Below are 72,089 nucleotides of genomic sequence, written 5' to 3'. Positions count from 1 at the left end.
TTCAACGATATGGCAGTTCAAATATGATATTAAGAAATGTTAATTCATTATTCCGTAATAGGTTGTTGTATTGTAAAGCGATTTTACGAGATACTATTTGCCATTGCGTAGTTATGTTATTACCTAAGGGGACGTTAGGTTTAAATACGCGCAAGAATACAAATCAGCTGTTTGAGGTCACATGTCCAGTCTGTGGGTGATTACGCGATATGTGCCCTTGTTAGAATAATGTACTGTGAACCATTATTTCAACACGCGCATATTTCCCGTAGTCAGTCGTACCTTGTTGGTTTTTCTCTAAATATGTTCAATGATAGATCGTTCGTTTTTTTATGATACTTTTTCAAATGTTACATTCAATTTTCTCAAAGCATTACACTGCGTGAAACACGTTTCGGGCACAGTACGTCAAGATTGTTTTGGGGTATGTTTGTTTGTTTGTAAGGTATGTTTAAGAGGGTTGAATCAAGCACATCACATTAAAATGGGACACTTTTGACTGAAGTAGTCACCAATTAGACTGTCATCACGTGTTCGATTGTTTGTACAAGACGCTAGAATATGATGATAGTTTCACATCACTTTAATCAATATTCCAGTCAGATTATACAACACCCGGAGTTGCTTTTATGGACTATACTGTACCTTTCCTTCCCTACATGTTGACGTTTCACATTACATTGTTAAGATTGTTTAATAGCATAAACATAAAATTTATCATTTTACCTCCAGTACATGTTCGTCTGGGTGCATGTTTGTGTTCGGCAGAGCAAAGATTAATGGCGCGTCTGGTGAGGGTGGACACAAGCCTTCAATCAACAGAGACCAAGGATACCTCATTCCCTCCGCCAACTATGAACTGATAAAAACAACAGAACAGAGTACTCCAGCCATCATTGCCAGTTAATCCCATCTCCTATGTGCAGTTTGGCTTCACTCCACATGCTATGTATACCCTGGCTTCCTCCTATTATCATTGTCTTACTGACCACACCATCTGCTATGTATACCCAGTTCTACTCTGGCTTCCTCCCATTTGTTATTGCATTACTACCTATTCTATCTGCCATGTATGCCTTGTTCCGCCTCCTGAACATTGGCCTCATCCCTTTGTTACAGTAACTGTGTTATTACCTATCCCATTGTTGTTATTGTTAATCCCTTTGATGCATTCCGTTATGTTGTCTTACTTAATCCCTGTTACATGTATAAAAGCCGCTTTTGTGTTGTATTGCTTTACTCTTGCTTGAAAACGGTATAAGAATCTATACTGAAATGTCGCATCATGGAAATAAAGATGCTGTCTATATGTCTTAGATGTTAATGTGCATTGTAAACCAAAAGTTACAAAGTGTTCTGTAATCTGATTGGTTGAAAAACATGATCAAATGGTATTAGATTCTCTGGAAACTGCAAGACTATTCACTGCGTATTGACCTCGCAAACAATTGTTTTGTTGAGTCATCAACAGTGGTGACGTCATTCAAATCGTATTGTGACGTAAAGTCAGAATGACGTCACAAATGATCAACTCCAGACGCAACTATGGGAACCAGCTGAAACGGCCAGCTGATGACACTTCACTGCTGTACCCGTACTCGATGTAAACGAGTGCAGACAGTAAAACCCTTTGGTTTACTTTTGTGTTTACAATGTCAATAAACACCATGTGTTGGCCAATTTCCGGGTGTTATTGTCAGCCGTCGGTTCCAAATGGAACATCCCCGTGCTTCAAATACTCAATAACACCCAGAAATTGGCCAACACATGATGTTTATCTCCTAAGTATTACACTTTTCTGGCATACAAGTGGTAGTGATACTGCCGATCACATGCATATCCATTCACAGACTTCGTGAAGAAAAAGACCCTAAAAATTAATGCCATCCAGTCAGAACAGGCAAAAGTGTGCGTGCATTTTTTTCTCTGATTATGAGTGTGATCAAATCCCAACGTCACTTTCATTAGTCGATCTGCTAGAATCGGAAAGAAAACATCACTCACTAGTTCGAGAAGTCGTAATTTATTTCTCTAATTAATGAATTGTTCACTGTAGTTTTTAATCGTCTCAGACATTTTATAGTCTACAATACTTCGGGCGTTCCTCCAGCGGCAAGACAGCAACTGTAATATAACGGTACTACGGTTCAATGAGGCGAATATAAAAGGCCATTAAGAAAGCGAGGAAATGTAACCCGTCTGGTCTCCAACACATATGACAGAATGAATTTATTAGTTTGTAAAGCTATCAGGATGAGACGTCAAAAGCAATTTGTTTGTATCATTGCGTGTATTCATGGTGTCCAATGCATGGGAACATTTTTCAACCAGTTACTCAATACATTCTCTACATAATGAAAGTCACGTAAATCCCGTTAATCGTAATTTGACTCGCCAAAGAGTCACCAAATGTCGGTTTATTAAGACAACTCTGATATGTTCCACATGAATGATGGATCTTCCATGTAGAATGATATACAGATACTGACAATGTGTTTATGCGCTCGTAAACAAAATATACGGCATCTGGCACTGCCATTCTTGGTTCATTAAAACCTAATCTACATTTAACTATGTATAATAAGAACTGTGACTGGGTGTAAAAACCTTGAAGTCAACTTTGTGTGCAGACTCTTTCCACGTTGTCACAACCCCTAGCATATAGCACACAACCCTGTGCACTTAAAAGAACCCACGAATCCGCTGGTAGATGACGAGATGGTGGCCACATGAATACGTGCATACACCTAGTTGCGGGTACAACAACGTGAAGTAAACTTGGACAACATACTGTGACTGTGTGTCCCAGTCCACCCAGCTGTGAATTGAGTGAGTGGGTGAGTTTAGTTTTACGCCGCACTCAGCAATATTCCAGCTATATGGTGGCGGTATGTAAATAATCGAGTCTGGACCAGACACTCCAGTGAGCAACAACATGAGCATCGATCTGCGCAATTGGGAACCGATGACATGTGTCAACCAAGTCAGCGAGCCTGACCACCCGATCCCGTTAGTCGCCTCTTACGACAAGCTGAGTCGCCTTTTATGGCAAGCATGGGTTGCTGAAGGCCTATTCTACCCCGGGACCTTCACGGGTCTGTGAACTGAGTATCTCGTTAGTGTGAGAGAGCGATAATAAACTCGGTGCGCCTAGTGGAAGCAAGAGTTATATACTCCTCAGGGAGTAGAGATTGATAATACGATGTGACGCCGAGATGGACATCCAATGATCGAGGGAAACAAATACCAGCGCCTTGAGCAAAGTAGTAGTTGCATGGATATGTGCGCTATATAAATATCCAGTACTAATAAACATAAAAGAATCCTGCGTCCACCTACATCTAAATCAATGGTGTTTAACCGCCCAGTTGAACAACATGACGATAATGATTGTAAGCTCTAAACACGTTGATCAAAGCTCATGGTAAGGACTGTCAGCTATAATCACGTTGATTCGACTCGTCCTCCATGAAGTCGAGCTTCAGTGGGATACTGGTGCACAAACTCATTATGTTTGATTTGTTGTTGCTCTCCAGTCACATCACATTATCACTGTGATCATCTAACACACGTGCTTTAAATGTACCCCTAGTATCGTTGCAGTTCCCAGAACACAGTGGCCTAATTATTCATACTTGATTCTGGAAGTAATGAAAGTTTCTATCGATGTTGTGAGGCAGATTTCATATGTTCAAGAATAACAAATTCATCAAATTTCAGAAAATACATTCACAATTAATTTAGTTCCCTTAAGGAATTAGTAGTTCTTCATGTCTTATACTCATCATCATCATAGCGCACATAAAAAATCCATGCACATAGTGCTTGCCCAAGGCGCTGATATTTGTTTCGCTGGATCGTTGGATGTCAGTCTCAACTCCCCAGGGAGTATACAACTCTTGCTGCCACTAGGCACATCGAGTTTTTCGTTGCCCTCTCACACTAACGAGGTACCCAATTCACAGCTTGGTGGATATGGACGCATAGTTCACTGCACGTTTCTGTACCTGCAACTAGGTGCTTGCACGTATTCATGTGGCCACCATCTGCTCATATACCAACGTATTCGTCGCTTCTTGTGACAACACGGAAAGAGTCTGCACGCAAAATTGACTCCAAGGTTTTTACACCCGGCACAGGTGGGCTCGCTTGATCACTAGTCTGGCGCAGGTTCGCCCACCGCGCCCCCCACCCCCATGTCTTCATAATGGGACACTCTCACACAGTAGTCATTAAATCCGCAGGGTTGCCCTCAGTGAGTGATTGAGTGAGTTTAGTTTTACCCCGCACTCATCAATATTCGGGCTATATGATGGCGGTCTGTAAATAATTGAATCTGGACCAGAAACCCAGTGATTAATAGAATGAGCATCGATCTACGGAATTGGGAACCAACGCCATTTGTCGACCACGTCAGCAAGCCCGACTACCCAGTCCCTGTAGGGACAAGCCGAGTCGCCTTTGAAGGCCTATTCTACCCAGGACCTCCATGGATCGGGTTGCCTTGAAATGAGGTGTAGCCAGTGTCCCTTTATTCACTCCCCAAAGAGAAACGCCAAGAGATGCACGACTTCAAGATATCGATATCATACAGCAAACCTATCTCCAGTAAATACTTGCCCGTCTAGACTATCAGCATGAATCTCTAATAATGCTTACTGTTCATTTTCTGAAATGAGAACTGATGGATTGCAGCATAAATCAAAATCGGATATGGTCTATCAAATGTCAATACTCTACAGGATAATGAATGCCTCGTTATTTCTATGACGTTTCGTCTTGTCGGGTACAAGCATCATGTCACTTTCAGACGACGTTTTTATCACGGTTCCTAGTTGCATTTTATTCTTAACGTCACTTGATCTCAGGAGCACGGATCCCTGACATCATTTTTGTCTCATTATTTGTTTTCGGGGGTGCCTTTGAAGTTGTCTATGGTGCCACCATCAGCTGTGAAGAGTTGCTGTCCGTTGAGCTCTTCAGAAACATATGATGGTGGCTTTTCGCGTGATTAAATTGCCAGTCAGTTAGACTGATTTCTAACAGACACATGTCTGTTGAGTGATGAAGGCGCCTTTTTAAATATATATATATATCAGGTGAGAGTGTTATAAGCGGGTCGTCCGAGCTACATCTATGCATCAGTCTCGTCTTGTCTTCTGTCTTGTCAAGTCATCGTGAATAAATGTTTTCAATGCCGGCCGGCGCCTTGATTGTTATCCCTTACATTTGGTGGTTAAGAAAATTGAAGCTACAACAAATGAAAACCCGATGTGTGATTGAAAGACTTTGTTTATCATTATCGTCGCAGATTTTGTTGACTGTTCAACCCGGAGTGAGGCTAACATGTCCGTCCCCGAGGGAGAGAATACTGCTGGTTTACAGAATGCTGACTAGTCGTGTATTTTCGGAGGAGGTTTTAAAATGCCAGTTTATGATCCTAATCAAATGACATTTTCAGCATATATTGATAATATTTACGAAATGGGAATTGGATTGGAGTTCAAGATGAAAACTTCATGGACTTGCACTTGTTTTACCACCGGGTCATTGTGCTTGGAGTGTTTGGACAGTGCCCCCACCCAGATTAAAATCTGACTTAATATGTGACAAAAATAACTAAGAACTGATGAAAGGAAACTAAATGCAGCAGGTGATTTCCATACTTTGTTACAGAGGACTTCTGAAACCATTCATGAATTTGCGCATCATTTGGCGTTAAAAGTAGGCGAGCCTTATCCTTCATTTGCTAAATCAAATAAGGAAGACCAATGTGTTCAGTGTTTTTATGATGGTCTCTATTCCAAATCTCTTAAGTATCATTTACAGGTCATTGTTTGTCAGCAAGCTAAACTGCCCAAATTTGACAGTCTTGTAGACGTGACTGGTCTCTGGCAAGATACTGAGTCCCAAATAAACTCTGATAATGCTGCAAACAAAACTTGGTCATAAGGAAAAAGATTGGGTCCAATGCTGTATCGAGTTCCGGAAGACGTATGCATGATGAGAAGAAGTGTTTCCAGTGTGGTATGAGAGGTCGAAATGCACGATTTTGCCGCAAGAGAGTGAACATGGTGCAGTCTTTTGTTTCACCATCCAAAACTGTGTAGGCTAAGTAAGCAAGCAGTCATTGATTCAGTTGCGTGTGTGTCATGCATTAGTGTTAGCTCGTTGAAGAAGGCGTTTCCCAGTGGTGTGTCCATTCAGGAAAGTAGTCGAAGCTTAAGATCTTATCTGGCGAGTCATTTGATGCTATCGGTACAGTTGATACGTGTGTCCGTATTGACGGTAGTATCTACGACTGTACTTTCCATGTGTTGGAAAAAAGTACTGAGAACGTTCTGTTTGGCTGGGAGATTTCTAAAATTTGACAGTGTTGATCTGGTACCTAAACGTAATGAAGTCAAACTGGGTAATGTAATCAAGTCTGGTGACAGGGTTGCCACTGTAAATTTGACTGAATCTGTCGTTATACCACCAAGGTGTCAGAAAGTGTTGCAGGTGTCTGTTAGTCGGAACATGGGTCATGGAGAACAGATGCTGACTGAACGTAATGAGAATTTTGAAACCAAGACAGTGTTGTTAGCTCGGGGAATTTGTGTGCGTTAGTAATGAATCCAGAGCCATAGAGAAAGAAGTTGCGAGTGAGTTTAGTTTTACGAAGCTTTTAGCAAAATGTCAGGAATATCACTGTTGGGGATGCGCAAAATATCAGTTAACATGACAAAGCAAGCCTGACATGTTCTTGTTCATGTTCATGTACACATTCATATCATCCAAGACTGATAATATTTAAACAAAAGACAAAACAGATGGTCACGCTGGCCTCGACTTCGATCCATACCATGGTAACAGTATGTGAAGCACCTGTTGAATGTCCCGTCTTTGATAGAAAATAATCTTGAGAAAAAAATCTCACTTCCTCTAGAATGCGTTTATCCCATGCTTCAGATAGCTTCTGGAATGTCATCTGATAGCTTCTGGAATGTCATCTGAGAAAGACTTTCATGTCCAGAGGAAGCTCAAGATGGACGCAAGCCGACAATCGTTGATTAGGTTAATGCCTGGCTGGACCTACATTTGTGTTGACGAAAGATGACAGGGTATTTTTGTTCTTTCTGTCGCCTGAGGACTGGTGAACACCAAGCTGAAAGGTGACTCGCTGACAAGAGCAATGAGGTGTGTGCTTCTGTATACACCTCAGAAGCAGTGTGACGTCTGAGTGGGATCTTGGAGACTTGAGAGATGCTAGACCACTAAAAGTAGCTCTGGAGTTTATGAATAAATATTGATCTTTACAGTCTTCATTGGACATTGGAGACCATCCTCACTGTAGATAGACCAGTCAGGCTTCTTATGGTATATCAGTTGTGGGTTTTCAGACACATCGATGTTAATAATGATCCGCAACATAATGGTTGAAGCATTAAAGTATCATCACACAAACCCAATCACTCACGAGGTTGTCCACTCTGAACACGGAGAACCGACCCAACGGCTCATGCTTCCATTGCAGCCAAATATATCACTTAACAACTTGCAATATCATTCTGGAAGTTTTTTTATTGGAAACATCATCACCAAACAGAGTGTCATCAGTCATTAAAGATAAAGTTTCGGGGTTTAAGTAACAAATACGCTTCCACGGTCGGAGTGCGTTCGTTTGTTAAATGAAAACTCATTATTCCAAAATGTAGCTTGCTCATGTAGCATTAACAGATCCTCTCTGATGCCTGGTCTCAATGTGCCAGATCTATGTCTCACACTCCTAATTCAATAAACAGGAAGAAAAAAGGAAGGGGTCATGCAGAACCATTGGTCACAAGTTTGAAATCTGGAAAGATTATGACAATGACCTATGGTCATCGGCACAATAGACTTTTCCATACAATACAAGAAAGCGTAGAAGATGCAGAGTCACTGATAGATGCAACGGGTAGACCAGTGTGCTCACCTCACTGAAGACCCGATTCGAATCCCAACATGTGTGAAGCCCGTGTTTGGTGAAAGCAGCGTAAAGTCAAACATCTTCAACATTCGACCACATAACCCTCATCATCTTGGTCGCCCATGCTGTGTAGGTGCTCCAGACGACGACGTTCCATCAAAAACCTGGTTTTCTGGCAATTGAACTCTTCTCATAATATGATGTCTGTGAGTTATTCTGTCACAAGGTGGTTCTTCAACGCTTCGTAAGAAACACAAGGTAACATTATTACACCGATGATCAGCACAGCCTAGTAGTCATCTTTCACATATACATGCTTAATGTCTATATTCTGTAATATACCTCTTTGTTCCGTTAGTTTTATATGAAAGAAGAGTAGAAAAGAGTTATCGCCTGCGAAGAATGTATCTGTTTATCTAACTGCAAGGTGTGCTGTAACTGCTACTCTACGGTTGTCGATATCTGTACGTCCCTGTCACTACCACCACCACTGAAACTTGAACCCTGCGGAGATGGGATGAAACTCAGAATAAATACTCTTCGTCTAATAAGAAATTGCATCAAGCATCGTGGTTAATGACAAACATTGCGTTGCTGGAATTTTAGCTGAAATGGATATTGTTACATTTCTAAAGAAAATGAGCTCTTATTATAGAGTCAGTTCCTTCAGTGCGATTGAAGGCTGTTAGTTAAATCAACCGCACCAAAATTACGGTGAGATGAACTTGATGGATGATAATATCCACAAAATATAGATGTTATTCTGCTTAGCTGTGTAAGGTAAGTTGTGAGTCATTTGTCATAGCGTGGTATGTACAGGTAACAAATCTGCTTTCACAGGGCCACATCAAATACCTTCTTGTATCATTTTATGTTCCTGTGTTGGTTTACCGCACCGCAGACCAATGTTCATGAAACATTACGGCTACCATTACCCCATAGGACTTAAACTAGTGACTGACATCTTGAGCATTTATCCAACAATCCGTGCATCTTGATTTATGCATCGTATATGCCTGTACAATCGGATGATTCTTCTGACAAATATGTAGTAGTGCCCCATGTGAATGTGATATGACATGTCTTCTTTGTAAACTACGTGCACCTATGATGTCTTTTAGTGGCATGTAGAAGTTTTTATACATGACCAAGATCTTTCATGGATAAATCTTCTTTTAATTCTTTGACACACAATGTTTCGGGGTCATTTCAGACCCCTTCATCAGTTGATACTATCACCTCACAGCTGCTGCTATAGCCTGATGAAGGGGTCTGAAATGATCCCAATACATTGTGTGTCAAAGAATTAAAAGAAGACTTATCCATAAATAAGTGATGCTGTAGCGTCACCTGGTGAAGGGGTATGAAATGACCAGGCAAAATTGTGTTTCAAACAATTAAAAGAAGATTTATCCATAAAAGATCTTGGTCATACTTGAACCTAGTACAAGATCTCTACATCGTATCTTCCTTGTTTACGTATCAGAGACCAGTGAAGGTCTCGGGGTAGAATGGTCCTTCAGCAACCCATGCTTGCCCTAAAAGGCGACTATGTTTGTCGTAAGAGGCCACTAACGGGATCGGATGGTCAGGCTCGCTGACTTGATTGACACATGTCATCGGTTCCCTGGATTGTCTGGTTCAGACTCGATTATTTACAGACCGCCGCCATATGGCTGGAACATTGCTGAATGCGGCGTAATACTAAACTCACTCACTCAGTTTATGTTCCAGACCATTCTTGTCTCATTTCCAGATAGTTTTACGTGGGTGTTAAGCACAATGAAAACTGGGTTCATCAAAACGTGACAGACCTTGCTGAGACTGCAGACGTTTTCTATATCGTACAGTGTACATATACGTTCGTTTGTCCTTGGACTGACCCACTGTATCACGTTGACTATTTGTTCCGTCCCGTCTCTTGAGACTCGAGGATCCTCGATACCAAGTAACTATAAGGGGCCAGTGACGTGAACACTGAACGAAATGTCAAACACACAATACTTTCGTGAACAACGTCTTTGGACACGAATAATGTCTAACAAGTTCGCTGCTTGCACTCACAGACATCTGATCCAGGCTATGTAGGCCAACGCTTGGACGTGAAGCATTAGTCTACATGAACTACCCCAAATAGGGTCCGTATTTAATTGTCGTTTATGTCTGGCTCTATTACGGGTTAGTTAGACAGTTTAATTGGAAATTAGGAACACAAGAGACACGATGGTCATTTGATTGTTACTGAACTCATCACTAGGTCAGTCCGTGGTTGAGACATACGTTCAGCACAGCGGCCTGGTTGTTTTAACGTTCTGATGTTTTATACTACATTCCTCGCACGTGTAAGAATAAGTTTTAAATGATTCAATAGATGGGCCATTGTTTGTGGATGATTTTAACGTTTCATGTCGTGGTAAAAATATGCATACGATTAAGAGACGATTACATATGTGTTTAAATAAAATTCATAAATGGTCACTTGAGAATGGCATTAAATTTTCACAGATAAAGACCAAATGTATACATTTCTGTCGGAAATATAAGCCTCATAAAGATCCCGAACTGTTCTTGGATGACGTTCCAATTAACGTTGTAAAGGAAGCAAAGATTTTGGGACTGATTTCTGACAAACCCTTTTACCACATATTAAGTATCTTAAGGCATTAAATTTATTAAAAAGTCGTGTCCAGTTCAAAGTGGGGAGGGGATCAAACTACCCTCCATCATTTATACAGATCACTCATTCGGTCGAAACTTGATTATGGCTCCATCGTATATGGTGGAGCCTGCAAAAGCAACCTAAAGCCGTTAGATTCTGTCCACCACCAAGGCCCGAGACTTTGTCTTGGGTCTTTCTGAACATCTCCCATCGACAGTCTCTATGTTGAGGCCGATGAGCCATCTTTAAAACTTCGCCGTATATTGTCTCCTTCCCGGCTTTTTTCTTCTCCTCCTTGGCAATTGGTGAGACCACAAGTTGACATAACACTAACAAAGTTTAAAAAATCTAATATAAGCAAGAATATAGTCAATTAAAACATAAATATAGCAATTATAAATCCTTATTTACAGATGGGTCCAAGGACGGTGGCGCTTCTAGATTACCGGAAGTGACCCTAAATATAAACAGTATATTCAGATTCTTTCTAGCCTTCAGACTATTAAAAATATTTCTTGCAAACATCCACTTGAGACATCGTTTGTTGTTGGTTACCCAGCCATGTATGCATTTCTGGGAACACAATAGCCGATTGTGCCGCCAAGGCAGCGCTCAACAAGTCTGTGACATCACTTCTTATTCCATACAGTGAGCTACCAGTAGATCTTATATCCGTGATCTGATGCAAACGAAGTGGGGCACCCAAGTGGGCATTAATAAATTACATGCAATAAAACCTTATATTGGTTATACTTACTTGGGTTGTCAGTCCGGATTTGAAGAGGTGATCATGCGGCGATATGGGATAAATATTTCAAATCACGCACTATGAAGGATCTTTTTAGTAACATAAATTTTCGTTTAATTCTTGTATTTTCAAAAGAATTAGATTTGATATCAGACTTGTAAATAGATAAATATTTTATGATTGGAAGTTGAACTTGATAACTAAGACTGTTAGTGGCTGTATCCTTGAGGAGGGTTAAAGTACTGTAAAATTATTGTCCTCCTGAGAGAGTATGTAAGTCCACAAACATTCAAAGTAAATACAAACTCTCTGTTGTTTTAATTGTAGTATATGTGTCCTTTTAAAAGTATGGCTAGATGTGCCTAAATTGCTAACGACTTAGGGGATGGTGTAAATCCAGCTGGGGTCCATGCAGGTAGGAAAAGTAATGTAAGTCTCCATGGTCCCCAGTATGGTGATACCTTCAGTTGTGGCAATCTATGGCCCATTTTTATGTTGTATTGTCTTCTATAGTTAACAGTTTTAGATGTAAGTACTAGTCTTAAATGGATATATGTGATATATACAGTATGGTTCAAAATTATTGAGAATAGCTAAAGCATTTCATATTATTAAACGAGAACAAATCAGATAAAATTGAATGTATTGTGAAAGTGAACTGACCTTTTCATGTTGTGTAGGTAACAATTTAATATTTTATCAAGTCTCCTTGAGCTTCACGGCACAGTCTAAGACGGGTAGGCATACTTCCTATCAGAGAGGTTAGTGTCTCGTGAGTTATGCTGTCCCAGTATCGGACCACTTCTCTCTTCATGTCTTCAATTTTTGTCAACCCCTTTTGATTCACACATTCTTTCATCATCCCCCAAATGTTCTCAATGGGATTTAAGTCAGGACTATACGCAGGAAATGGTAATGCAGTCACATGTTTCTCCTGAAACCATTGCTTGGCATGTTTTGCGGTGTGTTTAGGATCATTATCTTGCTGCAAAATCCAGTCATTTCCATAAAACACATGTGCACTTGGAAGGAGAAAATTATCTAATATGTTAGTGTAGCGTTGACTTGTCGGATTTCCCTCAAACACACACAGCGGGGTCGGGGTCTAATAAGGATATCCCTCCCCATACATGAAACTTTGGGCTGTATTTAGGTCGTCGATACAACGGTTCTGACGCAGACTTTGTCCATATTTTCACATTATTGGGATATACCCATATTGAGCTTTCATCAGTAAAAATCACATTTTCCCAGTCAAAGTTTTCATGTGCCAAACACCACTCAACACGCCTGTCTTTATGTTCTTGTTTCATGAGAGGAGAAGGAATTCCAGTCTTTTTCTCCCATCCAAGATCAATCAAATTTCTTCTAACTGTAGATTTTGATACAACTGTTGATCCCCTTTCTATCATTTCATACCTGATGTTGGAGATGCTTGCCCTTTGCTTTTTAGACGCTAAAATTCCCAGCCGGACGCGATCTGAGAAGTCTCCCTGCTCCTTTCTGGTGCCCCAAATCCTTTCCCTCTTTAAAATTTCTCCTAATCCTATACACAGTAGAAAGAGGAGTTCCTGTTCTCTCTGCCAATGTATTTACATCATCTATTCCTTGATTACACAACTCAAAAATCAACCTTCTTTTATCTTCAGCAGACATTGTTGACAGTGCTGAGGAAAATGACGTCTGCTACAAATTCAGGGGAGGTAACTCTAATTGTACTATACTCAGTAGGCCAAGATGAGTTACCTCCCTTATACCATTACTTAGTTTTAAGTATCAGTGAATCAGTTGAGGTGTTAGGATAGCTCAAAGTAAGAAGAAAAATTCTCAATAATTATGAACCAGACTATAGGTGGTTTTAATGTTCTTCGTGAACAGGGTTTTAGTTTCTCGTATTCATTCATTCTACAATGTCATTATTACTTGTTCTCGTCACGATATGGCTGCAATATTGCCGATGTGACGATAAATATTAACTCACTCACTAAGAATAAGAATCAGTTACTTCCAGTGTGAGTGAGTAAATATTTAAAGTCACAATATTTCAGCCATATATTGACGAGAACATTTAACACCGAAATGGAATATATGTATGTCATAAAAACCTGTCACCAAAGGACAGTAAAGCAACTGGAATACACAGTTACAATTTAAAACTAGTGAGGAAAGGTAAAACTAATATCACTATTTGGACAAGACGGTATAAAATGGCTGTTTATCACCAACAACTGAAGGTAGATCACCATACTAGGGGACCATCGATACTTATATTACTTTTGCTACCTGCTTGGAGCCTTGCTGGATTTACACCATCCCTTCAGCCGCTGGCGATTGTAAGACAGCTTAGCCAGAATTTAAAATATACTACGCTTATAAATAACAGATATACTTATAAAACTTGGTACGTGAAAATTTTACTTTGAAAGTTCTGGGACTTACGTACCCTCCCAGGGGGACGATAATTTTAAGATACTTTAACGCCCTTTGAAGGCACAGCCACTAACAATCACAGTTGCTAATTTATACTGCCATCGCTCACTCAACGACTCTGTGTGGTCTGGCTATCCTGTAGGTGAACACCAATTATTCTCCTGTAAAGCCTCGTCTGCACTATGGCTTCATGGGGTACTTTCTGGGGGCAACAGTATGGAGAAGCAACCCTTGTAGTTATAGTACAGGCTACCACTTGAAGGTGGTTTTCAAATGGCGACGTGCTTTCCATTCAGGGCTCCCATGGCATGCGGTAAGCTTTTATCCTGGAACTCCCAGCTCCATTCCTGCTTAGTACGTATGTGGACACTGTGTGACTTCGTGTTTGTATTGATCAATGATAGCCTAACAGATCTTGGGTAGGAAGCTTGCGATGGCGTGGCAAGATGCCCTGTAGGTGTAGGCCGCATTTCTGAAGTTGGTGTCCTTCTTCGTCAGTCGGGGAGCCAAGATCATTACCAACTCTTCAGAGAGGCTAGGTGGAATCAGGAGATAAGTGAAGAAGGATTGCTTTAATTCGAAACGAAGTTCTTCCATGAAATTGTCATAGTTCCCTAGACGAATTCGTCATTTGACCCCCAGCCATGGATGTACCCAGAAGCGTTTGGGCGTGTAGGCCTTTCGCGTTTGTCGTCTTTTGTGGTGTATGACTATGTTGCGTTGTTCTCCTTTGTATTCGTGAAACAACAGCAGCCGGTAGAATAACTCCATATCAGCCTTATATTTAGTTTGGTCCTTTTGGAACAGCTTCTTGAAATGTTTCCAGTATGTTTTTACTTGGTCTTAAATTGAGGTTCCTTGGTCGAATCCGCGTATTCGTATGCGGAATCAGATGGAAATCCTTTGATCTTTTCCGACTTCATCCACAGGAATGACGCGTTCGTTCCGACGTGGTTGACGAGCGTCTTCTGCTGTCATTCTGGCTAAACGCAAGTATTCCGATGTTATTCCGCATGTTACCGCAATTATTCCGATGTTCTTCCTTCTCAAACCGATTAGTACAATAGCCACGCGTTTTTCCGCAATTGTTCCTTTCAGAATGTATTCCGAAAATGTATCAAATCAAATTTTCCGTAGGAGTTTAATAAATTTTCCATGCAGAAATGCCGAAGACTATCCGTAGACTCCATTCCGCGCACATCCGCGACGTTCCTTCCATGCCGCCATCCTGTGAAATGGGGGATACGATATCGGATGTGTGGTAAGAATGGTAACACTTAGATATGGTGTAGTTCTAAAATGGTTCTTGAAGTGGATAAATATCCACTTTTACAAATGAAGGATTGCTGAGATTGTATGGTTCGGTAAGAATTTAAAATGTTGGTTAAATGTGATGCTCTTCGACTCTTCCACTGGAGGCCCATCTGAATTACATCTGAGCAGAGGCGAGTATCACATGACATGGTTTCATATGTAACTACTGCCAATGGCTTCCTCTTGATTCTTCCTGACCACTTGACAGTGATCACGGATTCCGAAGCATCAAAAGGTGTTACTGATGTCATTTTTTATATGAATGTTAGACCGTATCTCTAGCCGATTAGCCGATATTACCTCGCAAAATGTGATACAGTTAATAAGTTAATAAGTTGACAATAAATTATCACTGACAATAAGTCGGACATGTAATGATGTAGTATAAATGGAATAGTATGCAATGAATATAATTAACTAATTTTGTACCAAAACGGTTCTGTCGATCGAAAACAGCAGCCAAAAGTATTTACCTCGTCCGTCGTATCCATTGTTCAAAGACATTATTGCCATCTACCATATGCATATTCTTACCAAGACACGAAATGTAGACTCATTATGACAATCCATCAGAGTCGAGCCCTAGGCAAGGGATAGGCTGCTGTCTCGTGGGTTGTCCCGATCTCGACAGGAAGAATCAGAAATGGTCAGGCCACAAGTGGTCTGTTCTTTAGAGATCTGAACTGAAATAGTCAATTTAAATTCATGCAAACAAAGTTATTAAATTACCATATTTCCACGTTTGCCGCTATGAGTGGCATTGGAATGTTGGAACGTACAGTCTTTAATAACTTAATTCTGTGTGGTGAGCGGAACGTTTCGATACAGATTCTTGTACAGTTGTTTCGCATGGTATGGTATGCTGTTGATATTTCTATTGTTGGATGACTAATTCTGAACGCATCAAACGGTACTTTGTTTCTATGAAATCATATTAGACATTACAGTGGAGGTTATTTGCCTTAAAGTACCAGACTAATCGATTTTTCGAACATGCATCTCATGGCTTCATATTGTTCACCACAACTAAGTAATAACTGTTGGTAATTCGATGGATCAATATGATCCCATCCAGGCTTTGGAAAGGGTAATAAACTATAAGTAAATGGGAACATTTCTTTCCGATGGTCTCCATTTCAGCGAATAATGTTTCCAAACATGGGTCTGACAAGCATTTAGAGAACTAATAACAAATACTTAGTTCCTGTGGGATCTAGTTTAATTTTGTTTTGTTGTGCACAGAAGGATGCTCGTGGTAATGGGTAAAAGAGCTGTCCTCCTATATTTCCCAGCTTTTTTCACATCAATCTCAAACCTAACAACAGAGTTTTCATTTTCAATAATTACAAGTTGTAAACTCGTGTTTCATGGTTAAGGACATAGCTGTTATTATGTGTTGATTTTGATTAATGTTTAAAAATTGTTGCTGTTTCCAGGCATAAGATGTGCCTGTAATGATGAACATGTGCACATTTCTCAAATCATAGAGATAAGAAGTACCACTGGCGCGGAAACGTCTCATCACACAACGTCACATCGCATTGTTTCATCCATCTTGTCACCACTCCAGATTTAGTTTTCTTGAAGACAATCGTCATGTAAGCAAAAACAAAGAATGGTCTGTCACATGTGGTCGACACAAACGTGTGTATAAACATGCTGTTACCCCGGCCAATTAAGCCATGGAGAGAAGGATGAATGCTTATTCAGTTGATGTCCTGGAGATAACATTATTTGTGAGGACGTGCAAGTGAATGGACATAAGAGAGCATGTTTGGTGCTCTTCACACATTTGTGAATAGAACCCAGTTCTTAAGCGTAATGATCAAAACATTGTATGATCTCCGCGATGGAAGGATCAAAATGCAACAGTTGCTGACAGAGTAAAGTGCAACTGGAATATATGATATCTACGACCGTGCAAATAAAGCCAGCGAATGATAACAATGCAAGGAATGAAAAAAAGGAAAACTATAATATAATGAGGTCACCAGCAATGAAAACTGGTAACAACGTTGCAACAACTTAGAGACAAGTAGATATGTCTCCTGCAACTGTATACAAACGTAAAATCAAAATAGATTTAAATTGTATGTTTAAAGCTGTCTCTCTCTTCCCGAGTGCCCTACCTTTAGCTGAAGGATAGATCGTTAAAAGGCAATGTGACTGTCCCAAGTGATGTGTAACACAGTCAGTGCATCGGGCTAGACCTTGAAGCCAGGTGCTTGAAGTCTTGTTTTGCCACTGGGGCTGTCCTTTGCATGATCGCCCTGTCGTAAACACTGTGGTACCGGTAGACAATGAAAGAGTACGCTCCTTCGCAGTAGCTATTCCAGGCATGTTAGTTATGTTTATTTATAAACGTTCAATCATATTTAAGATATATAGGGATGTCTATTAAACGACGACCTGAAAAGGTTTCAGTGATTAATTAGTTTCCTCAGAATCTAACAATTATAATTACGTGACAATTTCTCAGAATGTAAAAAACAATAAATGTGTGGACTATTTTCAATCTATTAATGTATACTATATAATATAATCAACTATAATATAAATAATTTTCGGTTAAATCTAATTCCCTTCGACTTGAAACAGAACTAATTACATTAATACACTTTTCGGGGCACTTGTTATTTATTTGAGGCGATACCAGCTCACACTGATAAAGAGATCTTTCAGATTTACAGCTTGATAATTGGAAAGCGAACTGTGCTTGGCGGTAATGGACATCTGTTTTAACAAGATATTCCTGAGTGAACCGACTGAGGCAATACGAAATCGTATGACATCATCATGCCTTGACTTGTAACCCAAGTAGGTATGACCGACTGTCGGTTTAAGTCATTAAACTACACATTTATATAGCGCCGATATTCAGTTCACCACTTTAACTACTCAAGGGCGCTTTGATTTTCCCCTGATCATTGGATGTTCATCACAACGTCACAGCGGATTTTCAATCTCGACTCCCTGGGGATCATACAACTCTAGTTGCCCACCAGGTGCACCGAGTTAATGTGGTTTTCCCATCCTTACGAGAATTCGTGAAGTCTTTTTTCGCACAGAACGGGAGTAGAACCTGTAATATTTGGGTTGAAATAACTGTACACTTATATAGCAGCCTTAGCTGCACCATCGGATCACTTGTCAACATAACATTTGGCCTTGGCCAGCAAACGAAGATGCCACATTTGCGAGTAGAAAGATCTTTGTAAACTTGTATTAGGTTTCATGGATCATGTTGACAGTAACACGTCATATTAAAACGTTTATACATATGTCACTAAATAACTTGTAAACGCTTAAAAAGTCTATAAAATATTGGACATAGAACTGACTTCACAAAGTAAATTTAAGACCATTCCTGAATTACTGACATATGGAAAGACGTTTGGGAATACAATGAAGGACAGCGTTGCTCTAAGAGCCTGAAGTGACTTGAAAAGCGCCATTCAAAAAGACAAAATGACTGAAAACACGTCAATAATTATTGCAGCAGCTGTTCCTCCATCTTAATACAGACGACGCCTCTATTTCATGATGCAGCTGTGGCTGACTGTTTATTGACAATTTACAACTTTGAGTAGGCCGTAGTGATGACATCTATTCCCATCCTCGATATCTCCAGTGTATACGCTCTGATAAATCTCCACTATACCCTGGATGCATCCAAGAGTCGACACGATAATTTTATTACCCCCTTTGTTGGCTCCGCATTCTCACAGTAGCCAGTCAGCTAAGCCGTCGGTACAACTGAGCTTGCCAGTGTCAGCAAAGACGGCTGTCGCAGCTGCGAAGGCTTGTTCGTAGTGCGACTTAGAGTATGAGAACATCATATAGACACCATGACAGGTCAAAACTTTAACACAAATATATGCAATAACGCGTTTTACCTCTGAATCGTGTGTGGTTCCAAGTTTAATCGGTTATATAACTTAAAATGTGAAAGTGAGTTATGATTGGTGCGCCCGATTTCCCAGCGTAGACACCTGCTTGGATAAAATGACAGCCAAACAAGGTATTAAATTCAGCCGTAGATGCATCCAGGGTGTTTAGAAGACTTTTCAGAACGTATACCCTGGAGATATCGAGGATGGTCTATTCACTGTTGGCCCACATTCTCTTTTATTGCGTTTCATTATGAGTTTGGAAGCGAGCTTGTTTACCCCTGTGCTATACATTTATGAACACTATAAAATCCATGATACACAAACAGTATTTACAGCTTAAAGCTCAGTAATCATAATAATATTCTGATTTCTTATGTTTCAGAACAACTGTTTCACAGTATCTACAAAACAATATATGTTCCATGAAGTAATCTTTATAGGAAATAAAAAGATATATCTCTCAGCTACAAATTACTGATTTCATAACATATCACCATACTCCTTTACAGTAATCCTCTAAATAATAATAAACATAAATTATGGGTGAATGCATTTCTAATATACAGGTAAACATGAACGTCGATAATCCTCTGGTGCACAGATTCCATTAATTTCAGCGAGCGAGCGAACTGAGTTTTACGCCGCACTTAGCGATGTTCCAGCAATATAGGACCAGAAAAGCCAGTGATCAACAGTATGAACATCGATCTGCGCAATGACCTGTGTTGACCAAATCAGCGAGTGACCATCCGATTCCGTTAGTCGCCCCTTACGACAAGCATAGTCGCCTTTTATGGCAAGCATGTGTTGCTGAAGACCTATTCTACCCTGGAATCTTCACGGGTCCCATAAACTTCAGAACAGATAATAAACTTTTGGATTATTCTTTATACAAGTCAACAACAACAGAACCATGTATGTACTCTCGTTAGAACTGACGTCATTGTTCTATGGTTAAAGAGTTCGTCACAGCGAAGTCATCTGTTCAATTCCCTACATGGGTACAATGTAGGGAGCCCATTTCTTGTGTCCCCGTCTTGATATTACTGGAACGTTGTTAAAAGCGGGGTAAAACCAATCTCACTGACTCAATCTTTGTTCTGATGACCAACCACTATTAATTACTGTGTGAAAAGGACTATAGTCTAACGAGATGGAACTCTACAAAGTGTGTGATATAATACACCATCATAAACAAACATACAAAGAAAACTATATTGACATTTACAAGCAGTACATACAAAAAGTAAAAAAGCATCTGACGTAAAACACAATTGAAGTGAAACGTATCCCTGTGCACATACATTTAGCATGTGTTTTGGGTATATGGGTGATCTGGCATCGTTCAATAACCATTAAATAGCTTCAGCTATCTTCCTCTAATTTACCAAACTGAACTAGAAATAAAAGAGTCCAGTGAGACCACGGACAAGGTTTCAGATTTAGAACTAGCTTTTATGTTTTGATTGTGAGTGAGAGACACGAACATGAATATCCCTAAGGACTCAGCATTGTAAATATCGTTGCGGACGAGTCTCAACCACACTATTTTAAAAGACAACCTCGACGTATTCCTTGAGTGAAGCCTGTTTTAAGCAGGAGTGTAAGGCTTTGAGAAAATTGCCTGTCGTGTCTTGTAACATTTGTAGGAAAATCAAACACGACTGAAACCATTGATCACGGGGGGACATTCTCTCAGTATTTCAAATATGACAAGCAAGAGCCAATTGATGGAAAATAAGAAGGATGTGTGGATGTTTCCATTAGATACTTATAGGGTTTGGCTCCAAAGTAAAAGTTAGATTAGGGAAGGGACTTTTGCATCAGAGACGATTATGCAGCTGAAGGATTTCGCGTAGGATACACGGTTTGGTAAAACGAATTGAAAATTACGTTCACACAACTGCTAGTTATGTGAATTGGTAATGGCGGCGACTCATATTGGACGACTGTGACTGAGTAATGCTGGTCACCTGAAGTACAGTAATACTCGCACAGATGACTCAGTTGTTTCTGATCTGTGAAAGAAAGATGAGAGATAATCACACCCCAATAGCAGTACTTGGAACTGTATAACACGAACTTGCAGGGAATGTTCAGTCACATTTATGTCACTCTAACGTGATGTGATCAACTTGACTTACAATCCCTTCAATGTTACCTTACAAGGAAGTTGTTCTTCCTAAACGCAATAACCGCGTGCTGAAGGATAAATTTCATTTAAATTCCATGGACACAACATCTGTCCTTACACAAAATACGCACTTTAGGCTCAATACAATTTCTTACATCGGTTGAACAAAATATTAAGCATTCTCATTATCTCCTTATTTCCTCAGACAGAGCTCCCATTCCCGCTGGAACACTCACAAATATCGACAGCCAAAGAGAAGTAAGTGCTTCAGGAATAATTCGCCTTGGAATTGCCACGTGAAAAGTTACATTCCTCCCATGGGCACGAAATATTCTTCACTGGTCTCCCATGTGAAAGTGATGGAACCAAAGGGATAGATTAACTGATGTAGTGATTAAGCCAGACAACCATAACAAGGCAAATTAGAGATGCTTCTGGTGTTGGGATTAGTGTTTTTCATGTACCTATCAGCTTTTCAAAGGTTTCACTTAGTTTTTATAAGGTTGATAGAGCTGTGTTTGGAGCATAGGGCGAGGACAATAATTAGTTTTGAATATTTTCACAACCCCGGAAGACAAACACCTAAGTAGCAGCTTATTTTCACAGGATAAGATAGTTCGGTTTTGCAGAGGGGTGTTCCAGTACTGATAAAGATCGAAATGACATTATGAAGGTTGTATTTACAGGCAGCTGATGTCATTGTATCACATATACTAGTGCTAGCATTTGTGTTATTAACATTGACTGTCGCTAAGTACGAACACACTATACGCTTCATGGTGGAAAAACATGAGTTTGTGCAAAGCCTTCCGAGGAGCAGTAGTCTGCACGTGTCGATGATTCCTGTTAGTGACCACATTCCTAGGTTAGCTATTGTAGTGTCTGTTGATGATTTGCGGTCTAAACCTTGAATGACTCTAGCAAAATGCCTCTAACCGAATGGTATCTCTGGCGCGTATGCCGCTAAGCAACTCACATGCATGGAAGCTAGTGGAGAGAATCATTCGGTGTCATATTTTGACTCATACTATGGGATGGAGATCATAGCTATTTAATCCTACAGATTTTAGCGAACTGACTGTGCGTCTTGTGCTTTGGCAGCATCGCGTTGTCATGTTTGTACATGTTAGTTTTGAGTTCATAATTACTCTCCCATGCGTAACACTATCAGATATTTCCCAGCTGGAACATAGTAGCTGTGTCAGAACAAGGAAGGATTTAACAAATGTTTGAATTTCCTGTACTGAGGTTCAGCAAAGCCAACAATTCCACTCAATGTTCACAAAGAATATATATCGGTAAAATACTCAGCAAGGACACAAAAGGTTCAACATACACCATCAGTTACAGGTTCTTTAGTGGATTTCATGCACGATCATGTAGATCATGAGGTCTACGAATGAATCTAAAGAGTGTGAATCAAGAATAGAGGTACGATGGAGACATCGTTTACATGGGCATAAACACGGACCTAATAAAACTGACAATGTTTATTCAAGACAACGTGTTGAGTTACTACTATATGACAAGACGTTGAGAAATACAAAGTTGTCCCTGCAGTGACTTTGGAGTTCTGCCTCTTCCTATCTTGGTCTGTTTGTCAACAACATCTGACCTACAGTCTACGTTCACGATTGACGCTTCATGCCGGGCCACTGACTTTGTAAACTGCCTTCATTTAGTATATCTGATCTCACTGTAAAATGGTGAGTTGATATCATATGATTGTGACCCATTACCTTAGACGGGAGACTCAACTGCATCGAAATAGAAATCTGTATCGTGATTCATTGTTACTTGCACATTGTTTACTCAATATATTTTTGAATATTTTAGACTTGTCTGTGTTATACTTTGCTGGTTCAAATGAGATTCTTATACCTTTTGTCACGGAAACTATGTAACCGTAATGGCATGTACACCAGTTCATCATAACTCCATACGGGAAAAGCAAGCCTAACTAACGCTGAACCAAATCAAGGGTGATCAAGGGTGCTAGATTTCCCCTACTTCTTGAACGATACCCCAGCAGGATTCACACCATCTCTTCGGTTACTGCTATGTGTTGTCTTAAATGGCTGGTTGCTGAACGTGCCATCGATAATGACGGGTTTACGGGTCTATATTTTGGATTTCACTTTCTTAGTATAGTACACATTCTAGTACTTTTTTGTTTTTGTTGAGTCCCATCCGGGATTCGAACCCACACCCTCTGAGTCAGGCACCTAATCGCCAGCACACAAAGGGAGCCGCCTAGCTCGCTCAGCCACCCCGACACATGTTATGTTTGGGATAGCACTTTGGCACTTTATCGGTAAAGTACAGATTCTAGTGCTGTTGTTCGGCTGAGCACAGGCAAACTGTAGCGCAAATGGGGTTGCGTAGCATAGAAAATTTGACAAGTCTTCATATGTGCGAGCGATGCAAGCAAAGGTTGGCAACGTACTTTCCTCGCTTCGGATCGAAAAATATTTTTGATGTCAAAATAAAATATCGCCACCATCAAAGGAACACTCTTATTTCCTCACTTCGTTGTGATCTCTGATTTCCTACCCCATGTTTAATAGTTACTCACGTGAAAATCTTTTATTCAATATTTTGAGCGACACTCATGGTATTCAGATCGTTCTTCGCCTGAATTACCCCTGACAGCTTCCGGCTGAACGGAGTGATGGAACAAGAAAAAGCAGAAATTAAAAAGAAATACCATATTGCCTAATGTGATCATGAACCTGTTGGGGTTTATTTGTCTTATCCGTCGTCGGTATTGTTAGAATTTTCGTAATAATTATACTACATGAAAACACTTCTGGCGTAACGGGCAACTCCGTTGAACCTGAAGCTGCAAGGGAGAACAGAGACAAAGAACGGTCTGATCTACCACGAGTTGTTCTTGAGAGCACAACCAAGTGAAGAAAAAGGTGTATATTTTTGATGGTAGCGATATTTCATTTTGAGATGAAAAATTTTTTTCGAACCGAAGCTCGGAAGGTACATTCGCAATGCCAACCTTTGCTCGTTTCGCTCGCATGTAAGAAGACTGGTCATTTTCTCTATGCTGCGCAACACATTTGCGCTACAGTTTGCCTGGGGGCTGAGTGACATCTGAGATTCGAACCCTCATTCTCAGTCACCTATTGGCCTACACACAAAGTCAACCGTCAAGGGAACTCTGCCCCGCGGCTTCAGCAACAACAAAAAGTACTAGAAAGCTCGTCTTCATCTTGTACAATATATGCATTATCAGTTATTGTGTCACCTTTTATGTATACATTACTTGTGAACCAGCAAAAAACCATGACGATGAATAACTCTTCTAGTTATTGAGCGACGCCCATGTACAGAAGTCTACAGAAGTGGTCCTAAAACCTTCCATTTTGGTATTTGATAGAGTCTATTTTCTGTGTAACCTGCATTTAAAGGCTCCACAATAGACAATAAAGTCATAATGGAGCGGATACATTTACACTTATACAAATAAAGGAGAGTTGTCTAGTCTCAACTTCACTCGGACTTTGAAACGGCCATCAATACGTCAAGAGTCATTAGAGATTTTTCGGTCTGGTACTGACGTGTGGTGAAAATGTCACATTAACAGACATGGCGCACGTGCTATGTATAGGTGCTTGTGCAAAATAGTAAGACATAGGTCGATGTGTCTTTCTATCATTTGCATATTCTTTCCAAGACGTGATTTGAAGTCATCTTCACATTTCAACGCTCTTGTCTAGTTGAAACCTAAACGAGAGATAGGGTGCTTACTTGGCAGTCGTCCTGATCATCACTGGAATCTTCAGTCACAGTAGACTGTCAAACCATGGTTTCCGTCTATGGCAGTCTGCACGGAACATATCGTCTCCAGTATCTTTAACAGATCTTAAAACAGCTGGATTAGAACCTCAACTGAAATTGTCCGGGTTCTGAAAAGTGAAATTGGTCGTGTGATAAAGGCTAACTTGCCTTTAGTAAATTGATTGGAATTTTTGTCAGTAAATGTTCACTTCCACAAACCAATGTACTGACCAAACTCCTTCATATTAGATTCTGTAAGAAAACGGCGGGAGAAGAGTATGTTCCAGATTGTAGCATACTGTTTGTGGAGGTGAACGGAAGAAGTGGGTTTGAGTGTCTACACTGACAAAAGAATCAATAAAGTAAGCAATGTATAATGTATTCTATGATAAAGTGGTCTCATGATACCCACAATATATGTACATACCGCTCTGTTCTCATCCTGGTGTCTCTCTCATCCCAAGGGCCTAACATTCAGCTGGAGTAAGAGATCGTTAAGGGGCACTGTGATTGTTTCAGCTGCTGTGCAACACAGTCGGTGCATCTTGGGAGATCCTGAAACTAGATTTTGGCATGTGTATCATTTGTGCTATTAATTACCAACATGTTGTCAAAACTGATACAGCTTTATTCAGTTAAAGGGGATACTTCTTCATGAAAAATATTCACTCTGTGTTAAAGCTTTCCTTTCTGAACATTCACACAAATTTCAGAATATATAGACGATTCATCAAACGTTGGCCTGAAAGGATTTTAATGAGTTAATTAATGTCCTCACATGCATCTAAATTAACAGTAATATTTTTGTGAACATTTTGGGGGGGATGAAATGAGGCATTATCACTAAAATCAGTCACTATTGAAGCAACTGTTCCCCTATCTCACAAGGGATACCTATTTCATATCACCTACTATGAAGGATCGTTTTACTAATGTCAGTTCTCATTTAATTACTGCATATTTATAAGAACAGGATTTGTTAAATGAATTGTAAATAGATATGTCCTATTTTTGGTAGTCTAGATTAGTAACTGAGATTGTTAGTGGCTGTACCATCAAAGGGGGTTGAACTTTATTACAGTTATTGTTTTCCCGAGAGGGTACGTAATTCCCAAATCATCCCATGTAAATTTAAGTCTGCCGAGTTTTTAATCGTAGCATTCGTATTAGTTTCATTTTGGCTGGCATTGTGTACCCTGCAGGGAGGGTGTAAATCCAACTAGGGTCCTTGCAGGAAGCAAAGGTACTGCAAGTTCCCATGGTCCCTAGTATGGTGATCTACCTTCAGTTGTTGGCGATCTATAGCCCGTGATTTATATTGCATTGTCGTTTTTATTAAATACAATGTTTCAGTTTTTCATGCTAGTTTTGTTTATATCTATGATATTCTAGTATTCTTACTGTCCATCTTCAAAAGATTGTTATAATGTACATTTCAGTGTTAAATGTTCTAGTCACGATATGGCGGCTGAAATATTGCCGATGTGACTCACCCACTCACTGTTCCTCTATCTTTATAGAGATGACACTTGTATTTTCTGATGCAATTACAAATTCGGATCTTAACGTCATAAGCAGTTACAGTTTTGACTCGACAGTGGCTTATATGCCCTTCTTTTCATGTGAGTTGGGAAGGAACGCTTGCCCTAAAATGCTGCATGACTGACAAAAACATCATCAGTATGAGTTGAGTGATCTGTGTTCTCAGAAAGTGTTCGAAAGCAATGATGGCTGAAATATGTCGTGAAGGACAGTATGTAACTGTCTCCTGACACAAGGCTCACTTGAGGCTTTCGGCCAGCTTGAGTTTTCAGTGGAACAGACAATTTATGTCAGGTGTATTATTACTGATTGCACTTAACTGCATGTACACATACATTTATACGAGCATTTATTTGGCAAAATGGTATTACCGGCCTATCTAGTCTACTCACCTATCCTATCCTGTAGTTAAGAGCTAATTACCATAATATCTCTTGTGTTCCCAATATATCCACGGACTCTCCCACAAATGTGTACTGTAGGCACCGTTGTTTGAGGTTCGTCATGGTTAAGGATACCCTGTGTCTATCTTAGCTGGTTCAGATGTTACTGAGTGCAAGCAACGAAGCTGATGGACGTCATCACTCTCCTTAGAAGTCACCCAAGAAATTGCAGTGGGTTTGGCTTTACCGCCCACGTTCTCATTCATGGGTGCAAGTGGTAGTTTGGTTTAGAGAACGCCAGATACCATTCCACGAGGAAACAGCGTATTTTCTTTTTTGTATTTTTGGCCATAACACCAACATTTTTATCTACTGTACTATCGTACCGCATCATCATCTAACTTAACACATCCTTTCATCTAAAGACATGAACACCTCTCATTTCAAAAGTGAATCGTCTAAATGACCATATATCCTTTATATGCATGATGACTTACGACGTAGGTATCTGATGAAGGAATTGTGGTTTCTTTGTCCAGTGTTTGGTTAGAATTGAACTTTTCACTAGGGACAACTAAACGGATTGGGATTTTGACAACATAGCCCGGCGACACTGGACGTCCTTCATAATACCAGCTTGTGGTTAATTAGAATATCACTAACTCAAGTGTGAAAATCAGTCAAAGGGAATTTGAAATTTGACCATGAGTGAACATATGGATACTTCGATATATTCGAAACTTATATCTCTACAGCGGTAACATGTCGTGGAGCAGCATCCGTGTAAGACACCATTGTTACATTTTAGATTCGGCATGCGTTGAATGATCATTGTATATTTTAAGATGGCCTCTTGCTGGAAGAGGAATTGGTTTCCAAATGGTGTGCATTGTATGGTCATAGTATATCTTGACGTGGTGTCTTGCAAGCAAGAATTAGCACTGGCACCAACTTTGATCAAATCCTTTACGGATCTTTTAAAAACTTTCTTTCTGCACATATACAAAGTGATGGACAATGAATAAATGTAAATAAATGATATCAGTGAAAACGCAACCAAGATTTCACATATAGTTCTAAGTTTCATATTTAGATTGTCAGTGAGAGACACGAAGGTGAACATCCCAAAGGACTTAAGCATGTAAATATTGTTGAGGACGAAGCGCAACCACAGAACCATGACTTGTTCTGACTGATGCACGTTTTAATGTAAGGCTTTGCGAAAATTGCCTTCGTCACGATTAAGACCAAAGTTGGAAAATCAGGATAAATTGTGTGAAGCCAATATTGCTGAAAAAGTTCTGTGAATATTGGAGGCAAATAGCCCACAGTGATCAAGCGGGTGAATGGTGGATGAACGATGCTTGTGTTCTACAGTGCGATAACAGTTGCTGACATGTGGCAGTGACAAGCGACTTGTGACAGATGATAGCGACAGGTTCAGAAAGAAATGCGACGAGTGAAACATTGTGATATGTCATTAGCATTTATGATGGGAATTGCATAACACGAACTTACCAGACATCTCCAGTCAAATTTACTGTACTACGTGATGGAATAAAGGAGACAAGTGACACCATAACCAAGGTTTCATATTTAGATATTAGTCTGGGAGTAACAGAGACACGAACATGAATATCTCTAAGAACTTCACTTCAACTACACCATAAGATTCCCTTTGACAGCACCTTACAAACTAGTTGTTCTCTAAAAATAATTCACTTTCCTCATAAACCCCACAATAACAAGCTTAAAGTCTGTTAAACCACCGACCACCCACGGGATGAAGGAAGAATGAAAGCTATCCCATTTGCAGTTGTACTGGGAATGGTAAGAATACAAAGTTACGAGCATCTGAAGTCAAACTTTATCCAGCTGTAACATGATGCGAGCGATTTAACTTCCACCATGACGCAAAATACGTTTTTTTGAAAGTTTGCATTTATGATATTAACTGAACTGCATTCATAGATGATAGTGACGGGTTCAGAAAGAAATGCGACGGGTGAAATATAATGATATACCATTTGCATTATTAATGGCAATTGCATGACGCGAACTTACACGACATCTGCAGTCAAATTTACCTAACTGTAATATGTGATGGGATGAAGGAGACAACTAACACCATTACCAAGGTTTCATGTTTAGATATCAGTCTGGGAGTGACAGAGACACGAACATGAATATCCCTAAGGACTTCACTATACAAATATCGAGGACGAAGCTCAACTACACTATAAGCTTCCCTTCGATAGAACTTTCCAAGCTAGTTGTTCTCTACTAAGAATTCATTTTCCTCTCAAACGCATCAACCAAAAGCTTAAAGTCTATTAACCCAACGACCACCGAAGGGATACGAAGAATGAATGATAGAGCTGCCCCATTTGCAATTGTACTGGGAATTATTAAAACACAAACTCACAAGCATCTGAAGTCAACCTGTCCACTATAACGTGATGTGATCGATTTAACGTCAACCGTTACGCAAAATACTTTCTTTCCAAGTTTGATGCATTTTATTATGTTAGTTAAACAGTATCAAATTCATTCTTATTATCTCCACGTTTCCTCGGAATCAGCTCATAAACATCGACATCGACAGCGAAGGAGTAATTACTGATTCATAGATAATTCGCTTTCCAATTGAAACATGTAGAGAAACATTCCTAGAGATGGACATAAAATATTCATGACTCCTGTGTCATGCGAAATTAAAGGAACCAAGAGTCAGATTAACTGAAATAGTTATTCAGACGTACAGCCAAGGCATGGCAATTATTGCCTGTAAATAGGTATTTTTCTGAGGTTGCGATCAGTGTTATATCATACACCTCACAAAGGTTTCAGTTTCTCTGTGCAATATTGATGGCGGTTTAGTTTCAGTCCAGGGCAATGCCAACAAGTGGTTTTGTATAAGATTTGACAAGTTGAAAAGGTTTACAATTTGCTTTCATGTTCATAAAGAATATTAATACAAATACGGAACAAGAACACAAAAGACAGATACAAAACATAATATCAGTTACTTAGGTTAGGTGTCTTCATCTTTAGTTTCTTGTGTTAGTACTCACCAGTTACACCAAATGTACTCATTAATTACCAACTCTCCTCGGTTGACCCATGTCATTGATTCCCAATTGCGCAGATCGATGCTCATGTTGTTGATCACTGGATTGCCTGGTCCAGACTCGATTATTTACAGACCGCCACCATATATCTGGAATATTGTTGAGTGCGGCGTAAAACTAAACTCACTCACTCCTATTTTATTCTAAAACCAAACTCCTGAAAGGGTTCTTATTGTCGTCAGGTTTGCATATTTTTCACTTTAATAAAACAAATACAGTGACATAAGTAAAAATGCCTTACCCTTGGTCATTGATCTGAGTGGCAGTTTATGTAAGGTGCATCCAACAATAATGAAATCGTGGTTCAGCAATATCTTGACGTCTGCAGCAAAACCGATTTCACCATTATCTTTACGTCGGCAACAAAAGTGATTTCACCATTATCGATGACGTGACTCTGCTGGTGTTTCGACTGATTTGCTGACTTCCCTGAACGTGTATACTGCGCAGGTAAAAGTGTGAAGGACACTATGCAAAGTTATAGAGTCAGATAAATGTCTCAGTTGCTTCTGGTAACAACATCTTCTTATGATTTACCTTTACGAAAATATATAGAATGCCAGAACTTGAAAACAGTGACTATCACGACCACACGTCGGGACCACGCACTGACCCTGTGCTTCAGTTCAGCAGGAAGGAAAGCTAATGACCATCATATTTCATTTGTTCCTAATGTTCAAACAAGTCGTCTAATTAATCTGTAGTAGAGCCACGGTAAGAAGGCTATGAATTACACACCTTGTGTAACAGGTTAATTCTTCCTGCCCATAGGTTAATTCTTCCTGCCCACGTGTTGGTCTCCATAGCCTGGTTCAGATATCAGTGAGTGGAAGAAACGAACAACGTCTGTGTCAGTAGAATTTTCTCAAGACTTTGGAATGTCTTTTCTCCTACGTTGTTGTTACTCCAATAGTGTTGGCTAATCAAAGTTCGTTTTGCGGATACAGTGTTAAGATACCTTCATATATTATCAACTGAAAATCAAGACATATATTGGAGTCTGAGCAAAACTAAGCATGCCAATGCTAATTTTCAAAAAAATGTTTTCATTTTCTCATCCTTATCATATATTCATAACAAATAAATGGGGAATTTTGTCAAGTCCTATGCCAGAAGGTGGCCAAAATGCGGAAGAATTTCTAAACTTTATTGTTTTCCTAAAAGGAAAAATGTGACATGTTACACCTAGTATTAGGACTGCCTGAATGTGATTAATGATATTATTGAAATTTATTATCTACTCTCCCCATGGGGTAAGGATTTCGCACGGGTGGGAGGACTTTGGTGCTTTTATTTTCAAAACCATCAACTAAAAACCATATACTTCTTCTCATTCTCGTTTTTGTGACGACAGTGTCGTGAACATGAATATCCCTAAGGGCTTAACGTTATGGAGATCACTCCCAATCACCACATACTCCTTGATAAGTATTACCTACGATGCCTGTTTGAAGAAATATCCTAAAAGACCATCATGGAAACTATTCCCTACATATTTCCAGTATGACATATGATACGTATGAAATAACACAGATGCGTGGACGTTTGTAGCAGAGGTGGTTGGATTTGGCGACCAAATGCATTTTAAAGTAGAGAGGGAAAGTTACCGTCAGGGGCAGTGGTCATTACACACTAGCTATAGCGTCGTGTGCGAACAACTGATGATAGTCTGATTGGTGACGGATAGATGCACTGGCTTCTGCAGTCAAATGTACCTGGCGGTAACATGATGTGATTGATGTATCTCCTTTCAACCGTACCTTACAAGAAAGTTGTTCTATAATAAGAATTTATTTTCCTTTGAAACGGAATAACCACATGCTTTAGGGTAAGTATCGACGTGAACTCCATTAACCCAGAGTTCGCCTTTGAACAAAATATGCCTTAGAGGCGTGATACAGCTTCTTATTATCTAGTACAAACATTCTTCTCATTTCCTTATACAACTCATATTCGCAGTGAGTCACAAATATCGACAAGGATTAATAACTGCGACATGAACAATTCGTCAAGCTCTTGCAACATAAAATACAGTCTTTCAAATGAAAATGTTATCAAGAGATTAATTCATGCAGTGATTCAGTCAGACAACCTCTACATAGCAATCATTTCCTGGAAACAGGCTTGCTTCTAATGATGGAATATAGTCAGTGTTATATCATGCACTGAGCATCTTTTCAAATGTTTCAGTTTCGCTGTGCAAGACTGATAGAGGTCTGACTTTCGGCATGGGACGTAATTACTACACAAAATCACTGAACAGCGAAAGAAACACAAGTTTACAAAATATGAAATCTTATAAAAGTAAGTGTTTATGTTTATGCTATTTCAAAGGTTGACAAAAATGAGTTGTGCTTCTTTTGCTGTTCAGTGTATATCTGTCATATCAACCAAATCCTAACATGTTTGTCGACAATGAAAACGACAAGATATCAAAACTATATCTCTTTGGATTTAACAGATACAAAAGCTGTCTCCATCATTCTGCCAAATCCCAGCGAGTACCATTGAATCTGGCGTCTTTATGGAAGTTTTTGTTTGCACGCCACGTTTCACTAAAGTACTGCCGGAAATAGAAATAAAATGTTTTTTTGGCTGCTTCTCTGTATCCATACAACTCACACAATTGCAAACAGATTATGTCGAAATAACTCACATCGGTCTAACTGGACATCCAGTGGAATGAGTAACAGGATAACCATAAAAGCATGTTTAGTCGTAAAATAGCACAAAACTCCAATAGCTGCTGAAAACAATTATAGATCAGACTATAGTTGGTCGCTCAGCCAGGTATGACGACGGACCGCCGACTCAACAGGCATTAAATGCAGGTGCTGTCTACGGCCACAAGGATCCACCTGATAGATATTTATGCCTTTCCGTCTGTGTTGAATATGTCTCATCTATTGATTAAAGTCTTACGTGTCCCTTTTCATAAAGCTTATGTTGAGATGTGTACAGGTTACACAACACCAAATGTTTTCCCATAGACTTCTATAGTAACCTTATATTTTTTAAAAAAATATCCAGGCTATCAACATCCATTCCATGTACACATGGGCACAGTCTGGCCTCTAAGCTACAATAAAACACAAGTTGTGGCCAACTTGTCCGGCACATTTGCCAAGCACAGGAAGCGGAACACATCAACCCCCAGCGCGCACCGAATGTCACCTACTTCCAAATATACTGAACATCATTGAAAACGCATCACCTGTAAATTTTGAAATAAGGCAGTAGAATCTTTTGGAAATGGAAAATTAATGGTGGGAATTTTGATAATAACACACTAGATCGTAAATAACGCTCTACAGTAAAAAACGGATCGTTCGAACACATCATCGAACACATCACATGAAAACAACAAAATTCATGCACATCACACACGAAGGGCACAAATTGCATGCAGAAAGCATGCTGTTCAGGGGTATAAATGACCTTCGGCACAAAACCGTTCTCATTTTCGCAGTACTTTCGTAAGTAAAGTTTTTTCGCCATGCCAAGATTGTCACCAGAGGAACGAGAACAGGCCTTGGGTATGTTGCAGGTCGGCGCTTCAAGCAGAAACATTGCACGACGATTTGGTTGTCATCATTCGACCATTCTGAGGCTTGCTAACAGATACCAACAAACAGGAACCAGCAGGGACCGGCAACGCCCAGGTCAGGCACGTGTTACCACCCCTCGTCAAGATCGAGACATTGTACGGCGCCATATTCGGGATCGAACCTTGCCCGTTGCCAGAACCGCCAACGCTGTCCAGGGTCGACGTGGTTTGATCAGCGCTTCCACCGTCCGACGCCGTCTCCGTGCGGCAGGGTTACGTTGTCGACGCCCTTACGTTGGACCCATCCTGACTGACAGGCATCGCCGTGAACGCCGACAATGGGCTGAACAGCATCGTGTGTGGTTGTTACGACGTTGGCATGGTGTGGTGTTCTCCGACGAGTCGCGTTTTCACTTGCGAAATGCTGACGGGCGTCTACGGGTATGGCGTCGACGGGGTGAACGTTATCATCAGGATTGTGTTGTGCAAACCGATCGGTGGGGTGGAGACAGCATTATGGTGTGGGGAGGGATAAGTTATCACCACAGAACCGCTCTGATTCTTTGTCGTGGCAGAGTGAATGCCGTTTACTACCGTGACAACATTCTTCAGAACAACGTCGTTCCCTTCTTTCACCAGCATCAAGATCTGCACACATTTCAACATGACAATGCACGAGCCCACACTGCACGTGTTTCGATACAGTATCTGGCTAACAACAACATTCCTCTACTTCATTGGCCTGCATTGTCACCAGATTTGTCACCCATCGAACACTTGTGGGATTACATCGGCCAACGCCTCGCACGTCGTCCGCAGATCAACAACCTTGGGGAACTCGACAATGCCTTGCAGCAAGAGTGGAATGCAGTGCCTCGGGACTTTATTCAGAGACTTATCCGTTCAGTGAGGAGACGTTGCACAGCTTGTGTTGCTGCTAACGGGGGTCATACACGCTACTGACTTTCTATTTTGACCCCATCTTTATTTCATTGTCAGCTGCATTAAATCTTCACTGTTTTGCTTGATTGTTTTTTGCTTCTTTTCTTTATCAAACATTGGTCTACACAAATATGTAAAATTTACATAGATTGCTCACTTCTGCTCTTAGAAATCCACAATTTTAGGGGTGGTGCGTTTTCAATGATGTTCAGTATATATGTACACACATAAGCATAACCCATGGTGATAAAAATGACAGCACTAAATACTTAAAATTGTGGTCAATTTTAATAACAGGGTGGATGTGCTTTTAAAACACATACACATTTTACACTATTTCATGCAATCACAGCTGTCACAGGCCTCTGTCCGTTTGAGTTGTTTCCATACGGTCCTCGCTCGGGCAACATGTGATACTGATATAGTGTAGTGGAACCTACAAGCTTAAGTATACGATACCCATTGAAAAGTTCAGTTCGGCCATCTTATAAATGTCGCAAAATGACCCGATGATCGACAGGGCTGGATATTATTTGTAATTCTCATGACATGAAGTTTGCTTCCCCAGTTTAATTCCCTAATCGATTATCTTATCTCAGCTGATATCTCTATCCCCAGCCTGACCCCAACCTCTGTGACCACATCTGAGACGACCCCTCTGACCTGTTTCCTTTTATAGTGATGGTGACACTCCTTGGTGGTTACATCCTAAATAGTTTCTGTATTAACTTAAAGTTAGTATTTTTTGCAACAGCTATCCTTTATGCCATTTGCAATAAAATGTCATCGCTCTGTAATTTGCATAAAGTCAGGGTGTGCTCCAAATAAATCACTTTGGACGCATCGCTCATTTTTTTATTCATCTCTTGTCAGTAGAATCCTTTTTCTACGATCCCTATCTCACTACCACTCAGACTGTAGTAAGGCCCATCTTGGTTTAACAGATATTTCACACTTTAACTACATCTGTTGTAAATATAAATAAAAAAACAGGTATCTTTTTCTATTTCCGACAGTATTTTGCCATTTAAAATGGCATTTAAACAGAAAAAAGAGCAAATGTTGTAAAATCTCTACGTTTAATGAAACAAATATTTGCTTGGAATATTCTGTAAAAGTCTGATGCTAATTTGTAGTTCTTTCTTCCATGGCCAGGAATATCCACTGGTGTTATCTTGAAATAAAATCATTATAGGCTTTGTCCTGTGGACATGTAGTCTTGTTGTCCATGTGTCCATGTATCCCTGAGGATACTCAAAATGAAACTTATACTGTTCGTCTGATGGAATGGAATCAAGATCTATATACTTATCTTGACCAATGACAGACATTGCGTTAATGGAATGTTAGCTCATACCTACCCTCAAGGGCGTTGTAATGTTTCAAATGAAAATGGGTTCTTATTATAGAGCCAACTGCTACAGTGCGCTTGAAGGGTGTTGGTTAAATCAATTACACCAATATTTCCGTGAGGTGAATTTGACTGATGATACTACGCACAATGAGTAGAAGCCGTATAAGGTAAGCTGTGACATACCAGCCTTCGTGTGGTGCTTACACGCAACAAATCAACCTTCACGGGATAACATCAAACACTTTCCGGAATGTTTTTTCTTATGTTCCCGTATTGGGTCACCTCTGCTCTATGCAGTGTTCAAGTATATCAGCGGTGTCTAAATACTAGAGGCAATTTAGAAAACTAAATGACTGACATCTTGAGCACTCATTCACCGATGCTGGCATCATGTTTGTTGAGTCATTTCTTTATGCAAATTAATCGTAAGTTACGCGGAAAATGGAGATATAAAATCGGTACCCGTTTAAACCTGGTGCATGATCTATGACATGCATGGATGGTCCGTGTTCATTCTTGTTGCCATGTCGCATTGCAATGACAGTTCATCTTTTCTTCACTTGAGTGCATTCAGATGATGCTCTTAGTACGGTATAGCTGATTTCCACGTGTTTGTTAATCACAATGAAAACTGTGTTCTTGAACATTGTTCAGACTGCAAGCATTATTTTCATATACTGTTGTGTAAGATACTCCATGTCAGCTCTCGGAGCTTGAGGGTTTCATATAACCTGAAGCCACGAAATGGCAGAGACAAACTAGGTGTTTGAACAACTACTGACACTCATGTTGTCTGGCACGTTCGTTGCCTGTACGTCTTAACATTTCAACCAGACCATATAGACCTTCGAGGGGACAGGAAGATTTAACCTACCATAACTGCTCCAGACACAGTCTCTAATTAGCAGTCGTCCTGGTTCTGCTACAGATGAGCAAGACAGCTTGTTTGAACATTAGGAACACAAGAGACACCATGGTCATTTGCTTTGCTTGCTACTGAACTGGGTCACTAGGTCAGTCCCTGGTAGAGACACACAGTTTGGCTGTTTTCAAGTTGTGGTGGTCCACATTTCTCTCGTAAAGGCAAATCATAAGAATATGTTGTTGCCAGAGGCAACTTAGTCATTTATCTGACTTACATCCGTTTCTCTTTCTTCAACGATAATTAAAACACCATGGAAAATTCACCTAATCTAGTACAATGCAATTACAGAGGACTTAAGAATACCTTTAATGAACTACAGCTGTTAGTTCAAGACTTTAAATCGTCAGCACTATGTCTCCAAGAGACGCATCTAAAGTATAGTGATACATTTGATTCAAGGCAGTATTGTTCTCATCATTCATTTTCCCCTCTAGGGGCTAAAGCGACTTGAGGTTCAGCAATATTACGTAACATCATTCACAGCGATGTTCATTTAAATACCAAGCCGTAGCTGTTCGCTTCAGTTTGCACACTGCGTTTACTCTGTGCTCTTTGTGCATTCCACACTCATCTGTTCTTCGACAAACTGATCTTCAAAATCTCTATGTGTGTTTTTAATTACGAATCAAACACCTATTTACATCCTAGAACAGGAACCTATTCTGCACTTGATCTGTCCCTCTCTGATTCGAATGTTTACAACGAATTTGACTGGTCTGTTCATTATGACCTTTGTGGAAGTGACCACTTCCCAAATGTCCTACAACTGTCAAACCTGATGATGATCCACCTTTATCACGGTGGAATTTTGAGCCAATTGGCCTTTATATGAAATGTTGTGTATGGAAAAAATAATACCGGAAAACTTCATGAATGTATCAGATCCGATGGAGTTGTTTTCAGCTCAGTTAGATGAAACTGCTGACCCATTCCTAAGTCCTCTGTAATTCCAATGGTTAAACCATGGTTCAACAATGAACGTAAACGAACAAGAAATTGTAGGAAGAAAGCAGAAAAATGCTTCCGTCTAAGGTGTGGAATTTGGTTCACAGAATAAAAGGCAAATGCTCCACGTCTTGTTAAACATCTTAAAGGTGATAACTTGATGACAGGTAAGTGTGACATTGCCAATTAAATCGGTGAAACTCTTTCCAAAAATTCTTCATCATCAAATCATATATCTGAATTTCTGAAATAAATAAAAATCGACAAGAAAACCAAGAATTAGTTTTGACTCTAATAGCGGTGGAGATTATAATGAAGTACTTTCATTACATGAGCTACATACTGCTCTAGAGCAAGCTCATGACTCTGCAGCTGGCGATGACAGCAATGATTTACAATATAAACAAGAATATTATCAATTAAAAAGTAAACATAGCAATTACAAGTTCTTATTTACAGATGAGTCCAAGGATGGTGCCGCATGAGCTTATGCCACTGCCATTGAATCCAGAACAATATCTTCCCGATTACCGGATAATAGCTCTATGTTTTTCTGCAGAAGCAAACGCAATACTAACGGCTCTTAAATATATTGATGGACGCCCCAAATATAAACAATAAATAATCTTTACAGTTCCTCTTTCGTGCCTTCATTCTTGTAAGAATCTTTCTTGCATTCATCCACCTTTATTAGACATTATTGAATTGTATAATGATTTTGTTACTGTCCAATGCGACCTCTACCTCTTTTGGTTACCCAGCCATGTTGGAATCTCTGGTAACGCACTGGCTGATCTTGCTGCTAAGGCAGCGCTCAACAAATCTTAACACCGTTTCTGATTCCATACTCTGATTATAAAGCTGTTATTAGATCTTATATCCGTGATAAGATGCAAAAGACGTGGGACGTCCACGTAGGTATAAATAAATTGTACCAAATCAAGCCAACTATCGGTTATACTTACTTGGGTTGTCAGTCCAGATTTGCAGAGGTCATTATGCGACGATGCCACATTGGTCATACATGATACACTCATGAGTATTTGTTAAAAGAACCTCCGTTTTGTATCCCTTGTGATGAGTGAATCACAGTCAAGCATGCATTCACAAGGGATAATTATTTCAGTGTCAAAACAATTAAGGATCTTTTTAATAAAGTAAATTATAATTAATAATTGTTTTGTTGAAAGAAATAAAATTGCTGGATAAATTTTGAACAATACGTTTTGTATACAGATGAATGTTATTTTATTAATGATAGTGTAAATTAGCAAACTGCGATTGTTTGTGGCTGTGCCTTCAAAAGGTGTTAAAGTATCGTAAAATCATTGTGCCCCTGAGAGGGTACGCAAGTCCCAGAACTTTCAAAGTAAAATTTTCACGTACCACGTTTTATCAGTATGTTTGTTATTTTAAATTTTGGCTAAATTGTCTCACAATCGCCAACGGCTGAGGGGACGATGTAAATCCAGTTAGGCGCCATGCAGATAGCCAAAGTAATGTAAGTCTCCATGGTCCCTAGTGTGATGATCTACCTTCCGTTGTTGGTGATCTATAGCCCGTGTTTTATATTGTATTATCTTCTCTGATTACAGTGTTTTAGTTTAACATGCTAATTATATGTTCCTATTTGTGACAGTCTAGTATTTCTACTGTCCATTGTCGACAGGTTTTTTTCTTCCACATATTTCTATTTTATTAAGTGAATTGATCTCGTCACGATATGGCCGATGTGACGGTAAATATTAACTCACTCACTCACTTGTGTCATTTTACTTGCACAATGTACGCATTCAGAAAGGCCGGTGAATACATTGTTCTGAATCAGTAGCAACAATAACAATTTACGTAATTGTGATGATTTAAACTGGTGGAACCATTCTAGTTACCGCCGTCTCTATATTGCTAGAATTCCACCATGTTCAGTATATGCATTGTCAATATGACAGATGGACATGATTTGCTCTAATGTGTGATATGTTCAAGCTAAAGAAACTGTACATGTCAGGTAATATAAGTATTTGTGTGAGTTTCAGGTGGAACTATCTTAAACTGACAATAATACATCAGCTAAACAAACGTTGCTAGATATTTTTTTAATCAGGGATGTTTTACAAGTTTCTTTTACAGAAAAAATGTAGCCTCGTTTAGTTGATATAGAAATTAAAGAATAACGGAAATACAAACAAATTATGGGTGCTATTGAGCATATATACTGAAGAACAAAAGAAATGCTACTCGGCTTTGTCACGCTTTCAGACAGAAGACATAATCATAAACGCTTACTTTTGAGATATTTCATTTTTTCCAAACTTGCGCTTCTTTTACTGTTCAGTACATTTATGTAGTAACGTTAAATTTGGGGTAAATGCCGACGTTTTATGTGATGGTTGAAACGTTAAAGTCTCATTACTCACAAAGCAATTCCCTCCAGTAACGCCATTTTCTCGAAAACCCATACACAAACCAGCTCAGTTGATCATTCCTTGCAACTGAATCAACAGTACATGTTCCCCCTGCGTTCCTACTCACCAGTTGCACGGATACCTGCAGTACTGTCATACGTGTTCGTCTTTCGCATTTGGTTGTAAAGATGTTTGACAGACCATATACAAATCCATTTATTAGCTACGTCCGATACTGAAATCCAGAGCTCCATCAATCTTGTACAACGAGACTGAAACTTTTGAAAGGATGTTCAGTGCATGATATAACACTGATTCAGTCATCAGAAGCAAGCCTATTTCCATAAAATGATTGCTATGTCTTGGCTGTCTGGTTGAATCACTCCATGAATGAATCTTTTGAGAACATTTTCACATAAAAGAGGAGTGAAGATGGACTGTATTTTTATGCTGCCATTGCCAGGCGAATTATTCGTGTAGCAGTTATTAATCCTTGTTGTCGATATTTCTGACTCACAGCGAATATGAGTTAAATCAGAGGAAATGAGAAGATAATGAGAATGATTTTTACATTGTATGATAAGAAATTGCATCAAGCCCCTAAGGCATATTTTGTTCAAAGGCGAACATTGGGTTAATGGAGAATATGTCGATACTTACCCTAAAGCATGTAGTTATTGCGTTTCAAAGGAAAATGAATTCTTATCATAGATCAACATGTTAAAAGGTACAACTGAAGAGTGTTGAATCGATCACATCATGTTACAGTCAGGTACATTTGACTGAAGAAGCCAGTACATCTGTCCGTCACCAATCAAAGTATCATCAGTTGTTCGCATAAGACTATTCCAACCAGATTATAGAACACCTGAAATTGTTTACCGACACTTTATTCTTTGCAGGCTTCAAACTCGGATCCTAAATGCAACGAGCCGATGCTTTCAACACTAATCTACCCCGCTGACCCTGACGGTAACTGTCAGTCTCTACTTCAAATGCTTTTGGTCGCCTACTACTCTGCTACACGCGTCCACACATCTCTGTTATTTCTTCCAAGTTGCTATATCATGTGATACTTGAAATATGTACGGAAACGTCCCCATGTTACACGGCTTTAGCCGTTTAGGATATTCCTTCAAATAGGCTTGGAAAGTAATTTTCTAAAAGACAGGCTTGAAACATGCCTCGGTGAGAATATGTGGAGATTGCCAGTGATATTCGAAACGCTTAGCCATTAGGGATATTCATGTTGGCGACTCTGTCGTCACAAAAACAAGAATGAAAAAAATATATATCGTCTTTCAGTTGATGTTTTTGTAAAATAAAAGCATCAAAATCCTCCCACCCATGAGAAATTTTTACCCCACGAGGAGAGTAAATGATACAATTTCAACAATATCATGAACGTGTGTTATGAATATATGATATGGATGAGCAATAGATTTATATTTTATTTTTTCAGTTATTTATTTTTTAGTATCATTCTTTATTGTAAATTCAAAGTTCTAACTACCTGGCCGGCCGGCCCGTGGGCGAGAATCTTTAGCTACACATCTTGATTTTTCAGTTGATAATATCTTAAGGCATCTTAACACTGTATCCACAAAACGAACTGCGATTAGTCAGCACTAGTGGAAACATCAGACATGTTTCTTTTATATTAATATGCACAGCTTATTTAATATATTTGAAATTTCATGTATCAACAGGTTAGCTGATCATGTAGTGAACATATGTTATCTTTTAAAATCATTTCTCCATATCATTCCATATCACTCTTTTCGGCTCAAATATGCATTATTTTCGACTCACACAGGTATGTTTGAACATTAGGAACGAAAGAGACATGCTCATTTGTATTCCTTTCTACTGTCCTGAAGCACAAGGTCAGTCCTTGGTCGACGTGACAACAGTCCGGCTGTTTTCAAGTTGTGGTGCTCTATATTTCTTTCTTGAAGGTAAATCATAAGAATATGTTGTTACCATTTATCTGACTTGCATAGTGTCCTTCACACTTACATTTTACTTGCGCAATATATGCATTCAGAAAAGCCAGTGAATCCCCAGTCTAAGTAAACTTATCCTCAGTACTTTTCGTAACACTCCACTACTGAATCTTCCAAAACCTTACAGGAGGTCGCGTCAGGTAACCTTTTAGATTGATCAATCAGAACAGAACTTACCAAATCGCGAAAGCGCACATTCGCACATACCTTTTGAACTTTTTACCACGAAAAGGTTCGTACCCGAACGATTCCGAATGCTATTTAACGTACGCTCGCTTCCGGGTGATGCACACGGCGTACGTACAACCATGGCAACGGTAAGTAAACAGTCGCTGAAAATAGTGTTTGGGCAATATTGAAGGATGTTATCTTGCGGAATATTTAGCTATTTAGCTAACCATGCCAACAGAAACCCCAAAGCTTATATACTGCATCTCAAATAACTGTGTTATATGCGGAGTTTTGTTTGTGGAGAGATATGTGTCAGTGACCTGAATATTTTGAAAGTCCCTCCTATCCCTAAATAAAAATTGTCTGATTGGTTAAATGTATTTAACCGTCTCGCATTTGATTGGACGGTCATTGGTTGCTCAAAGGTTACCTGACGCGACCTTCTACTAGGTTTTGTTAGACTCAGTGGAGTGTAAGGAAATACACTGAGACTAAGTTTACGTAGACTGGTGAATCCCAGGCGCTGAATCAGTTGAAACACACACAGTGTGACGTCATCGTGATGATTTAGACAATGGTGAAATCATTTTTGTTGCCGACAAAATATACAAAGTTGACGACATTGCACCCACGAAACCAACGGTTCTAGCAATAAGAACACTTACAGGTGTTTGTTTTAGAATAAAATAGGGATTGCATTAGGGATTTAGAACATAAAAACTCGGTGTACAATGGTTTGTCCTTTGCCCTTCAGCTTTCCGAGCAGCCACTCTGTCCTATTATCACACAGGCTGTCCTTCTCATTTTCTACTTACTGTTGTACGTGGTCAGGGGATTGACGTAGATAGTAACGTTAGAAAACTCATGTTTTTTTGTTATAGCCTATTTAATGCCTTTACAAACACGATAGAAAGTAAAATATATATTACCTCAGTTAAAGGAAAATTGTTGTCATTGTGCAAACAACAACATAAAGCATACTTACTGGTCTTCTCTTAATTAATGAAAACTGTGTACACAGAAACCCACTTGCTTGTGATCTCTTCTTCGACAACTGGCAACGTGTTCAATGTACTGAAAGGTCCCAAGGTCATCCATCATTGACGAGGTGAATACCCCTTATATTTACGAAAACGTATGTTGTGACAAAAGATGACAGGACATGATCTGTTTTGGGGTTTTTTTTCGTGTTTGATTTGTTTGTTTTGTTTTGTTTTGGAGGGGTTTTTTTTGTTGTTGATTTTGTTTGTTTTTGTTTGTTTTTTGTATTTTGCTTTTGTGTGTGAGTGTGTGGGTGAGTTGGTTTGGTGGGGTTTTTTGGTGTTTTTTGTTTTTGATGGTTTGTTTTGGGGGGTGGGGGTGGGGTGGTTCGGGGTGGGAGTGGATGGGTTTTCTTTTACAAATTAAGCCTTTCTTAAAACAACAAAACTGAAAAGTGGCAGGCAGGCAGTAGCTTCCATAAGTACTCCGCTCTCGCGAATTTGACAGACGGAAGATAGCTAAATGTATCTCTAAAATCCACAGAGAGATGTATATCACTAAGGGTCATCGAAGGAATTGGCAGAGTGTCAATTTTATTGTAGACCAACTTGTTTCACTTTGGTCGATGAAGACATGTGTGGGTAAATGGTGATCTTTCGTGTGTGATGGCAAAAGCTTGTAAAGTCTCATTAATCCAGAGGTTGTCAGTCTAATTCTAATTCTTATGGACGTCATTGTGGCTAAATGGATTAGACGCCTGGCTTTGTGTAAATAGGCGTCTTTATCTTTCCTGTCTTGTGTTAGCACTCACCAGTTACACGAAAGGTACTAATTAATTACCAACTCTCCCAGGTACAGTGTAGCCTGTAACTGATATGATATTTTGTATCTGTATTTTGTGTTCTTGTCGAGTAGTTGTACTAATATTTTTGTAAACTTCTCAATAGAGGAAATGTAAACTTTGTGTTGCTCAACAGGCCGTCTTCACCATATCACGCTTACTGTGGCATCACAAACCATATGATATCAACTAGAACCACACATACGTGGGACAAAATATTCTGCAAAAATACGTGTTTGTCATGCGTGCTTGGTTACAACGATGTTTCACAAATCATATACAAAACCAGTTGTCGCCTTTGCCCTGTGATGTAACTGAATCTCCAACAAACCCTGCACACAAAAAACTGAAATCTTTACAACTCTCTTCAGTGTATAATATAGCATTGATCCCAAACAAGAAGCGCACCTATTTCCAGACAATAATTGTCATGTCTTTCAGGCTGTCCGGCTGAATCACTACTTCACCTAATCTAACTCTTGGCTCCTTTAATTTCACACGATATAACAGTGATGAATATTTCGTATCCATTTCGAGGACTGCAATTGAAGGCGAATTATTCATGGATCAGTAATTACTCCTTTGTTGTCGATGTTTGTGAGCAGCACAGCGAATATGAGCTGATTCCGTGGAAACGAGAAAATAATGAGAATGATTTTGAAACTGTTTAACTAATATAATAAAATGCATCAAACTTGGAAAGAAAGTATTTTGCGTAACGGTTGAAGTTAAATCGATCACATCACGTTACAGTGGACAGGTTGACTTGAGATGCTTGTGAGTTTGTGTTTTTATAATTCCCAGTACAATTGCAAATGGTGCAGCTCTATCTTTCATTCTTCGTATCCCTTCGGCGGTCGTTGGGTTAACAGACTTTAAGCTTTTGGTTGATGCGTTTGAGAGGAAAATGAATTCTTATTAGAGAACAACTAGCTTGGAAAGTTCTATCGAAGGGCAGCTTATAGTGTAGTTGAGCTTCGTCCTCGATATTTTATAGTGATGTCCTTAGGGATATTCATGTCCGTGTCTCTGTCACTCCCAGACTAATATCTAAACATGAAACCTTGGTTATGGTGTCAATTGTCTCCTTTATTCCATCACATATTACAGTTAGGTAAATTTGGCTGCAGATGTTGTGTAAGTTTGCGTCATGCAATTGCCATTACTAACGCAAATGGAGTATCATTATATTTCACCCTTCGCAGGGTCGCGTGTGACTGTTACCGTGCTGGAGACCACAAGCATCTTTCATCCATTATTTACCAGCTTGACCACTCTGGACTATCTGTCTCCGACTTTCATGACATTCTTTAAAATGATCCGAGGCACCACATACCTCAAAGCCTTGCATTATTGCTTAAAACATGCATCAGTCAGAACAAGTCAAAGTTCTCATTTTAAATGATGTTTTTGAGCTTCGTCCTCAACAAAATCATCAGGGATATTCACGTTCGTGTCTCTGTCACTTACAATCTAAATATGAAACCCTCATCTAGATGAGAAATATTGATTGTGGTTTCACAGATAAGTAAGGCCACTCACAGTTTGTGGGACTTCTATGGGCAGTATTAAGTCTGGAAGCTGCGTTGTTTGCACCGTTGTATAGACTCCAGGCAACTTTAAGGCACCAAGACGAACTTCTGACAAACAACGGTGCCTATATTACAGATTATTACAGGTGAACAAATAAGGAACACAAGATATATTATAGTAATTAGCTCTATAGAGAACAGGACAGTTGGCGTTTACACAATTTGAACCGGTAATAAACCTGTGATGTCAACATGACACAAACTGTTGAGACCAGTCTTCTTATAGACTATCGTATAAATGCATGAATACATGCATATGCACCTAACAGCAATGCGTGTAATTCACCTGGTACAAATTGTCTGTTTCACTTAAAAATCAAGTTGGTCTCATCCTCAAATCAGCCTTATGGAAGGAAGCAATTACATACGAACATCTCATACACGACATATTTCAGCCATTCTGTGTTTACCTGTTTGTGCTTTCGAACACTTTATGAGACCACAGGTCACTCAACTCATACTGAAGATGTTGTCTGTCTCACGCATTTTAGAGCAAGCGTTCCTTTCCCAATTCACCTGAAAGGAAGGGAATATAGGGACTCAAAACGTTCAACTGATTCCTAAACAGTCAAGAACTACTGCATTCTCAGGTGCCTTGCCATACATCAATAACTCAACACGTGGTCTTGAATCGTGTTTGTAAGGAATTTGTTGTGTCCAAATTAAGAATGTTTCCTTCATTTTAATGTCTTTTCAGTCTACTTAGATGCTGATATATTGATATCATTTGTATTGCTATACTCAATGATGTGTTTATCTTGTGAAGCGCCATGGAGTGGTAAAAGGTCCTCCTGAGTCCCAAAACAATTATACTAAATTAAAGCGTGCAACTTTTTCAATGCAGCATGAATGCTATTTCAGTTTAGATTGTCAAAAACTGCCAGCATCTGAAGGGATGATGTAAACTTCGCTAGAGTCCTTGTGGGAAGCAGCGTCCCCGTGGTTCCTAGTATGGCGATCAACCATATGTTGTTGGCAATATATAGCATTGTTTTGTCACTTATATATTGTCACTTTATTTACTAGATTTCAATTTATATCTGTAACATATAGTTGTTATACTTTCCTTCGCTGACAGGTTTAAAAAAAATTACTTCCAATTACTACACTATTGAAATAAGAAACATAACCAAGAAATTTGTTTTGAAAATGTTGCGTTTTCAAACTTGCATAACTCGTCCACAAATAGACATGAATACTTGCCTCAGTGTAGAAGAAGGAAATGTTTATATGGCCAAGTAAATGACTCGAGTCATTTGTTATGCCTGTTTGATTGTAACGAGCTGCAAGCTATGATATCGTGCTCAGACTAACATTTACAGGCCTGACAACAGAGGATTTGTAAATTGAATCTTCTTTCCAAGATGTTCGGTGTGGCAGCATCAGAATGTGACATAGCGATTTGACTTTGAAACAAAACAAATGCCGAATCGTGAGAATAATCTGGATTTTTATATCTAGATAGTGCATGCTCTTTAATGCACAATTTAAACTGGAAGGTGATTTCTATGCGTTTTGGTGATTCAATATACGATTGTCGAAATTTGGAGATATATGGGATTGAATCAATGTTGATAAAATAATAATCAACATAATAATATCGTCCTGTCTAAAAAAAGATTCATAATGACACCACATGTATGTGTAGGGGGCTCCCACGTTGTGCACGTGCTTCACACAAAATGATGCTGCATGTACAAGATGAATAATGTCACTAAAACGTTCTTCACTGGGTTTTGTTTCTACCAGACTTCAAAGTTCAGCTTCCCATACTTTTTTAAGAGTATGTATCACTCACTCGCTCATTCAACAAGGAGTAGTTCACACAGCAAAAATAACCTGATGGAAACTGGACTGAAACTTAAGTTTCCACTTAGAATCCAGTGAATTTCCGTTCGTTTACACTGAGTTTCTGCTATAACGGAAACTTACAATTACCCACTTTCTAAGGCTTTCCGCACGGTATCCGTTACCCACTTTCCAACAGGTTTCCGTTGAGTTTCAGTTAACTTAGAGAGATTCCATCAGGTTTCCATTAATATTGAGTTTCAGTTACCAAGACTCCATCAGGTTTCCGTTGAGTTTCAGTTACCAAAATTCCATTAGGTTTCGACAGAGTTTCAGTTACCAAGTCTCCATCAGGTTTCCGCAGAGTTTCAGTTACAAACTGATTTACATAGTTTCCGCAGAGTTTCTGTTGCCAGAAAACTTTCCACAGCATTTCATTTACACGGGTTCACAGGAGACAATTGTGTGTCATTGTATGCATTGTATGCTTGTTACTCCTGGTTGGCAAAGACAATAGAAGGAGTTTGTGTGCAATGATAACATACACATAAAGAAACACAAAAGATACAATAAGATTCACTGTTTATCTTCAGACAAATAGAGATCAAACATATAATAAAAAGATATAGCACCAAGTAACAGATCAACATGTATAACAAAAATATTTCCAAAAACATGCGATAGCTAACATTCACTTTCACCTCTTGACAGTCAACCTCACACTGACAGACAAACACACCCAAGTCAGTCACTACTATTGCTAATCATATAATAACACACAGCTTGCAATACAATACAATAATAAAATGTAATAAAGAACTTTGAAAATAAATAAAAGAGTCTTTAAAATAAATATAGGTCTATTTGAAAATAATCAAAAATTAAGACTGAATAAAATTGAAATAAAATTAGAATATTTTTTTAAAGATCAAAACCATTTTTACAATGAGAATAAATCAAATTGAATTGATCATAGATAAAATTACGTTCATGTGATCGATTAGCTATTTAGTAGCCCGCTCAGGGGCATCGTTGGGCGGATATGCCTCTGTCATTCTGGTTTGGGTATCTCATCCTGGTCTTCATGATGGCCTTAGCTCGGGTGGTGGCGTTGAAAATTGTGGATGAGTCCTGTGCAGACTTGTACGTCCTGACCTTACTGGATCGAGAGCAATAAATTGGCATCTTCTTCATCACTCACAGCTGGTGAAGTCATTTCCAAGGTGAGTACAGATGAAACCTTTTCCTTTCGTCGATCTGGCCCATCAATTGTTTCTGGGCTTTTCATGCGCTGTGCATTTTTCTGAAAATGTATATTACACAAAAATCAATCAGCAGATAACCCTTAATGCCAAGAAGGATTGCAAATTATTAAAAGGAAGTTGTGATCAATTTCTTGAACAATCACCCCCAACACAAATTATGCAGTTCACACTCCTATTTTCTTATGGACACACAATCTGTTGCTCTGAAGTGACATGTCGCTGAATTGTATTAACATGTGTATATACTATCATTAACTGACTTTTCTACTGATTATGGTTCACATTGATATTGTTCGTACAATCATCTTCATCTAATTGTGTGTATAGAGATCATACACAGGGATATTGAAATGTGGCACATTAGTATGACATCGTTATTGACAACGGCATCAGCGATAATATGCTCTAATACAATGTGTTACGACAGTGTTTATTTCTGTATTTTATAATATCGTTGATTAAGTGATAGTTATTATGGGTCACATTTTGTATCAACGCTAACAGTGTTTTAGCGGGACGCTTTAGAGTTACCTCCCATTGGTGTGTTTTGATTTGCCGGTCGCGAAGGTTGTGTATGTGAAGCTGGTCGGTGTGTTCACACACACACACACACAAAGAGAGAGAGAGAGAGAGAGAGAGAGAGAGATTTACCTGTGAAGGTCCCGGGGCAGAATAGGCCTTCAGCAACGTTGCCATAAAAGGCTACTATGCTCGCCGTAAGAGGCGACTAACGGGATCGGGTGGTCATGGTTGCTGACTTTGTTGACACATGTCATCGGTTTCCAATTGCGCAGGTCGATGCTCTTGTTGTTGATCACTGGATTGTCTGGTCCAGGTTCGATTATTTAGAGACCGCCTCAATAGAGCTGGAATAGTGTTGAGTGCGGCGTAAAACTTAACTCACTCACTCACACACGGACTTATATACCGGAGTTGTGTCATTATTCAACTTGTCTACGTCTGTCTGCCTCTTGTCAAACCTGACCTATATTCAAGATCGTTCGTTGTGAAAGATTTAGTAGAACTGTGACCCATTACTTTAGGTCTGACTCAGCTACATTGTACTAGAATATTCTGTTGTGACTCTTATATCTTGTTTTTTTTTGTCAATACACATTGATGAATATGTTTTACTTGTCGGTGTTATATTTTGCTGATTCTGATGGGATTTCTAATACCTTTTGTCACGGCAAATAATGAACCGTAACAAATTTGGGGGCTAGACTGGTATAGAATTCATTTGACATTTGAAACCTATTGTGAAATTTTTTTTCTGTATTTGCACTTTGCACAAAAGATAATTGTGGAAGCAGCAAAATTGTGTTTGAACTTGATCCTGACACAGCCAGTCAATCTCGCAAATCATACTTGTTTCAAATTTCTTCACACCTCAAACTTGTCGCCAAATTTGCAGTGGGAAAATTTCAGATATTGATGAGGGAGTTTTCGAAGATGACGTTTTGGAAATGGATCAAGAAACATGCTCACACCAGTCGGAAATGAAAACAATCGAACTGAAGAGGATGTGAATAGGAAAAGGAAATAGAAATGAAAAAGTTTGAGATGGAGAAAGAAATAGAAAAAGAGAGAGACAGAAAGGAAATAGAATTAAGAAACTTGGAAACTAAAATGGTTCCTCTTCATTCTTCCTTTTTTGACATTGCAAGGCATGCTGGACATGAACCCCCTGTTAATGAGAAAGAAGTAGACAGATATTTTCTACATTTTGAAAAGCTTGCATCAAATCTCAAGGGACCTAGACAGTCATGGACTATGTTACTGCAAATTGTTTTGTTGGATAAAGCTAAGGATGCCTATTCAGCCTTGTTGATACAGCAAAGCTCAGACTATGATCATATCTATGGAATACTGTACGGAACCTTCTCGCGATTTTAAGCTTGTTTCCAAAGGTCGAGATCGCGAGAATGTCCCTTAGAGTATTCCATACTTATGGCTTATGAGTTGGTTCCTGAGTCTTATCGTCAGAAGATCAGAAATGCCCACAAAAAGGACAATAAGACTTTTGTAGAATTTGCTAGAGAAAAGGAAACATTGTTTGATAGGTGGTGTGGATCTAAGGAATTAATAAATTTTGATGGTTTGAAACAGTTAGATTTGATGGAAGATTTCAAGCAGAGTGTTCATTCTGATCTTATGACATTTGGATGAACAAAAGGTTGATGACTTACATGAGGCAGCGATGTTCACAGGTGGCTATTGTTTGACTCACAAGAGTTCTTTTAGGTCTCCGGGTAATACATTTTTTTCTAGCCAAAGGGGCTTTTCCTCGGGTAAGATGTCAGGACATGCAGGCTACAGTGGTGTTAGAACAGGTTCAAATTCTTTTGGCAAGCAGTCACATTCTTGTCAGTCTAAGCCTAAGACTACCAGTTATTCTTTTCCTGTTATATTTTCCTGTGATATTATTTCTGCATGTTACAAACTCCAGTTTAAAATTCAGGCTACAGGTTCCATAAATAGCTTTTCTGTTCATCGCACCTGAGCCTTTCTTTCCAGGTGGTTCAGAGTTTCGTTTGTGAAAGTAAGTCCCCAGATTCTGTAGTTCGGAAGGAGTTTTTGCCGTTTGTTTCTAAGGGTTCTGTGTCGCTTATGGGAGATAAGCCCACCCCACGGCCCATTATTATCTTGAGGGATACTGGAGTCCTTCAGCGAACTCAGATGTTTTGCTTCAGGGCATAGGTGGCAATTCTTCTGCTCCTCTCCATTTTATAAATTTGACTTCAGATTTGAGCGAGTCAGTGAGTTAAAAGTTTACGTCACATCGGCAATATCTCAGCCATACCGTGACGAGAACATTTAAATGAAATATATGCATGTGGTAAAATCTGCCCGCAAAGGACAGTAAAACAACTAGAATATCACAATTCCAATTAAAACTAGCATGGAAAGTTAAAACTAATATCACTATTTAGACAATACAATATAAAACAGGCTATAGATCGCCAACAACAGAAGGTAGATCACCGCACTAGGGACCATGGGGACTTATAGTACCTTTGCTACCTGCATGGACCCCATCTGGATTTACACCATCCCTTCAGCTGCTGACAAGTGTACAAAATGCCAGCCAAAATTAAAACAACAAGAATACTACGATTAAAAACCTGGTAGATTTAAATTTACATCGAATGTTTTGGGACTTACGTACCCTCTCAGGGGGACGTAGTCATAAACTGTCAGAAGATAAAGAATAATTCGAAAAGAGCACGTGCCTCTAAAATTAGACTAGTTGCACTTTACGTCAGAGGAAATAAAATTTATGGTACACTTTACTGAATGTGATTGGACAAAATATAAATAAAAACATCACGAATCCATTTATGAAAATATTTTCAGTGAATTCACACCCCAAGGAAAAGTTCACAAAAATATTGCTGTTAACAATTTAGATGCATATGAGGACATTAATTAATCCATTTAAAACCTTTCAGACCAACAACGTTTGATAAACCTCCGCATAGTTCTGAAATGTGTGAATGTTCAGCAGGGAATAGCTTTAACACAGCCGGAATAGCTTTTACGAAGAAGAATCCGCATTAATTGAATAACGCTGTATCAGTCTTGACGACTGGTTGGTAATTAATAGCACAATTCATACACATGCCAATACCTGATTTCAGGATCTCCCCCGATGCACTGACTGCGTTACACAGTACATGAAACAATTACAGTGAATCTTAACGATCTCTTGTGTCGACAACATGACAGATCATTCTGTGTTCTCGCTTACATGTCTGCAAGGAAACTGAATCTGGAAAGGTGACAAGATGGAAGAGGCAATGGGTTGTGAAGTTGTGTGATGAGACGCTTCCGTACATTCTATCTTGATGACTTGAGAAAACTGAACGTGTTTGTCATTACAGACAAATCGTATGCGTTAGAATGGCATCAGTGTTCAAACAATGACCAACATGAAACACATAATATCTATCCTTTCCCGCGAAACATGATTTCACAAGCTAGTAATTGATGAAGCCTGTGTTGACAAACTTTATAAAGCCTTTTTCTTCGTGTTTTTAAAGATGTGTCCTACATGTCACATGTGCCACTGGATTAATAACAACACAAGAGTAAATACATTATAGATACTGTATTGATTTTGTATCAATGTGGACACTCAAAACAAATTCTTCAGTTCACCTCCATAAACAGTAGACTGTAATCTGTCTTTATCGCATGTGCTAATCAAAGGTCCTCTCTTGATAACCCTGATACACGAAAAGGTATCCAGTTGTCGCTGTTTATAGTCGCTTCCCTCAGTCGTTAAAGGATGTCGTATGTTTGTGGTCAGATGGCGTCCAGAAAAGATCAATTACCCATCAGAATTATACTGTTGATGGCGCTCAATCCATTAACTGTACTCCTTAGTCTTGTGGCTGATCACACCATGCTGTCAGTACACAATATATTGTACAAAATATTTCATAGAACATTTTTGCACAGTACGTATTTATGAGGATGTCAGCTGATCAACCTGGTAAGAGACCTGTGCTCAGATGGTGGTGGTCTGACATGGTGTGTGTCCAAGCAGTAAAATATATTCTGGAACATTACACACTATATGAAGGATAAGAAGTGCGTATTGATGCCTGTTTCTCCAAAACATTCCAAAACATAATCCTGTTTGAATTTACCTTCGACATAATTCATTAATGGGAGAAAAATGCCTATTGCTCAATTATAAGCGTTACAATGAAGCGATACAATTAAAATTCGTGACTGAAGGAATGAGATGTTACGGAAATTGTCATTTCAGGAACAGCTAATTTATTATGAAATGACCTTGGTTTGAATTTGTTTGAACGATAGGGGGAATGGTGAAACATATGTTTTATTTGCCAAAAAATATGATATGCGTTGAAGCTGATGTTGGTAATACACACAGACATCATATCAGAAATATGATATGGCAAAAAAGCCAGTTAATATGAATGCTCTCTTGTGTCATTTGGTAAGTGTCTGGGAGGTGGCTGGATAAGTCAATAATACCTCTTGCCCGTATATTGGTAACAAATGACAATTCTGGAATGTTTAATGATTTGAACTAAGCGTGATTAATATTTCTTTGGGCAACTAAAGTCTTTGACTTTGATAGAACAAAATCCCTGATTACTCACAGTAGGTTTGATCCTATTAAGGCTTGTTTTCCACATCCCTTATCGAGCTACACACAGGCTTTTCATGTGATCTTCTCTACCAAGTGTGCCTGTTGGAGCAATCTTTGTGTGAAGTCCCTCATTAATAACATGTTTAGTTGCTCCAGTTTTTTAAATGCCTGTCACGATCTATTATATTTATTTTTAGTATCTACACAGTGTCCTTATTTGAACCTGCGACTTGCACATATGTCTTGAGGTTCCTTGTACGAAAACAGGAATCAGAAATATTCATCACTGGAATGAACGGGCTGGTTAACGCTCAACATGGTTGAAACAGTATTGCAGTTATATCGTGACGTTACTGTGACATATAAGACGTGATGCTGGCTCATATGTTTAATAATTTAGTGAAAGCCACACTAAAGCTGACTAACATGAAAGTGGAATCTTCACCTACCAGGATCTGTATCCAAGATCACAGTGAGCTGACCTGCCCATGAGACGTAACACTGCACGGCGCATTACAGCCCATGCTTTTCGTAAGAGGCAACTGAAGATAATGGGTTGTCAGGCTCGCACTCTTGGTTGACACGTGTCATCGTGTTCTAATTGTGTAGACCGAAGATCATAATGTTCATCACTGGATCGCCCAGTTCCACTCCCGTTAACAGTAACTTGTTTACTTAAGTGAATAATAGAAATGAAAACTACTTACTTTTATCGCAAAGACAAGACAAGCATCAGGTTCGGTTAAAAGCTGAACCCGGTTTCAGGGGTGTTGATTGTTGTAAATAATTTTCATCTTCTGAAACATTATGGCTAAACTTTGCATAATGAAGCGCAAAAAGTATGTCATAAATAGGTTTAAGGTATTCTCCCTTGAATACTCGAAGATAATGGATACTATAACCATGTGCACTTTTGACCACGGATGAATATTTGCATGATCAGTACTTAATGTGGTGGAAAATGATACCGGTATAGCCGAGCACCTTGATTTTGGAGGCAGAGAACATTCCACGTTCAAAGCTGAAAGGTAATAAAAACAAAGATGCTTAGACAAAGCAGAAAATAGATTCCAGAATGTCTAGGGAAACACGCTTAACACAACAAAAATCCTCCTCTTTGAAAGGAAGCTGTCTCTTGGTGCAGATGCACTCTATTCCACGTGTTGTACACTTGTTTAGCCAGTTCTGGATCTCTAAGGAGTTACCGAGTCCTTCAAACATGCAATAGCAGGATCAGTAACAGAGCCCGTATTGGGTAATCTTACTCTTACACACCGACTGTCAATCCTTGAAAGTTTCGACAATAAGGAAACACACACGGACATCAAAATCAGCTCACCAACTTGATACACTCTGTTGGTTCCTTCCCGTCAACTCTAACTCTGTGATACATTGCCGTTGCTTTGATCAAAACTTTCTTTTAGAAACGAAGTCCCGAAAGCAATCAACCATATGGGGTAAATCGAATACTTGTCTGTGAAAATGATAGAACAAACCTATGATCTCCCTGAGGGTTATTTGTTTTCTTTAAACTACGCCACACTAGAGTCAAGGGGCGATATTTTTCATACGTAAGTACTGACATCCATCAAACCATCCATCCATCGACACATTCGAGGGCTGATCAAAACGTTCTGAGCCTGCGTAATTTCTAGACTTGTGACATTATGTAATCTTAGGAGTGTGGTTTGACAGTGTTCTTCATCTCGTATACCTACGAGTACAGCAGATTTGAGCTCGTCATTACCGTCATAGCGTTTTCCATAGGGATGTTCCTTCAATTTTGGAAATAGGCGAAGGTCGCTTGGGCGCCAGGTTAGGTGAATATGCAGGATGAGTAAATTCTTCGAAGCCACATTGATGTACTCCAGACTTGGCCAATCGAGAGGTGTGAGACGAAGCATTGTCACGTAAAATCAAAACTCCAAAACTCACGTTGTACTTGCATGTATACACCCGTATACTTCAAGGACCTGTTGCTTGCTAGTTGATGTATTTTTGAGTAAAATAACAGGAAATGCCGACGAAGAACGCTGTCCACCAACACTCCTAAGATTAGTTGGTGTCACCAGTCTAGAAATTATGTAGGCTTAGTACGTTTGGACCAGTCCTTGTCTGACTGTATCTATGTTCCGTATGTAGTTGAAGGTGTTCCTATTGTAATATTTTGAGGGTTTGTTCTCTCTGAATCGTTTTGCATTAATCTAGAAACGAAACAGATTAGACGGTTTCACTGTTTTTTCAGTCCAGCTGACATCATCACGACCGACACTCCGAAAGGTGTTCAGATATTTAAGGAAAAGGATTAATGTCAGCATCGATTTCCCTGTTGCAAATTTGACATGTAGAACACGCAGTATATTGTGTGGTGCTCTGGTTTGGATACACTCGAGGAATGTCAGTTGAAGTGAAATTTGGTTCAAAGCCACGTTTACTTTTTTATATATGTATATCGACGCGTTAGAAAATATCAATAACATTTTCCGTTTGATTGTTTTTCTTCCTTGACAGGCCCATTAGCACATGTAAAATCATAACACGAGTTAAATGAATGAAAAATGTGACGACGCTCGCATCACATGGTAATGATATTTCAGGTTTTTATATAGAGCCTGGCTATCAACGATTTTCTGGGCAAGAGGATTTGGGCCACTTTAACTTCCACATTTACGACCATTGAGTATGTCGTCATTGATTTAGATGGATGTTGTATATATTCCGTATGGATGTTTTCGTAGATTATTTAACACTAGTTTACCTTCTACGTCAAATGGATTCTGATACATGGTTGAAACGGATTGTTCTGATGTATAGATGTTTTGAATTTACATAAAGTAAATTTACAAAAACAGTAACAAGCGGTTCGTACAGCTGAGATAGAATGATTTATTTCAAAAGTTACCAGATTTCCTCTTTTTCGGATGTTGTTCCGTGACAACATCACGGTTGACCTATCCCACTCTAAAAGACATTTACAAGTTTAGGGAAACGGATTTACGTCTGAGAATGTACTGAAGTTGAAAGCATCGATTCCCCTGTTTGCAAAAGTCAAGTGCAAGAGCATTCAGTATACCCTGTGAAGTCTTATTGTGGTTTGCACAAACCAGAAGCATATCAGATGAAGTGAAATTGCGTTTCATGTTGCGTTTTAACACTCATTTATGACGCGTTAGAGAAAGATGAAAAATACAAACTCTGTGGATTATAGTAGGGGGCGTTAAAGTTACTAAAATTCACCTGAAAACTAATCTAAAGCTAGTTTTAAACTCGTTCAAAGACTTCGAAATTGTAATCCTATCCTGGTCTGTTCTGAATCAATGCTTATTGATTCTTGCAATGTCTCAATTACTTCTGAAGACGTTTCTCTGATACTGGCCCCTATTTTCCAATAGAACGTTACCTTAATCTGTCTCCTTACGTGATCAGATCAGAATTTCTTTACTGTCATAAACCTGGTTGCTGACACAAAAGAGAAGCAATCAGAGAATTATGGGATTTTCAAAATAAGTGAAACAATCTCCGAAACTATATATGAATGAAACGATAACCTCCCTTTTTATTCATAAGAAGTCTGTTACATTACGGTCGCCATTGTATATAGCTTTCAACCTGCAAAAATATCGGATTACAAAAACAGGCCCATAGATAATTCTGTACGTCGCCCTTCGGAGTGAGTTGTCAGTGATAAAAAGCATGAACTGAGAACAACCAAGGAGCATTCCACGACTAGTATATTATTGTCTTGGTTGACTGTAAAAAGACAGTTGTATTCCTCACTTGAATGAGTGAGTGAGTTGTATTGAAACGCCTATTACGTGTGTCGATGCGTGCCTGTGGTCATCGGCTCGTGGTGAATTAGCTCATGATTTTGATGAACATCACATTGACGAAGACAAACGAATACGTTGATGAAGACGAAGATATAGTTTAGTTCGAACTTCTTCAGTTGGTTTCACAAGACATGACAAACAAGTATACATGAATGAGGTGAGCGGACTTCCAGCTCAACCCCAGGGCCTTTCCTGTGAGTGGCATAATCCTGCGAGTGGTCGTCCCTACACAGACCGGACTCCACACTCACGTTCCGTATAGATGTGAACATACATATACATACGGTTTTTAACAACAATGGACAGGCAAAGATTCAACAATGGACAGATAGAGAAACAATAGTACTTCCTTCCACAGTTGATGTGAAGTGAGTGTGAGTGAGTTAATATTTAACGTCACATCGGCAATGTCTCAGCCATATCGTCACGAGAACATTTAATTCTGAAATGAAATATATGTATTGTATTAAAACCTGTCAACGAAGGACAGTAAAACGTTGATGTGAAGACAGACACGGGGGTGGCCAATAAAGGCCATAAATGTCATATACGGTAATTAATTGGAGTAACAAAGAGGAAAAGGGTAGTTGACAAAACAATGTGCTCTGCGGTAGTGATAAAGATTAAGAATGCAGATTGAATAATAATAACTAAATATCAAATGGCTTGACTACGTAGGTTTTGGTCTTTAAAAATATTTGGACATGGCTGCCCTAACGTAGACACTATAACACATGTACGGAAATATGGGAAGCAAAGTACAAAGTCATGGTGGCTCAGATGTTTACCGCTTACGAGAAACCCATGAGTAGGGTGCTGGCAAACATGACAATTTACTCCTCACAAACAGGGATTCGTATCCAAGATCATACGCCTACCCCTGGGAGGTAACTCCGTACATTACAATATGGCTTCTTGGATAGGTTCTGTTAGACTGGAACACTCAAAGCACATTACTTCTTTACAATTTAGAGCGCCTTTTCCACACCAAGCATTGGGTTCTGGTGTTCTGGTAACTGTTTGACAGTATAAGGGAGTATTAGGGATAGGCGTGATTGTTGTTGCATGTTTTATTTTGCGATTTCAGTACAATAGACGTACAGAGATACCAAGTTAACAGATGTTACAAATTGTGCGTGTTGACCATTTTGAAAGTCTTAATTTGCCTGCAGCAATCCATCCAATTTCAATACCGTTCTAGTTTTCTTTCTATTAATCCTGTCAAATGCAATTCGTTTATTCGTGCCAACGCTGCCAGTGCGATAACATTTATAGTAATCACAAGACGAAAAACCATGTTCGGTTCAATATTGAAATGGTTCCAGATGTGTTCATTTCTTGGAATCCATTTTCATCTTGAGACATGCTTAATGAAACTAAATTGGCACGTTTACTGTAGTGTAGTTTGTTTGTGTTATTATATTTAACCTGAATACCTTATTTTTGAACATCTTTAAATTGTCAAATGTAAAGAAGAACAATAATGTCCACAGTATACTCAACGATAATGGACAACTATGTCAGATGGGTTATGTGAGTAAATCTTGTGCATTTACACGTATTTTCAGTTATTATTTTCAGTAATTCAGGGACCCGTTTCACAAAACTCTCGTAAGTCTAAGATCTCTAAGAACTTTTCTCGTAGCATTTGTATCTCCTATGTTACAATATACCAGGTACAAATGCTACGAGAAAAATTACGAGATCTAAGGCTTACAAGAGTTTTGTGAAACGTCCCCGATGGATTTTCACATTGTGTTTTGCATCAAGCTGGTTGTGCAGTTCCATTGTATGGAGTTGGTAGTGCCAACGAACACTAGGTTTCCGTGTTACCTTGCAATAAAGTAACCAGATTCGCCAAGGAGTGTGGAAATTAGCTTTAAGCCACAAAACCCAAATGAACCTCTAAATAAAAGCAAAACATTAATATGGTTCACAATGTTTATTATACAATGCAAAAACGTGTGATGACACATGAAAAGAAAATAAACTAGAATATCACAATTAGGATTAAAACTAGCGAACAAAGTTAAGACTAATATCATTATATGGGTAATACAGTGTAACAACAGGCTACAGACCGCCAACAACAGAAGGCAGATCACCAGAATAATGCCCATGGTAAAATCCGACGTAGATGTCGGACAAATACGAAAACACACAAAAGAAATTACATCACAAATCTTAAAGCCTGAAAATGCTGTAACGTTACAACTAAATAGACAACCTACGGTAAGCAATTTCTACAAAACATATCACCAAAGCCATAATGTCCACAATCTACCTTGCAACTTCCCCGTGAGAAGAATCCACGCAACCCCATAGACTCCTAGGCCCAGCTATGGTGAAACGCACACAAGAGGGTAACACGTCTACCCTTCACGAAAACCCAGGAAACACTGCTCGAACATGCCACACTTGATTTCCCTCGTGTAGCCACCAGCCTATCAGGGACTTCGACCCCACTCGCCGGACCAATCAACGTAAGAGTTACCGATTATGGCATTTGTTATAGTCTATTTCAGACATCGCTGTGAGCGTTAACGACTGTATAGATGGCTAACCTTCAGTTTCAATGAACAGTCGTTACACTATTACCGTTAGTATTTTTCAATAGAAAGAAAGTTCGTCCATTTCTATATGTATATGTATGTAATGAGTGTTTCAGAAGATGAAAGCCTATATATAGTTACATATAAGGAAAATATCTCCACTTTAATCTTGGTCAATATTGAATATCATTTCTATGTTAAACACATGCATTCTCCAAGCATGCCTTCACAAATTAGAAATAATTTTGTTTTCACGAAATATGTCTGGATATCATGCCTCCAGTTCAGTAATAACCAGACCTCATCGCTGATATCTTTCAGGTGAAGGAGACCCATAACAGTAGCGTTGATAAAACACGAATCATCACAGGGGAAATTGAAAGATTGTAGATTTAGAAATTGCGCTTCTAATGATGTGCACATGGACACGATCGGTGAATACATGATAATTACATCGTCTGGACGTAGTTCTGATATTGTCTTAATGGCAGCGTTGAACCAATGTTCATTGGGGAACTTTGCCTTGACAGATGAATGTACGTTTACTTTTGACTTCCCCGAATATTCCCAACTCGTTTTAACAGTGTACTCAAATATCCAGTTCAACCTGTAATGTTTTCTTCTAATTTAATTTTGCTAGGCATCAGAGTGTGACAAGATTTGACAGGTCAAATGTTTAGAAGATAGACCTGTATTATCATATCCATGCTATTTATTTAGGCGTAGTTTGTGTACATTCCTTTTGTTTGTCACATGCACCATATATTCCCGGGTTTACGTTTTTAAGTAGACATTGCCTTTGCATCAATTTGTATGGAGGTTGCTGGTGGAACAGTATACTCTCATGTTTTTCATGCCTCAGTATTTGACAGTTATTAGTAGGCACACACACACACACACGCTTAAGCTGTGATCGTTCGGAGATTTCCTATAGATGTGGAAATAGTTTGTCACCTCCATCTATCATTTACCAATTCACTCAACACCAGAGCTTAATGGGTTTTGCCACGTTGTTATTGTATTCAAGCTCACATATCATGGTAATGTTATTGAGATCTCGTCACTGGGTACACCTACAAAAGGACGTTATTATTGATAGACTGGTCAAGAGTGAGAAGACAGTTGCATGGTTATGCAAAAAAGATTTATAGTTCTAGCAATTTCGGAAACGCCTGAGGTGACCTCCATATTAATGCTTTAATTGGGTGCATTTTTCCATATTTTTGACACAGGTTTTCGTTGTGTATCCGATGGTATGATTTATTTTGGCAGCTATCCTTTTAGCGCATTTCTCTATTGTAACCCATACAAAGACAAATGTGGCTCTTGGTCAAGTATTGATTTGTGACCGTCAGTTAAATTTACAATAAGATTGATTTCTGTGTTTTACAGATTGATTCGTGGTTAACTATTTAATTTCAACGAGGAAATGAACTCGCAACAACGTTAGCAAGACTCATTGTCCTCAAGCAAAATTTAATCACACAGTTGTCTCAAATGGACCAACTGTTCTTGTACAATTTGGTAGCATCAGTCCCCGAAGACCTGAAGCCTTAGAGCACAGGGAAATTTGTTCGGCCATTCGGGAGCCTACAGGAAATAATCGGCGTCCTAAAAACAAAAGGACCAACTGAAACGGGGGTAAACCATCTTGTTGCTCGTTAAAATGTTCCGGCGTTATTTCGGCTGATCACCATTACCATTTTCAACCATCCCCGCCGCCGCATCGTTGTCTTCTGACTTCACATAATGACTAGTATATATTTGGTTATTGTACAAAATCTGCAATAATTCATTTGAGTGAGTTGAGGTAAACGTCTACCTGATCAGCAAAAATGGCGCCTCGGGTGACTGTTTAGACGACTTGGCAACTTCTGTTAGATTAGAAGTTTCAAACTCATTACGTCTTGACAGTTTCGAGTGCTGTTTCTACACGACCCATTAGGTTCTGGTGTTCTGGTAATTGTTTGACAAGTGCGGCAGTTTGATCGATGGATGCTCAATTCTGTCATGTTCTCTTTGTGTATTGCGTTCAAACAGACGAAAAGTGATAAGTTCACATGTGCTACTGATTGTGTATTTAAAACTGTTTTGATCTTTAAAGTGCTAGCAGAATTCCGTCCAGTTCCATTTTGTTTGGTTTTTTTTAATGCTGATCTTGTAAATGTAACTATTTCAAAATATCAGCATTACTAACAACCACAAGACGAAACATATGTTTGGTGTAATACTGTAAACGGGACAAGATGTGTTAATTGTTGGAATTCATTAATATCTTCGTAAGCATTAAAGGTGAAGCTTGTATAATGATTCGCAGTTATTAGTAGCGCAAGTGCATCTAGTTTTCTAATAGTAAACCTAATTGCTTTAGCTAAATGTAACGACGATCAATATTGTTCCCTGCATATTTGTAGATGATGGGAAATGTGAAAATGTTCTAGTTTTGTATTTCTCGTAGTTTTTAGAAAATAAAAGAATGTCACGGAGAGTAACGCTATTCGAGTCGTGTTATCTTCTGGTTGATGTTTTACTTCCTGCAGGTTGTAAAGTTGGCCAAATTCTTCCATTGCTTTTACCATCTCTGGAAGCCCGTACATAGGCATGTAAAGCTCTGCATACGCATTGCCGCATATGATACACGCCATAAATTGTGCACGACATCAACGGTTCCTTATTACGATGTTAATCCAAATTCCTTCTGGATATCAGGAAAACATTTTGTTCTCTATTTTTACATTTCAATTTAAATATATCTATTATGAATTGTCAGAAGAAACGCATACGGTCTTTTCGAGGATCAACGAATTATGAGGGGTGAATAGCGGAGGTTCGTCATTACTACTAGATAATTCTTCATTTCATTATGCCTCTGACTTTCTTGTCGAAGCAACTTCAGAATATAACCGATGGGTAATAAATCATCTTAACTTTTGAATGAGTAATGAATTGTTATATTTCAATGTTCCCCTAGAACAGATCGACTTTGTAAATGATTTTGATATCAAACACCGAAACCAGCTTAATTGTTTGACATGTTAACGTTTTGCATTGTCCTTTTTTTATTTAAGTATCTAAACCTGAACATTAAGCGTCAACGCCATGAACCGAATGGTGCAGCAAATGCCACGTGGCCAAACTCAGCATCAGGTTCATCTGTATCTCTTGAACGCGTTATTTACAAAAATAGGGCGTATTGAGTGTCAGTTCTCCGAGTCAAAAATATTTTTGGAGAAATAGAACAGCTGCGTATCAAATGTTATCACTGTGGGGCTAATGTGTCTCTTTTTAATCATAACCCCCTATGTAATGCTAAACTTGATCAATTAACGGCTCCAAAGTTGTATTCCAAACAATGCAAAGGACTAACGCAGATCGAGAACGAATATGTAACACAATACACGAACATGAAAGTAGATATCGGTAGGTGAGCGGGTTGGGTAAAACGCTGATCAGACATTTTCAGATAAGTACTGCCTGTGATGGCACCCAGCTAAATTGATGGTTCGAATGTGATGCTACGGTAGTTTCAGAATGTGGTAAATATGCAACAGCACAGCTGGAAAGGTATTTCATTGGGGTTTAAAAAATAACTTTGTAATGGTAGCAAATGATTCAATTAAGATAACGTGAATACTTGTCAAAAAGGGCCAAAGTATTGCTTCACTCATGCCAAATGACGGATTTCAACAAAATTTTACTTTAAGTTTGAATCGTGTCTTCTGTTTTCAGTTGGCTTCACTACTGATCGTTATACGGAAAAGTTTCATAAAACTTCACTGTCAAAATGTGAACACGATCGTAAGACATTTAATGGTGCCTTTGAAATAAAGTAGTGAGTGAGGAAGTAGAGTGTGTAAAATCTTTCGGGTCTCTTTGTAAGACGTCAACATGATAAAGAGGTGAAACGGAACAAATATTGAAGCCCACTGACCGATGTGTGATAAGCATACACACTAATGAACAAAACTTGCCATCACTGAGACTGACAGCACCTATTGTTAAAAGTACGTTTATAAGACGGATGTTACTTTTACGGCTTTGCTGTCCAGGACACATCTACCATGGACAACACAGCAGATAACGCTGTTATTGTTCGAGCAATGAAATATACACAACTAAACAAACTGCTGGGTGTTAACTTGGAATCTGGATTTGAACCGAAAGTTTCAAACAAACGGCATACCTTACTACTCCCTCAAACTTCGACGAAAAATGTCCTAACCTTAGAATAACCAGGTTGTTTCATGGCTTACAACCATCAAAGTACATACTTCTTTCGTCCAGCAGTTTTCACCCACGTGATATCAGTTTTAGATAGACTTAAATATCACTTTTAGATAGACTTAAATATCACTTTTAGATAGACTTAAATATCATTTTGAACTGAGACAAACATTTCATTCCATTCGGAAAGAGTGTTAGGGATGTGATGGGATATGCCACACATTTAGTTGTTAACATATTCGAACATGCTAAATTTTCTTAATTTGAAGATTCCATATATACTGCGAACATGTGGAGTGCAGCTGTGTTTCGGTAACCAAATTTCTTGTTACGATTTATACCATATTTGTTTCCTCGTTTTATTCGGGTAGCTAATGGACTTGCCTTTGCGTGTATTTGTTCCTCTAAGGAAAGTTTTACCTGCTGCCATCAGCATTCAGTTATGCATAAACATGATGAAGTCAGAATCCTTCGATCGATTATGCTTTCTTGTGGATGTAGAAATGGATTTGTCGCGATTTTCTATCAGTTGCATATTTAGTCAACGCCAAGGGATACAGGGTGTTGTCGTTAAAATTCACATTCCTTAGCACTCATGCCTCTCTTGACACATTGTACTTCCGGGCTGTATTTCGTCTTCAGCAACCCGTTCTTGTCTTAAACCAGAAACGGGCCCAGCCAGTCTTCCTGACCAGCATCTATCCCATCCGGCAAGTTGTCCACACCGGCATAAATCCCAGACCCATCCATGGCTTGTACATTTACCATCAGCTCTTCAATCCATCACTTTGTCTAAACCGAATTATTTCTTCAGCCCCAATGAGTGCCGGTTTAGACAGCTTCCACTGTACATGTCATCGTATTTAGATTACACAGAACAATGTCCTGACCCGATTTGTTTCATAATATGTCCTAAGAGTTAACGAGTGTTAGCGTTCAAAAACAAAAATTCATCTTATTGGTATTTGTACATCTGCACATCTAGTAGTATAGGGAATAGGGGTTTTGGCTCACTTTCAAGAAATGTCTCTACAAAGCCTTATTTACTAAATAAGGCTTTGGTTGGGACCTTAGATCTTGCTACTATTACCCCTACTACAAAAAGGTTGGGTGTCTATGAAACAGTTTACCGTGTATTGGTTGGAGGTAACACTGTGCCGTACGGTACGATCAATAATTCTTCTCTTACAAACCCCCTACCCGGCCCATCCCTCAAGTAGTACAAGTTAGGTTCGTCGGCTTTCATATCCACTTTATCTATGTTGTAAGTTTTGACTGACCATATAGGATCGGTGGCCCGCTTACGGCTATCACCCTCGTGTTCCCCCGGCTGGTACAGATACCTCACTAGGGCCCTATCTGGTATCTGTTTCTCCTTCCCACGCAATGGAGCGGCCGACTCTGCAACTATTGATTTTAGTTTGATAGCGTCTGCCGGTTTCTTACCGGTGAGACGGGTGACTTCATGGTTGATTGCCGACACCACCTTGGGTAACCTCGTGACCCATTCAGTCGATCGTTTTCCAGGGGTGGCCATCTCCCTAGCATACTGATGGCAGAACAAGCGCTCAGCCAAAGTCCTATTAAATCTCTCAACTATGGCTTGGCTGCGATGGGCTCCGGCCGTGCCACGCCTGACCTTTGTATCGTGTTTGGCTAGCAGTTGTGACACGGCACCCATGAACTCCCGTCCGGGGTCAACTTGCAGCTCTGTTGGCCACGTCAGCGGACTGCGTTTGTATATACGTTCGAATCCTCTGGCTACCTGGGCCGAATCTTTCGTGGTCAAGGGTTCGGCTTCCTTGTAACGACTGGCTACGTCCACTACGGTTAAGGCATACTTGTACCTCTTGTCGTGGGGTAGGAACAGTAGGTCTGCCTGGTGAACGCTATTAGGTATGTTAATACCGAACCTCCTTCTAGGCACGTAGCGTGGTGCCGGCAAATAGATCTGCCACAGGGCTTGTTTTTCAAGCCACGCTTTGGCTTCCTCCGGGGGTACTCGCGCTATTTTAGCTAGCTTATCTACTGCGCTAGCTCCTTTCCAGTACCCACGCGGGCTGTAGTAAATAGCCTCAAATTTTTTCATGTCCATATGCATATGTGTTTATCCCATCAATAGCTATCCAACGTTTCGTGTCCATAGGCGACAGGGACGTCTTGTTTATAGTCAGTCCGTATATCTTATGTCCATCACTTCTAAGTGTGTTCATTTTATGCCTAAAGGTACGGGTCTTGAACAGGGCTTCCTTGAATCTGGCGTGTTTGATGTGTTGTTTCACCACATACTTCTTAACCCCCTTAGCCTTCCGGATCTCACTATTGTCGGCTTTCAGTATGGAGTACATCTTAGGTCTCAAACCTATGTACTCGGCTATGGGCGTGCCAGCACACTCGTCCTTCATCTTACCTAGGACCTTTTTATTTACAGTACTGTGTATGGCATGGGTCTTAGGGTAATCGCTGGTGTCGTATAAATCAAGGTGTTTTTTCATGTCCTCGTACACGTCCTCGGTTCGAATCTCCATCAGCAGGGAATCCGTGTCAGTGTACAGCACTTCACACCTGTCGCCGTACTGTTTCTTGAGCTCGTTGTAGTAAAAGTCGTACATCAGGTGTTTGGATAAATCGAGGATGCTCATCCCCACGTAAACAGGCCGGTTGAATTTTATGTGACTTTTCTTCATGTGTAGGGCAACCAGGTTGTCTGTGAATATCTTACTACGGTTGAATGCCGGACTGGCTATCAATCTCCTGAGCTTGTCTTCCTCACTCGACCGAACCAGCTTCACGGTCACGCGTTTCTTCAGGTTCTCCATAGTCTTACCAAACACCGAGTTGTTCATGAGCTTGTAGAGATTTTTCTCAAAATCACTGGTGGCTTTTTTTCGTAGGTCTGTGTTCATTCTGATGTAGGGCTCCATCCATGGACTCTGGTCGAACATGAGCACCCTGTGTATTTTGGTCAGCCTCATACCCAACGACAGGTACAGCTGTAGGTTGCGATAGTGAACGATGTACTTGGTCTTATTCATTAAGTTAGGCACGAGTTTTTCAACGTCTGTCACACGCCCACCTGACAAGTTATGTTGGTACTCAGACATCCAGTCTGGGTTAACCCTCATACGTTCGGGGGCCAGGGGGTAGCTGTTGTGCGATGTGTGTAATTCCTTGGGGTACTCTAAGTCAACCTCGAGGATATACCCTTTGTTCGAATCTGGTGCAACCCCCATAACATCAACGTGGGGTACCCATTCGAATCCCCCTGTAGGTAGATACTGGCTCATGGCCCAGCCGTACAGGTTGTTTGCGTCGAGGTAGAGAATGTGATTGGTTGGCTTGTTAGGATCGTAACCTTTCACGTATTGATTATTTGCTTTCGCGTATCGTTTGGATGCCATGGAAATCCCACCTCGCAAGCCTTTCTCAATGAATAGATGCATGTCGTAATCTGTGAGCAATTCCAAATTAACTCCGGTCTTTTTAAGCAAGGCGTCCCACGACAGACCTGGGCTGGTGTAATACCATGCGGGGTCGAGTTTATACTGCTTGAAACACGTCCGCCTAAACGTTTCAAACACGTCGGCTAACAGCAGTACATCTGTCCTCAAGTACAGGTCGTGATAATCACCCAGGTTCTTACAACCCAGTTTATTCCATACGTTAGTCGCGTGCGAGTAATCATCTCGTGAGACGGACGCCTCATTCAGCTTGCTATAAAAGCAGCCAATAGGGGGTAGTCTGGTCTCGGTGAACTTGGCCCAACTATCCATGTACTCATAGGGGTACACACCCTTCCTCATAAGCAGGGGTCTAGTCTCGGCGTCTGTGTATCGATCGGTGATAGGGAAGGTATTGTTGGCCTTGACCAGACTGTCGAGTGACGACAGGAGGAACTGAAACGAGTCAATGAACCTAAGTCCGTTTAAACTGAAGGAGATGTATCTCTCCATATTGTTGGGGATGCACGTTATATTACCATCGATTTTCGCGATGGCCTGCATGATCAAGTGTGAGTCGTACCCTCTCAAGTTGTGAAATACAACGGGGATGTTTATTGTCTTAGGGTTGATTTTAAGCTTGAGGTTGCACGCGTTGTGAGCGGCGCCTCTATACTTACCAGTTATGTGGCAGTGATCTCTCACCGAATCACCGTTAAGTGGTGAGTCACACACGTGACAGTTAGTGCTACTAGCGTGAGCTAGCCTGTCGACTCGGGTCATACGCATGGGAGCGATTCTATACAATGCATTCCTAATAATTTTTTCTTCCTCCTGCAAACACTTTAGAAACCTTTCAGCCGCGTCAGGGCCCCTATACACTACCGGAGCTTTCGTTTCCCCGTCACAACGGACGACAATGTATCCAAACGAACAGGCTTTATGCTCTTGTGTCTTGTGGGTGAAGCTACCACTGGGAGCCTCGCCGGCGGCACCACTGGGGGGTGTGGGGGTATCCCCCACAACTAAGGCTTCGAAGTCGGCATATATAATATAAGGCACAGACATTTGGTTCTTGTGGTTATTGAATTTTAGGATATTGTCACCTTCCTTAGGCATGTCGACTCGTATGGCCGTCTGCCCCACACCTTGACAATCATCCCGGTGGGATTCTAATAAATCAGCTCGGGTGAAGCCATGTAGACATCGTTCACAGAAGTGGGTCTTTCCTTTGTATGCTGATTGGTCATACAACAGCTTGCTAAAGTGTTTTATCCATGTGTAGTGATACTTGTCACCTCGCTGGATCATGAATATATTGATAACTTGGCGATCCTTCACCGGGCTGACCCTGTGTACTATTGTTGTGTTACCTTCATGCCCAAAGACATTTATAGCCAGATTATTCTGTTTTTCTATTTTAGTGATCTGGGATATGGGGGTGGGTTCATCTATACCATCCCAGTTGAGCCCATCGTCTTGGGGATAGCTAGAAAGCCTATCTGAATGAGTGCCAGCTGGAAATAAGGCTGACCTGATAGCTAACCTCAGGCAATCGTTTCCTCTATTCTTAACGTTTACTATGGCATGTTTGTTTCTATAGTAGGGAGGCAAGGCTAGGTATGACCCGCCTCTGAACGGCACGTAGTTAGCTATGTCTAGATAGACATTATCGATTTTATCTACAACCCACCCGGACCCCAAGTGTGTGTAGCGTTCTAGGTATTCTCGTATCTGCTGAAAACTGGTATCGATTGATGTATCAATGGTCTCTGTATGTGTGGCGACCTCTTGTTGACCTCGGAAGTAAGGCTGAACATACTCAGTGGTACTCCCAACCTGCTTATCGAGCGACATTTTCACTGTGATCTGAAACTTGATACTTCCTAGGTTATTTAGTTCCTGGTTGACCTTATCAGCTATCAGAGGCTTGATATCTGTAATGTCTATGTTTCTATCAACGTGCATGCGCCAACCTCTCAAATAGTTGCCTACAGCGCGCTCAGTGCGCACGAACTGTAGGTCAATAGCTCTATTCTGTCGTAATAATTCTAAAAGCTGTGGTTTTCTCATACGGGAATACCCGCCTAAACCCAAATCGTGTGCCTCGATTTTCAGTTGTTTTACAGTGGGTACGGGGGCATGTGATAACAATGCGGTTAACCCGGCTCTCCCCAGGTTTGAATAACCCGTGTATCCAAGCTGTTTTGCTTGAGCTTTTAATTGTTTTACCGTAGGAGGGGCTTCTAAACCTAGTAATCTCAACAATGCTGACTTCCGCATTCTAGAATACCCGATCACACCTCTCTGTTTTGCGACCCGCTTGAGCTCGCGCACAGTAGACATCGTGTTTACACCTAAGAGAACCAATGTCTAATTGGTTCACAGTAAGGGGAGGTAACCCTTAAGTGGCTATCTTGAGCAGTCGCCTACGTTCTTTTATGTAGCCTTTTTTATTCTCATAGATGAGTTGATGTCTGACTACGTTCGCTCTGTGAGCTTTACATAGACAGTAGTGTCCTTTAACCCCGATACCACACACAGAACACGTGTAGTTAGGACTTCCCATATGGAAACAACAGAACCCCTGATTCCTGCATTTCCTACCACAGGCCTCGGTCTTCCCCATAAGTATGTATTCGCATCGGTATGGAGCGGGTCTCATGTTTACTTATATAGGTATTTTAATTTAATTGCTTCGCAACCAACGCAGTAGCTGCTATACCCAACACTATGAAGCCCAGTTCATGATTCATTTGTCCCTTGGATGGTGTGTAGTACTGAGTGAGTGTGGGTTTATTGAGCGGTTCCAATCGTTTACCAGTTAGTAGATAGTATTCTTTCATTGCTTCATCGACATCGTAGAATGTTTTAATGGCATGGTTTTCACGCTTGAGTTGTTCGTTAATAAAATCGATCCTCTGGAGGCGTTTTTTAGCGTAATCGGCCTGTGCTCTTTGTAATTTCTCAGTAGCGAGATCGTGTCGCTTCCTTTCTTCCTGTATTTCAGCCGCGTGATCATCTCGTAGTTTCGAGAAGAGGAAATTACTCCCGGAAAATGCCAGGGCATTCACTAACGCCCCACCGACCATCATAGCTATCGTGGCCATCCCTATATTTATTTCATTATATTATCAGGTATGATCCCTTGTTTTACTAGGATGTCTTTTGTGGCCATCGCCATACCAAGGTTCATTATGAGCATACCCATATCCTGCAGGTTGAAATCTAGCTTGATAGTTGGTTGTTTAAGCACCATTTTAGTCAACCGAGCGTACCCTACGGCTAGACTGGCTACCACTGTGGCGTGGTATGCGTCGTTGACGAACGTTTTCCCCTCAGACATTATGTATATATAAAAATATTTTAAATTATAACATGATATGCGGGTCAATAGTGGGGGATACCCCCACACCCCCACTGTTGGGGGTTACCTCACTGTTGGGTGGTGGCTCACTGTGGGAGGGTACCCCCACGTATAACCATGTTATAACCACGGCAGCAGTTACGCCTACAGCCAACAACAGTCGGGTTGGGTTGGTCACTTTATGTTGGTTACACCACCGTTTTTTACCGGCAGCTACTCTCTTAGGATTCTTCTGCCTGGTTACTGTTGAAGTGGTCTCCACCGTCACCTCGGGACTCACTGTTGGGGGTGGGGTCTCCTCCATCACTGTGTCCACTGGGGTTTCCTGTGCAGCATCCATCTATACTATTATTATTATTCTTTCTCTCAAATTGACAATGTTTTGCTGTGATAATCGCCGCCGTCACTGGAGCCAACAACATACCATATTTGTGGTACAGCCCGCAGCTGATAGAGCTTACGGCGTGTTCGATAAAAGGGTCTTTCTCGAGGTCCTCCCACAGGTAAAGTCGGCGCTCTGGTGGAATGGGAAGGAAGTGTGATACAATACCGGTGTATATCTGGGTCATAGCCGATCCTATTGTCTTTGTCATTTCTGCTCCGAGCCGGGACTCGTATCTAGCGTACAGCTTATCGATTTCTTCGGCTGACATTTTGTGAATTTTATCCGGGGTGTAGTCTCCAAAGTAATGTTTGGCTTTGCCACCAACAGCCAACGCCACCAGTTTCTCTCGCTTGGGGGAATCCCCCACAGTGGGGCCTGCCGGCGGCGTGGGGGAGACCCCCAACTGTTCGAGCAATTCCTCACACTC

Source organism: Haliotis asinina, chromosome 12 (assembly GCF_037392515.1).
Source record: "Haliotis asinina isolate JCU_RB_2024 chromosome 12, JCU_Hal_asi_v2, whole genome shotgun sequence".
Classification (NCBI taxonomy): Eukaryota; Metazoa; Mollusca; class Gastropoda; order Lepetellida; family Haliotidae; genus Haliotis; species Haliotis asinina.
This window is presented reverse-complemented; position numbering follows the sequence as displayed.